We start from the raw sequence: 72,089 nt of genomic DNA, 5'->3' as shown, positions 1-72,089 counted from the left end.
TAAAATAATACTTACTATAAATATAAATAGAATTAAAGAATGACTTACCAAATTCATCACTGGCGTCCAAGTAAACGCGAAAGAACGAAATAACGTAGAAACAGGACTTTTGTAAAATTGACGACGTACTCTCAAAAAATCCAATACACAATTAGAGTAGTAATGAAACACACCCAGCACCTGTTAAATCAAGACTAAAGAAATAGCTACTATGAAGTGTATGATCATGGGTTACGAGATTATGAGTATAGGTCACCCGAAGTGCGACGAAAACCGATGAGTGTCGCGTCGTCAAATTTATGATAGTCCACTTTTCTAGGTTTAATATTATATGTAGTTCACAAGTAGGATTATCATAAAGGTGGTGCCAATGTTTTTTAAATATGGATACAAAAGATTACCAATGTAGTCGTAAAATAACTTACCTTTCATCCAAACGATATCGCTATGTCCAATTCCTCATGAAGGAGGGCTCTGAATTAACTATAAAAGTGGGAAGTAATTTGTGGGGATAAATAAGCGTCGACTAAATTACTTGAATAGATACAAAAAAGGTAAACTACCTTATAAACATTTCATGCTCCACGAAGCGAATTAACTTTAAAATTGTTTAAGCACAGATAAAAACATGGTTTATCCTCATTAAAAATTCTAGTGTGGTTTTGTAGCATGTAATCTAAATTTTTTACTTTTTAAATATTCCTTGACAAAAAAAAAACAAAAAATTCCTTCTGAAACAACTGAACTGACCAAATTAACCGCTTCTGGTGTTTAGTCAGTTAAAATTTCATAGCACTTAAGAAATCCTCGATACCGGCCTTCTAAGGGAAAATTGTCCTTAAGTGGATTTAAACATGAGTTTGTCACTTGTCAGTATACATTTTTCTCTCATAGCTTCCTCCTCACTGGTCAAAATACTACTTGGTCCCAAAGAAATCTTTAAATATCTAGAAAGCTTTTCTTTTTCGATAGCCTTCAACGCAAGCGAAGAAAAACAATCTTCTTAACCTAATTTCTTTTTGGCGCCCATTTTTACTTTGGTCATCTATAAAAAAATCTCTATGTAAGTATTTGCCAATCACTTAATATACAATATTCGCAATAAAATGAATTTTTACAGTTAATGGTCTAGTGTCCAATAACTGGCTAATATAAAAAATACATTCTGTGATTGGCGTAGATGATTTAGTAAAAAGAAAGCACATTTATGCAGTTATTTACTTAAATTTACTCATTTTAAATATATTATAAAACCTAAGATGATAAATTTTATGTAACAAAACATAGGTACCTCGTAAAATATACTTTGTTCCAATAGTGGTGGTTCCAATATGATTCTTAAGTATTTTTGCTACACGGCACACCATCTGTTAGATCTCTAAGTTTTTAAGCCTAGGTAGTACAATAAAATGAAGTTGAATACTATTTGTACAGGGCTGCCACTGCTATAAAATAATACAAGTGGTCAGTGTATTTCGCTATGTTCTTAAAATAATGTTAAAGACGTACAATGTGCCAATAGCTGATGCTGGCCAATCACTATATAGTTTACCCTATTTCAACAATATTAAACCTACACATCCTAAACCCAATCAAACCTTAAAGCCAACCACAAGCAGGCAAACCCACCTAACCCTGGAATCCCTAAGATTAGCTGCTTACTTTATTATATCAAAATGAAATCAAAACAGTCATTGTGCTTACTGATCAAAAGAAAACACCTTTAACCCTATCAAGACCTATAAAACATTTCCACTGTTGTAGACCCGGCATTAGGAAGCTAATGAAAGATGATAATTTTGACGAAACTATAACACTTACAGAAAAAGAAGCATGGGTTAGTTTTAAACAAGTTGTCAATAATTTTCCAAGAAATTATCAAGATACAGAATACAAAACAATCGTATTAACAATGCTAAAAAAATTTCAAAACCTAGGCTTGAAATTACACTTTTTCTTTTCTCATTTAAATTATTATTTAGAAAATGTAGGTTGTACACGAGTTGACCTTAAAATTAAGTTTAGGATATTATGAAACTAAAAGAGACAAAAACTAGTATTAGGAACGCACTTTTCTTTCTTCTTAAGATGCCTTCTCCATTACTGAAGGTTGGCTATAACTACAGTAAATTGCTCTCTATCTTGAGCTGTTTTTAGTATCAAATGTTCGTCCATGCCTGTCCAGTCTCTTACATTCTTCAACCAGGAGCATTTTCTTCTTCCTGGACCTCTTCTTCCTTCCACTTTCTCTTCCATTATAAGTCGTAGGAAGTTGTATTTTTCTCCCCTGTAAATATGTCCTAGATAACTCGTTTTTCTGTTTTTTACAATATTTTTAAGTTCTCTCTCAGTACCTATTCTTCTTAGCACCTCGTTGTTGGTCACGTGCTCTGTCTAAAAGATCTTCAGCCTCATTCGAAACATTCACATCTCAAAGGCTTCTATACGCCTCATACTTGTAATTCCAAGAGTCCATGTTTCCACTCCGTATAGCAATATGGAATAAATAAACATTTTTACAAATTGGTATCAGATATCCAACGATAACGTAGAGTTTATTAGGAATTTTTTCATTCGTTGAAATACGGACCTAGCATATTCTATACGAGCACGTATTTCGACCTCGTGGTCAAGGTTGTTTGTTATCCAGCAATCAAGATACTGGAATCTTTGTACTGGTTCTATATGTTTGTTATAGATACTAATATTAATGTCGAACTGGACAGGACATGTTGCCAGTGTCAGGAATGGAAGATGGACCAAGAAAATTTTATAATGGAAACCTAGGCACTATGCTTATTGTTATCGAGGACGTCCTCCAATAAGGTGGTCGGACGACATCAGGCGCATCCATCACAAGTGGATTCATGTTGCTCAAAATCGCATGCAATGGAATTATTTACGGGAAGCCTATGTTAAACAGTGGAGTAAAAACAGATTATGATGATGAAGATGATGTAGGTGAATTCAGCGTAGAGATGGGAGAGCAATTTATACCTTTTAGAATTTTTATGCGTATTATTTTAGGAAACAAATAGTTAATGGATATACATAACCTAAAAGATGGCCAAAAAACCGCTATTTTTAGAGTAGAGTAAACTTTTATTTGCATAAATTTTTAACCATAATGGAGCAAATAACGTCATAATATTATTCACAGATTATATATATTTATATATATATATATATATATATATATATATATATATATATATATATATATATATATATATATTAAAATATATTAAATTAAGGCTTCTTATTATATTCATGATTGGGTGATAAAACAAAGTAAAATTTTTAGAAACAAACATAATACATTCAAATATATATGACCGAGAAAGTGAGTATATTGAGTGATTTGAATCGGCCTCTACAGGATTCTCCCGCCTGTAGTACTAAGATCAACCACACTGCCTTTTTAGGACTATAAAGACAGTTGAACTATATACTGCAGCACCTCAGAAAATTACCCCATTTCGCATAACATAATAAAAGTTAATATCCAAGTGCACAATATACTGATAGTAAAATCCCCTGGTCTAGAGTCTCTTTAACACTCATAATGAGTAGCGGACTCTATTTAGTTTTTTGTTGTATTTTGTATTTGTTCCCCCCAATTCATATTCTGGTCAATATGAAGACCAAGAAATTTTACTGGTCTAGCAGGTTCCGTGTGTTGTGATATGATTGATTGTATCTGGAAACTGTTTTCCTGACTGGCTGGTTCTAAAGTAAATAAAAACTGTCTTATCAGTATTAAGCAACAACCGATTTCCACTGAATCACTGTTCAGCTTTGCTTTAGAGTTTGCTCTGCCACTGTGAGGAGTCTTTGTAATGTTTTTGCCAGAAAAGCACATTTGAGTCATCAGCGAAATTTACAGGGTTTGAGGAACTACTAACCACAGCATTTGGAAAGTTCCATGTGGACCAAGAAGAGAAAAGGCCCCAAGACACTCCCCTGTGGTATGCGTAATTTTAAATTGATCGGTTTAGAGTAAACCTTACATACCCTTTTCTCCAAGCATACCTTCTGCGATATATCTGTGAGAAATGATGTTATCCGTTTTAATACCGGTCCCTGTATTCCATAAAGATGTAATTTTTGTATTAAAAAAACATGATCTAGGCACCTAGTGTTTTCATCTTTGCCTCTACTGTTCTTTTTATGTAGTGGCTTGACAATTACCAGTTTTAAACTTTGAGGAAATTTACCTTGCCTGAAAGAAACACTAGCTATAAAAGAAAGAGGAAGAGAAATCTCCGATAAAACATATTTATTTAAGTTGGTTGATATTTCATCATAACCAGAGCTATACTTGTTTTTTAAGTTTTATTATGTGACTTATTTCTTTCTCTGAATCGGGATTTAGAAACATGCAATGAATATTTTGTTGGATATTAATTTGAAAATTTTTTACATGCTTTATTTTCTTTACAGCTTCTGGCAATGCATGTGCCATAAATTGATTTATTTCTTTAGAAAGCATCTGAGGGTCACCCTCTAAACAGAAATTACCTTGAGTTCTCTTTTTTACCAATTGTCAAGCCATTTTAGTTTTATCGCTATTTTTAATTCGTTCTTTATAATAAATGTTTCGAGATTAAGTGAGTAAAGAATTTTATTTGCGTTTTTCTGTCCTGTAAATATCTTTATAATCAACATTATTAGTAGACAGTGTAAACAAAACATCAAGCCTACAAGAGAATCAAATATGTCACGATTTGTAAAAAATATTATCTATACAGGATTTTTTATTACCTTGTATGCGTGTATAGTCTTTGATAGAAATTTTAATATCAAAGTTCAAAAACATTTTTAATGTCTGGTCACCTCGTACCCTCAAGCATATCTAAGTTTAAATCCCCAGCCAAAGTCCTTGTCAACTAAATCACAAAGTATTTGGTCTAATTTTTTTATTAAAACTTGTGGTGTTTCTGTCCGGTAGATGGATAGGATTACAATCTTCTTCTTATCAATTCACACCTCTGCAGCGAAACACTCACTTTCTGATAAACTAGAAATATTTTCCCGGGCTTTGGCAATAAACGTGTCTTTGATGTATACCGCATTGATACCATGCTCCTGTGAACTGCTTCTACAACACAAAGTTATTCTACTGTTTTCCAGTGCCCAGTTAAACAAAGAAATACTTTCATAATGATCTTCTCGGATAAAATTATTGACATCAATACTTGTTTTAATTAATTGCGTATTTAAGTTAATTACTGATAATTTCTTTTGTTTTGTGCCGTAGAGTGTCTTTTGACACTGGGGTGCCTCTGCACATTCGGCCATAATTTTGGCTGCATTAAATGAGGTATTTTTAGTTGAGTAACAGTAATTTTAAACAAACTTTTCTACTTATCTGTTCTGATTTTCATTTTTTTCGCAGATACCGTTTTCATCCAATTTTCTTTCTTTTAGATAGTTAGGTATTTCCTGAGCTTCCGTTTTGGATCGAAACCTGACAGGAAAATCGTCATATGTTTTGTGGCCACACTTAGGATACTTCCAGCATTCTCATGGGTTCCCTGGAGTGGAACTGGTCGTTCAATAAGTGTTAAGCGAGTTTTTTGTAAAAAACCTCTTTTTTGGGTTTCCTGTTTACCATTTTCATCTTCAATCAGCTGACGGTTAATATCTTTAACAGGCGTCACGAGTGCAATTGAACTGCTTGATATTCTTGGTTTAGGTGGCAGCTCAGACAAATCAACAGAACAAAGTGGCTGTTCTCTGATTGCGTCAATTGACCTTGTAGTCTCTTTCACATTATTTCGTTCTTTTAAAATGGATAGATTGTTATTGTTATTCTTAGTTTTTGCAGCATTTTTACCTTTATTGAATTTTTTGGTAACTTTTTCTCTATGCTTTCTATTTTTTCCTGTAGCAACTTATTATTTTCCTCTATGATTTGATTTTTACTTCTTAACTCACGAATTAGTTTATTTAGCAGATGAATAATCATATTTTCCATGTCATCCCCACTATTTTATGTTATGTTAGAATGACAACAAATCACACGCGTTTCATCTAAAATTTGAAGTTTTCCGGCTCAATCCCGTGCCGTGCATAATTTATGGAACGCTTTTCTACACTTTACACATATTACTGTGCTTATTTTCTTACTCTTGAAATAAGTAAACTTGGTTTTTTCGCTCCCGCTGTCGCGATCATCCTTATCGGAAGCCATCTTTTTTAGACTCCTTATTTTTGCTATTATGGTTAGGATATCTCAGAAACCAGAGTCAATTTGGCAATTTACGTTAAAAAAGTATTTTTAAAAGCACCTTTATATGTACAAATCTGTAAAAAAATTACTAGGTGTAAGCTTGCCTCTAGAGCCGTAATTACAAGATGGACAAAGGGTTAAAGCAGCCATTTTCTACGCAAATTATGTTAATGCCACAACAGACGTTCTGTTAGATATTCAAAATGAGTCACAGTGTTTAAATGAAAGTCAAGGACTTTTAAGTAATGTTCAAATTGCTAAAAAACTTGTGTTCATGAAAGTTAATTTTAATTTTTACCAGATCTAATAAAGTCATTAGATCAAAGGAACTTACAATAAAGTGATTCGGTTAATGTTGTTCTGCTTATTGTCGAAAAATTTCCTGAAAATGCAAGGGTTAAAATTAGATATAAAAATAAGAAAATGTGTTAGAAAAAAAGAGGGCTTCAATTTTTTGACGAAAGTTGTACGTATTTTTAAAGGCAACTTTTCTGAAGATATTACGACTTGGAAAATTAGTTTATTGCCTAAATTAAAATATTGCCCTATAAGCTCAGGACATGTAGATTGAAAAAAAAACTTACATAAAAATAAACACTTCTTGTGTATAATGATATATTATTTATTAAAAAATATTTTAAAATTTTTTCCAAAAGGATTAAAAATCTTCAAAACGTTTTTGAACCAGTCGGACCATCGTCAGTGAAAAAAATTAAAAGTAGTTGAAACCCTCATTGTACTTGAAAATTATAATGAATTTTAATATATTAATGATGGTAGGTCGATGATATAAGATAAAACATAAAGAGAATATACATCTTCCCCGTTGGAAAGAGTGGTCAACTTTGAGTCGGCTATTACCATTAGTTGGGCAAAGTTGTCCCTTTCGAGCAGATATGATGTATATTCCGTGCATGCTTAATCTTAAAACATCAACCTAGTGTCAATAATGTATTTATATATAAGGTTCTTGAACCCCTAAGTGGAGCATAGAGCTTCAGTAAAAACGCGCCATCGGGTTCTATTTTGCGCTAAGGCCTTCACCTCATTCCAAGACTTTCCTTGGCCTCTTATCTTGCCCATGATGGATCTTCTCCAAGTTTGTACTGGGCGACCTCTTTTTCTGTTCCCTTGGGGATTCCACTCTATGGCAGTCTTTGCGATACTGGAACTATTTTTTCGGAGTGTGTGACCGATCCAGCCCCACCTTCTGGACTTAATTTCATTTTGTACCCTCTTTTGTTCGGTCAGGTGTAGCAGATCTTCGTTTCTGATGGTGTTAGGCCAGAATATACGAACAATTCGTCAAAGACATTTGTTAACAAAGACCTGCAGTTTGTCTGTGAGGGTGTTTGTCACTTTCCAGGTTTCACATCCGTAGAGTAGAACAGACATGACATTTGATCGGAATATTTGGATCTTTGTCCTTGTAGTATACTCGCCAAATCTCCAAACAGGGTTGAGAGTGCTGAAAGCTTGTTGGGCTTTTCGTATCCTCATACGAATATCGTCTTCTGTACCTTCGTTTTCTGTTATGACACTTCCAAAATGTGGAAAACGTAAAGTTTTCCACATTTTCAATCTGCATATTGTCGATAGTAAATAGCGTGTTGTTCCTTGCATTTATTCTCATGGACTTAGTTTTACTAATATTGATTTTCAAACCCATTTTATTGGCTTCAGTGGAAAGTGTTTCCAATTGGTAAGCCAGATCTTGGAACCTTTGACCTAATAGGCAGATATCGTCCGCGTATTCTAGATCGCTTAGGCGTGTGGTTAACGTCCATTGTATCCCTCTTGTGTCGGAGTCTAGTTTGGAAAGAACATAGTCTATAGCTATGTTAAAAAGAAACGGAGAAATCACGCATCCCTGTCTAACTCCAGTAAGTACGTCGAATTCGTCACTGTTGATCCCATTGTGTGTCACTCTGCATTTCGCATCAGTATATAGTGACTTTATAATAGAAATTATTTTTTGACAAGCTATCAAAGGCACGTTCAAAATCAACAAAAACCATGTATAGGGGTGTGTTCCATTCAACCGATTGTTCCATTATTACCCTCGCAGTATTAATGTGGTCTATGCAGGAGGATTCTGGTCTAAAGCCTGCTTGATTAGCCTCGAAACTCAACCTTGTTTGTTATTCTTTTCAGTTTTATTAATGTATTTAAATTCACCATAATTTTTATGTAAGGTAAGGCTTTCTAGCTTTCTATATCTATTTACGTAGCTAATTTCAATTACTTTTAATGTTTTTCACTGATGATACTCCGACTGATTCGAAAACGTTTTAAAGAGTTGTAATCCTCTTGGATAAATTTTTAAAATATTTATAATCCTGCGATGGTAGCGCCTCTTTTGAATACAAATTTGATAGCGCCGGGTTCACCAGACCCGATATATAAATATAATATAAATATATATTTCTGTATATTTTTAAATATTTTCTTTGCCTTTATTAATTAACTATCTTCTTATAAATACGTATATGTAAATATGATATTAAATAATTTGTTATTTGAATATTTTTGACATTTCTTTACAGCCCTACATTTTGATAAAAAATAACGTTTATTAATAAAAAAAATTTATTTAACCACTAATGAAACATGAGATATTTATTTTAAAGAAACATAAAAAGTAATGCTGAAACAAACTTAAAATAATAAAATAAACTATTAATTTAAACATTCATCACAATAAATAATATTGACATGTTTGAGGAATAAAAATGCATGGCACTTTTTACAACAGTATTTTGACTTATTGTCATTTTTACACTTAACGCACCTTTTCTTTATCCGAGTAGGCATATCTAGCAAGTTTTCTTGAATTCTGGCATTGTTTAAATAGAACTAGTTAGCCAACGCAATGTATAAATTTGTTTGATTCTAATTGAGACAGTCACTAGATGTCACCACTCTTTCTGTCTCAATAGATTTTAATATACCATTGTTTGTTTGATATACGTTATACTAGATGGTGCTATGTGAAAAAGTTAAAGACTAAACTTAACGTCCATTTTTGATCCATTGAATTAAATTCACCAGCGTTGCAATATTTCACTGACATAGTAGCAACAGGTTTATTTACAAATAAACATGTAACAAAAAACAGACCTTGAATCACTTAAGATATTCATTTAAAATAGAGTTATTACTATCAACTAGTAAATATCGTGTCAACTAAAATTGTACATAAACGTACTGTGGCTTCTAAATCTTCTTATCTAAATAAGTTTAAAGAATTTAAATATTTTATTTTATTTGGAAGTGTATTACAAAAATTTGGTCCGAGGTAAGTAAAACATTTTAATTCTGTGTGTTTAAAACAAAAAACATTTGTATGAGAAATGAACAAATTAGGTATTTAGAAATAAATTTTAGCGGATAATACATACATTCGATAATATTTGAAAAAAGTGATTTTAAATTAAAATAATGTTACTTCCATAATAAATAAATCGTTTTTTACAGATGGCTGGAAATATTTGTTGTTATTACAAATGTGGTTTATCATCATACAAAATTCATGGTTTAAGAATGTTCAGATTTCCGACAAAAAATCTTTCGGCTTGTCAAACATGTATATTACACTCTGGTAAGTAAATAGAAACTTTTTTTATATTCTTTTATTTTACACCGTTTCCGTTACGTAATTAACTTAAAAAAATGTTTATTTTTTTTTTCATTCATCATTTGAATTTTACGTTTTCGTTGGTATTATAATTATGATATAATAAACTTCGGAAAAACAAATTAGTGAATAAATATCAAGTTAATAAACATAAACAAAATATTAGATATTTAAATATGTATTTTTAGTTATTGTATTGAAAAGTAGAAATAAGTTCATCTTTATCGGAGACCTAATTTATACACCAGTCCATCTGTAAAAAAATCATTGATTACACGTAAAAATCTTATAAAGATATTTGAAGGTTCTAATAGATATACGAGTGTTAGTTAATAATAAATCTGTGAAGACATACAGGTATTTTGGTTTGTTTTTGTTTAAACAATTTTAAAAAGTGAGAGGTCATTCTTTTGCTTATAAAACGTTTTTTATCCAGTTTAGAGAAAAATAGTTAAAATAAAAATTGTAGATCTCAAAAAGTTCTTCCTTTTGTGAGTTTCCAAATTAAAATATATAAAGAATTCATCAAAATAGTTGCAAAAAACCCTTGATTCTGCAGAAATTTATAAATTTTAATAACTTTGTTTTTGCATAATGGTATGTAATGTAACTAATAAAAATAGTGACGATTTGTTTATCATGGAAAGCGATTATTTAAAAAACTTTTTGTTGAGCTACCCCAGTTAAAAAAAAAATTATGTTTTACGTGCCACAGAAGCCAAGATATTGCAAATTCTCCATTCTACTTTTCCGAAGAGGTATTTTACGAGTACCATCATTTTAACGGGTTATAAATTTTTACTTCTTTACCGCATATGCCATCTGTAAGTTGGATCGCACAATTCAGATCTTTATTTAGAGTCCCTTCAATTTTCATCTTTTACTGTTAATAGACAATGGAAGTATGATTTTAAGAATAAAATGCTTTGGTTTTAAATATAAAATGCTCGCTTGGCTCGTAATGGTCATAGAAGATTCTTTTTTTTTAGGAAGTGTGTTTTTCTTCAGTTTTTCATTAGCCTCTATATAAGTTTGTGGCATAAACGATATCAAAGATATAAATGTTTATAAACAGATTAAATAACCTATAAACTATTTGCTCTGATTGACATTAAGCGCACTGTAATAACTTATTAATTTCCATAATTTTAAGGAGCTATGTTATATGTTTTTGCACAAAAAAGAGTTATTTTAATTTATAAATAACTGCAAAAATAAGGTTTTTTGCAACTATTTCGATTAATAGTTTCTTGTATTTTAATTTAGATACTCTCAAAAGTTACATTACTTTTTATGATCTACAACTCTAAAAAAGCTGAAAAAATCTTAAACAGATATTTAAAGTCTCTAAAAGGTATATGAGGGGTTGAGGGGTAGCTGATGACAATTATGTGAAGACTTTAGCTAATTTTGCTTTGCTTTTTTTTAAACAATCGTAAAAAGTGAAAAAAGTTTATGCGCATAAAACGTTAAAATAAAAGTTATAGATCATAAAATGTTCTCTAATATTGATATTTTTATAATTAAAATACATAAAGAATTGACCGAGATAATTTAAAAACCCTTATTTTTAAAGTATAATTTATAAATGTTAATAACTTTCTTTTTGCATAACGATATGTAATACAACTATTTAAAATTATGACAGTTAATGAGTTTTTAAAGTGTGCTAAATGTCATACAGAACGACCATACAGTTTATGAGTTATTCAATTTGTTTATCCAGGAGACCGATTATTTAAACAACTGTACTTGTCCAAACAGTCACTCTAGGGATATTTTGTAAATAGCAATCGATTTTTTATGGCTTCGTTTTAAATTATTTAAAAAAAAAACATTAAGAAATTTGTTTTTAAAAATCAGTTTGAAGAGTAACAAATTTTTAGCATATAAAAATTTCTAATAACTTTGACTTTTTTATGTCATACACTTGTATGTAGGCTCAATATAAAGCTAATAAAAAAAAACATTAAAAAAAACCAAAACCTTCTATGGCCCAGAGAAAATCAAATAGCATTTTTTTTTCTTGTTTAAGAAATTGCAAATATTTTCATTGTTTATTAACATTAAGAGCTGAAAATTGAACATTGTAAAAGAATATCTAATTTTTATAATTTGATTTATCAATAGCATACACAGTGAAGAAGTAAATTAGTTTTGAAACATTAAAATAATGGTACTCGTAAAATATCGCCATAGAAAAATGCAAGGGAGATCTGTCCGCTGCAATATCTCAGCTTGTTTCTTGTTAGTGGTTATAGAAAGTTCTGTTATTTTTTTTTAATTGTGCTTTTACGCCAGCTTTTCATTGAGCCTACGTACAGCCGTATGACATGAAAAATATCAAAAGTAGTATAAATGTTTAGAAGCTAAAAAGCACTTTTGCAAACCGTTTTTTTAATAATAAGTTTAATAAAATGGTGAAGTTTATAAATAAAGCTTCAAATAATCGATTCAAAAAACATCAAATAACTGTCAAAGGTTAAACACCCTTGTTAAAGTTCCTAATGGATTTTAAAGATTTAAACAGTGTTAAACAGATAAATTAATTCATCGACGAGTTAACAATACGAAGCGAAGTTCTTTAATCACAATGTGATAAGAAGACGAGTATCAAATTTGGTTTTATATTTCAATAGTCGAATTTAATTGTGGCTATATTGGTTTAATTAAAGAAAACCAGAGAAAATCCCAAGAAATAGGTGAGATCCTTTTTTTCTTTCTTTCCAGTTTGGGAGAGGGTCCTTTAGGTACTCACGTTTAGGTATTGTGTTACGGTCTGGGTAACCAGAACTACACATCATGAACAGTAATTAAATATTTACATTTACACAAAACAACTCCAGTTTCAACCCAAAATCATATGTCGTTGCCGCAGTCTCTAGACCTCCTTCCCGTTCGTTTTCTAAAAGGGGACAAGTTATTGTCATACACTCCATTTTGAATACTGTTTTATTTGAATATATTAAAGAAATTGGTAAAATGGTTTATCCAAAAAATATTACTTTTAAATCTCGCATTTCGAATAATCGAATCTACATTTTCCTCACTTCTACTGACATCGTTGATCAACTAATACACCGAACGTCATAATTAATTTCACCGTCATCTTTATCTGCAGGCTTTTTTCTGCGACCAAAAGAATCCTTATTTCAAATGTATCTCCTTCCATCCCGCATTCACTAATCGAACAGTCCCTAAGAAATACGGAACATCAGATGATCAATAGGCATATATCATGAGTTTTCTGCTCTTTGTATATTTTTACTTCATCTTTTGCCAAATTTAGACACGATATTTAATTAAGTAAGAAAACTTTATGTAATTCAAATACTAGCCCAAGTCTAGTTTAAAAAAAAATTGTTAATAAAAAATAACCTTAAAATATCCAATCCCTTTTTTAATCAAAAGGTTATACTTGATAAAATAAAAGTTTTGGAACAAATCTGGACCTAACCATATATACTCTTTTCTTCCTTCACCCTTTCCTTATTCATCCTTAGTTTCACAAGACACCAATTATCCGAACTCTTTTATAAACTATTTCGAACTAAAAGCTGCACTCAAATCCTATAAATTTACAAAAATTAGGGTTTTCTAGAATTATCTTGAAAAATTTCTCGAAAATTCCTTAGGCACCAACGACCCTCTAAATGAAGCCAGTAAATTTACCACTGACATACCGCTGACAATCGTTAATGAAAGATCTTGCCCTAATCTATACTAATATAAAAGAAAAATCATTACAAAAAAAAATTTTTGTTAAAATCCATTATAAAAGGTATATAAATTAAAAAACCCAAATGGGCTATGTCATGAAGACAAAAGGTTTTTGGAATCTATATTCCATCATCGGTGTCTAGGTGAACATGTTTTGAGCCGCTAAATATCTGGGTAAAAACCCGTTAAAAGTTATATGTTACAATTTAGTTTACATTATTTAGTCTTATATATTAGGATGTTAAAGCTACCAGTGGATATAATAACATGGCAAATGTTATCATATCCACTGGTAACTCAACCCTGGTGAGGTCCCAACCTCATATAAACTTATACAAAGTGTAGTAAATCTACTTCAAGATAGATCTAACGAACTAGGATTATCACTCACTGAGAACAAAACCAAATTAGTAAAATTTTCCAGAAGAATTTTCACTCCCTTAACCAAAATTTTATTTAACAATTCTCTACTTTCTGCTGTTAATTAATGTAAAATTCTCGGTTTTATGTTTGACTTCAGATTAAATTGAAAGAGTCAAATCTCTGAACTTAAAATCAATTGTTTTAAAAGTTTGTTTGTTTGTTTTAAAACCCTCAGTCATCTTCAATGGGGTGCCGATAAAACTTCTTTTAGGTCTGAGCGCTTTTCGCTTTAGTCCTATTGAGAGTGTATACCGTGAATCTAATGAACTTTCTCCTACCCTAAGACGATAATCACTTCTACTTTCGTATGCTGCATCACCATCCGCAAATCCATTTAATCCCGTTCATTCCCTAATTGCCACAATGGCGTCTTCTTCCACTAACAATAACCAACACCTTATCATAAAACCTATACCTCAATTAATTTGTCCACTACTTAAAAATATTGACCTTTTTCAGACTAGTTCATTTCCTCTAACTTTACTTCCCCTCTGGGCTAAAGATCTACCTTCAATATATACCTCACTCACCATTTTTAACAAACTTGAATCTTCTAACCTTCTTATAAAGAAAGCATTTTTAGAATCTAATTTTCTATACAGATGCTTCTAAAACTACCACTGGTATTGGTTGCGCAGTAACCACTAAACATAAACTTGTAAGATCATCTCGGTTACCCTTAATATGCAACGTTTGCACAGGTGAACTATATAGTATTCTGTTGGCTTTTAAATGCATCTCCCATCAAAACAGACACATTGCCATTTGTTCAGATTAACTTTCAAATATCCATTTAGTCAATACAATTTTCACTGACCACCTATTAGTTCAAAACATTCATGACATATACCAAAATCTCTCTGCTTACGATGTAAGTCTCCTCTAAGTGTATAGCATATTGCTATCCTGCACAGCGGTAAGTTTGAGAACACACTATGTGAGAGATCACAAGTTGCTCTCCGACTAATAGAAACATGGTGCAAGGAACACTCACTATCTATAAATCCAAAAAAAACAGAGATGGTCCTCTTTACCAGGAAAAGAAGAATCACGGGCTTAATACCCCCAAGGATTCTAAACTACAGTCTAAATTTTTCTGACGAGGTGAAGTACCTTGGTATTACCCTTGACAAGAAGTTAACATGGAACTCACACTAAGATGGTAGAGCTAAAAGAGCATATATTGCTTATGCGCAGTGTCGACGAACGGTCGGACGCACCTGGGGCCTCACGCCCAGGGTGATCGCCTGGGTCTACACCGCTGTCATTACTTGGGTACCAAAAGTGCTACAGGCAACAGCGATTAACAAACTAAACCATATTCAACAGATGGCTTGCATAAATATAACAGGTGCCATGAAAACAACACCAACTGCTGCAATGGAGTTGATCATTGGCATCACGCCTCTAGATATATATGTCAAAGAGGTGGCGCTAGTGACAATGATGCGACTGCGCTCAGCTGGTGCAAACCTTGATGTAGGAATGGGACAATTGAGAACTCGTTTCTGGCGAGAAGAGTTGGATGCGTTACCACTTCTACAGGCAGGCTGCGACTCAATTGAACCAAAGTTTGTCTTTAACAAACCCTACAAAATTAAAACAGGATAGTATATGGAGACAAACGTGGCAAATGCCTATTGCATATACACCGATGGCTCCAAAATGAAAGAAGGCTCAGGATGCGGGATATACTCCAGATCACTGAACCTAAGAATAAAGTGAGGTATGGGCAAAAATGCCAGCGTAGTTCAGAGAGAACTGACTGGTATCTCCATAGCCGCAAAAGAGATAACCCAAAAAGGTATAGCAGGTAAAACTATAATCATCTGCACAGATAGCAGACAAGTGCTACTAACCTTGAATAGACCACGTGTTACATTAGGTTTAGTAATGGAGTGTCACAAATCACTAACCCAAGCTTCGGATGGTAATACCATCATCCTGAGGTGGGTTAAAGGACACAATAGGAATAAAGGCAACCGCATTGCTGACCAATTAACTAGGAAGGCGGCAGGCCTAAGACTCTTAGGACCTGGGGATCTTTTTGGTTGGTCAACTACAACAATCGCGGAAATTGTCAAATGTCACTCCCATGCGCAAACCGTAAAAAGATGGGAAAAAGGAAAAGGATGTAAACTTGCCAGGGTAACACTAAGTAACCTTGAAGAGTCAACATCTAAGAAGTACTTGGGAATGACCAGGAAAAACCTACGTTTGGCAGTTGGTTTTTTAACTGGTCATTGCCAACTAAGCAAACACCTCCATACACTGGGGCTAGCAGACACACCTCTATGTAGAAAATGTGAACGAGAAGACGAAACTGTAGAGCATGTCCTATGTGAATGCCCAGAGTTATCGTTAATACGAGAGTACGCGTTCGGCGAGTCCTGGCCCACACCTGCCCACATAAGAGAGATGTCTCCTGGTGACTTGTCCACCTTCCTAGAATTGGCAGGATGGACAATGAGCTAAGGGTGACAGCTCCCTGGAAGGATGCACAATGGGTCAATTGTGGCCTAAGTGCTGTGAAACTTAACTCGCCCTCCCTACTCTACAGATACAGATACAGATGGGCCACCTATTCGCATTACATGCCACATTGTACAATAAACAAATTTGTTTCGGTCATTCAACTTCACTTTGTCTTATTATTAAATGTTAAAATTTCTGGTTTATATTGATTCCCGGAATCTTAATCAGGTATGACGTTGTGATGTGGACTAGAGACTAACAAAACATTTTTATTTTATATTGGAGTATAAGACACAAGGATAATATCTTTTTAAAAACCAAACATACTTGATAGAAGAGGTCTAGACTTTGTATTCTTAAATTTCAAAGGAATGTCACGTATGCTTTTCCTGATTATGCCTGCATGTATTTCCATTTAAAACTATTCTATTTAACCTGCAAGTTAATGTATTTCTATTTAAAAGATCATTTATAAGTGGTAACGTTGTAAACCAGTTGTCACAAGTAATATATCGCGACATTCCGGAAATTGGTGTGAACACTTTTTAAATCATTTTTACTCTAAATGGCCCATTTGGTTGATCACCGACGTAAACCTCTAAGTTTTTAATGTAATACATCTTCTAGTCTACTAGCGCAAATATCTTAAGGCCGTATTTATTAGGTTTTTTTGGTAAGTATTGGCGGTAGATACAGCGTCTCCTAAATGTCTCCAGTTTTTCATCAAAAGTAACGCAACTCCCAACTGTATAATGGTCTTTGCAATTCAAAACAAATTCTTTAAAAAAATTCTTATCGAAACAAGTTTATATAGGGCTATTCGTATTTCTCGTGTGTCACTATCATCAAAACGTAACATACGAATCAAAAAACGAAACTTTCCCAGGCACATTGTCAACCAGAACATTTTCAACAATATGTTTTTGTAAATTTACCTATTGTATCTAGCATACCGTCGGAAATAAATAAATTCCAGCATTCTGCAAAAGATTTTGCCTGTTTCGCCACTCCTCTAACTCCAGCTAAATAAGATAAGTAATTATATCCTTTATATATCCTTCCAGAATTTCAATGTCGTTGTAGTATGTTTTTTCAGCTGATATTACAGCAATATCTCTTCTCACGAAGATGGCGCTTCCATGTTTTGCACTTGGATGTTCAATGATAAGATGCATTCCTTCAACGCTAGGTATATGTGCTCATATGTCACGGTGAGTCTCTTGTATACATAATATATCACACTTGTGGATTTTACACAGTTTAGACAAAATTTCCTGTTTATTACAAGTAATACTCTCAATGTTTATGGTCTTCATTGTCAGTGTAGGCTGTGAGTATAGCCGTTCATTCTCGTTACTTTGTTCGGATCCAGTGGTGGAAGGATTGGCCGTCCGAGGGGCCTTTCCAGGGAGCGCCAGTGACATTTTGTTCTTATAATATCACTTGCGTGGAGGCTCCTTCCGTGCTCCTAAACATAAGAACTACAAGAAAAGTCACTATATTGCACAGGACTTAATATTTTTATGTTTAATTATATTATCACTGTATCAATAAACTTCACGAAAATACGAAACAGTCAATAACTTGAGTTATTAGGAATATTTCACGTAGATAAATTTGTTTTTTTAAGTTGAAACTAAATGATAAATGATACCAGCTCGTTCACACCTCTCCCCGTAACGAGTCACTTCGCGACGCGAGCACTCCGTTCTTTTGCCGTCTCCCTCCGGCCGCCAGTCACCGACATAAATAAGAGGGTTAGGTTAGGTTACGGAGCGATCGTGTATTGAAAGAAGAAGCATCCTGTTCGGAGTTCGATGACTCAGATTGGACTTTCCAATGGCTGAAGCTGTCAGTCTCCGAACAATCATCTTCTGAATAAATCTCTATTTCACTGTCAGATGGTACTTCTTCCAGTACGCGATGAAGTCTGGCTTGTTGGGCCTAGAAATCCATTATCTGCAAATAATTATTGCCATAAGTTATAAAATACAATGCAAATAAATTATTTAAGTATATAGCATACTATTTAATTAAGTTATAACAGTAAATAAACAAATAAAAGTTAAAATACTCACCAAAAAATTACTAACTGATTTGGTAGCGCTGAGTCTCCTGAATCTGAAGTATCCACTTTACAAAAAACAAAAGATCGTAGTACCCTGTTCGAATGCCTGAGTTGTACTGACGGAGAAGAGAGAAACATAGCTGGATGGTTTTGTTCACAGCGCTGTTAAAGGCAGGTTCGACTTCCGTGCAGTTAAAGGCAGGTTCGGGTTTCACAGACCCGACGCTACCACCTCTGAGTTAATAAATAATATACCATTATACACAAAAAGTGCTTACTTCTATGCAAGTTTTTTTAGCTTTTGTATACAGCCAACTACTGGGTAAAAAAGTACTATTTTGCCAAAGTACTAAAGTTACTTTGGCAAGTTTAAAGTTAGAAAAAGAACTGCATCTTCGAAATGCATAATGCGCACGTGTTGTGTTGGCATTGGATTCGGAATTGGGTAAAATAGCTGTAAACGATGTCACTGTGATAGCATTTGATCTTATGTCTACGTTACCTACATCTCATCTCTCAACTGGGGTATGTTACTACAAGACAGTTGTGGGCATACTGCTTAGGTATCCACAAATTGTCAAGTAACCAAGTCCACATGTAGCATCTAGAGGACCTCAAGAGATTGGATCTTGTATACATTATATCAAAAACTATGTTAACACGTTAAAATTAATTATGTATGGTGACCAATGCGGAGGGCAGCATAGGAACATTAAAATGTTTCTATTTTGTATTTTTTTTTTTTGATTTGTTTAATGTCGTCCGAACCACTGAGGTTATAGACGACAAAAATGAAAAATACATATTAGAACAAAGAAAGGTAAATATTAATTACATACTAACATCGAAGAAGATTGATATATGTAATTTGTAATACAGACTAGATTTTAATTTAAATATCTTTTATGTCTATAGCCGTTAAAAACTTTATAACATTGTTTAGATGATTGTTGTATCTAAGAAGCTCGCCTATGTCGCTGGGAAGGTTGAGTTTACTTCTCGTTTCCTGGAAAATTTGACATTCGGTTAAAATATGTTTTACTGTACTGTTGGTTTGACACTGGTTGCAGTATGGAGGATTGTCTCTTGTAATTCGGTAAAGATGTGTATGGCGGGTGTGACCAAGTCGAAGTCGAGAAAAGATGACTTGTTTTTTTCTAGGTAACACAAAGGCTTGTTTTGTAAAGCATTGTCTTTAATTTGCCTTAGTTTTTCGGAACACTGCGACCATTTGTTTTGCTACGCACAACTGACTACGTTCTTTAAGCACAATTTAAGATCACTTGGCACTATTTTATTTAATTGCACTTGACCATCACTTGTCGCTGCTTCGTGAGCTACACGGTCCACAACCTCATTACCGTGTATTCCAATATAAGATGGAACCCAGATTAATACCACGTGTTTGTTTTCCTTTGCAGCATTTTGAAGTTCTTTGTAAATGTCTTTATGAATAGGGTTGCTGGAGTATATGTTTTGGATGTCACAAAGGGCATTCATTGAGTCAGTTATGATTGTGTAATTTCTCTGGTTCGTTTTGTTAATGAATTTTAGAGCTTTAAGGAGTGCGTATAGTTCTGCATGGGAGATAGTCCAGTTGTTATGCAACTTAAATTTAGCATTATGAGTATTACAGAAAATGGCTGCGCCGACTCCGTCCGTTGTTTTTGATGCATATGTGTAGATCTGTCGGTAGTCGCTAAATCTATGCATAATATCTTTGAAGTGGTTTATTAATAAAGTTGGTGAAGATTCATGTTTATTAAATTTTGATAGATCAGTAATTACTGGTGGTTTATTTACAGTTCATGGAGGAGGAGGGTTTTCGAAAGGGTGGTATATTGTCGAGAATATTATGCTATATTTATGAAGTAATCGGTTAATTCGTTAATAGAAAGGCGTATTACATTGAGGATGAGATGAGAAGTAGTGGCTAAAACGATTGCTATGAACGTTGTGGTAGACTGGGTTATCTAGAGAGGATAGAACTTTACAAGCAAACGACAAACTTAAAAAATCTCTTCTAAATTCTAAAGTGGTTGGCCCTGACTCACTGCATATACTTAGTATGGGGCTTGTTCAAAAGGCACCTAGATTATACAAAAGTGCAGCAAATTGACCATACATTTTTGGTGTCGGGGCATTCATATTTAGCCTGTGACCGTGACTTTGGGATCATAGAGAAGAACAAGAAAACTAGTAATGATATTTATGTATCTGGAAATTGGAACAGAGTGACTAGAACAGCCAAAAAACAAAAACCATTTACAGTAGTAGAAATGACCGGCAACGGTTTCGTGAGTAGTGTTCCATTAGAGAAAACCATTACTAATCGTAAAAAGACTGTCAAGGGTGAATCGGTCAACTGGTTAAAAATGCACTGGTTGCGATACTCTTTAACTGAACCACTACAATTGTATTATAAAGAATCTAACAATCCCTAGGTTATTTTTAAACATATAGACATTACGAAGCGCAATAAATGTACGTTTATTGTAAAACTTTCACTTTTATACCCAAAAGGCAGAGACATTCTTCTTCCTTTGCCCTATCCGTTTCGGACGTTGGCTGTTAACAAGGCTTTTTTGACTTTGTTTACGGCACCTCTGAACAGTTCGGTCGATGTTAGTCCGAACCATTGTCGCAGGTTATGCATCCATGAGTGTCGTCTTCTTCCCGGTCCCCTCCTACTGTCGATTCTTCCTTGGACTATTAACTGTAGCAGCCGGTACTTAGTATGCCTCATGACATGTCCGAAGTACTCAAGCTTCCATTTCTTTACGGTGAAGATTATTTCTTTGCTTTTGCCTATTCTCTGCATTACTTCCACTTTAGTGATGTAGTCTATCCAGGATATCCGAAGAATACGGCGATATATCCACAGCTCAAAGAATTCTAGTTTCTTCAGGGTGGTCCATGCCTCTGCTCCATAGAACAAGACCGAGAAGACATAACACTTGACCAGTCTTAATTTTAGTTCCATTGAAATTTTGCTTGTGAACCACTTTTTCATATTGTTGAACATGTTTCGCACTTTTTCAATTCGTGATCTTATTTCTGTTGACTGGTCCCATTTTTTGTTGACTGTGGTTCCAAAGTATGTGTATGTCTCCACTTGTTCTATTTTTCGGTTGCTTAATGTCAATTGCATCGGAGGTTGTTGTGTTCTGCTGATGAGCATGCATTTAGTTTTGGTTGTATTGAGTTCTAAACCATATTCTTGACATTAAAGCAGCTAAATTTAGCAATTTACAAGATTTGTTAGTGTATGTACCACCTTATTTACATAACTTTTATAAAAATATAAATGTTAAAAATTTAGATCAACGTATACAAAATGATGATGATGGAGAAGATAATGTGTTTTTTGCTATAGATTCCAAACACATAAAGGAATAAATGTTTATAAAATAAAATAAGTTAAGGCATTGTTTTGACTTTTATTCATTTTTTGTATACAAGTATTGTAGAAATAAATTTTATACAAAAACGCACTTTATTTTTTTTTATTTATACAGTGTGACCCATTTAAATTGGAAACATCTCTATAAAATTTGAAGTAGTTAACCGATTTTAACCAAATTTTTTTTTAATGTCATGTAATAAAAGGTCTATTGCGGGACAAAATATGAAATATTTAGTTAAATTTTCAGGGCATTCTACGATACTTTTTCTTCGTCGAAAATTGAGAATTTGTATAAGCGAATTTTTTATTAAAAAAATTTCTACGTCACTGGATTTAGAGATTTGCCTCTACCAATCCACCATCTAATTGAATACATTTGTCGTAGCGTTTATGAATATTTCTAATTACATTTCTTAGTTGTTGGGGAGTAATTTTTGCACATGCCTGTCGAATTCTTGCACGAAATTCGTTTACGTCTCTTGCACGGGTTTGGTAAACTTTTTGTTTAATAACTCCCCAGAGAAAGAAGTCTAAAATTGTGAGATCTGGAGATCTGGGTGGCCAATCTATCAACGGACTACCTCGGCCTATCCAACCGTTCGGAAAATTTTCATTTAGCCATTGCTTCACGGTTCTGGCGTAATGACCAGAACACTCATCTAACTGGATATACAAATTTAACCGTTCATTAATTGGGAGCTCATGAATAGTATCCCACAAGTCGGTGTTTGAAAATTCTAAAAAGTTCTGTGAGTTCAAGTTTTCTTCAAAAGCGAAAGGACTAATAACTCGCTCGTTCAGTATACCACAGCAGATATTGATTTTTTGAGAATACTGGCTTTTACAGTTTATTACCCAATGGGGATTATCTGCTGTCCAATAGCGACAATTCTGTGATGATACTACTCCATTTGTAGTGAAAGTGGCTTCGTCGGTAAGCAACACGTTTTTTTAGAAAATTATTGTTTAAATATTCCCCTTGGGCCCATAAACAATATTCTAAACGTTTTGCTTCGTCGCCTTCTTGTTATGTGTGTAAGAATTTTGGTTTGAAAGGTTTAATATTATTTACCTTAAGACATCGCCGAATACTCTCTCGAGGCACATTCAAATATAAACTAACATTCCTTAAACTAGCATTAGGGTTATTTCTGAAATGATCTAAAATTATTTCATCATTTCCTCTTCTTCTTTGTAACGGGTTATTTTTTAAAATTAGTTTTGATACTGCACCATATTTATTAAATATTCTATTTATTTTGTTTACAGTACCGCAGCTAATATTAGGACGATCCACATGTCTGTCAATATATATTGTACAAACTTCCCTGGCACTTCTATCGTTATCTCCCAAAAGACGTATAATTTCAATTTTTTCTTTAAACTTAATCTTGCAGCAATGACACAAAATATTATTAAAAGAATTTGAAGTAAATATTGTTGCAGATATTATGCATAAATTTATACTAGCACTGAAATTTGTATGATACAAATAATGTCAAAGAGTAATATAGTTCTCATGGCAACTAAAATTTAAGTTGTAGCATGTAAAGTTAATAATAATGTAAGTGCATTAGTTGCATTAAATTTTTATGCTATTTTAAATATTTTTTTGTCTAGTAGTGGTTTATTATTAAAATTATTTGAAAAATAATTAGTTTTATGGTTATCTGTTGATACAGGGTGTTCTTTTTTGACTCGTAGCTTAGTGAGTTTTAAAATTTTAAGTTGTCATAACTTCGTTATTAATAAATATATTTTAATGAAATTTTTGTCATAGCTATTTGAAGCCACTTTAAATCCAGTGGCTTCGAAATTTTTTTAATAAAAAAAAATGCTAATACAAATTCTCCATTTTCGACGAAGAAAAAGTATCGTAGAATGCCCTGAAAATTTAACTAAATATTTCATATTTTGTCCCGCAATAGATCTTTTATTACATAGCATTAAAAAAAATTTGGTTAAAATCGATTAACAACTTCAAATTTTATAGAGGTGTTTCCAATCTAAATTGGTGATACACAGACAGGCATGTGCAGAAATTACTCCCCAACAACTAAGAAATGTAATTAGAAATATTCATAAACGCTACGACAAATGTATCCAATTAGATGGTGGATTGGTAGAGGCAACTAGGATTTAAACTAAAATTATGTTTCCTTGTTTCTGTTAATACAGAGTGTTTTTTTTTTAGTGAGTTTTAAAATTTTAAGTTGTCATAAGTTTGTTATTAATAAATATATCTTAATGGAATTTTGGTCATAGCTATTTGAAACCACTCTAAATCCAGTGGCGTAGAAATTTTTTTTATAAAAAAATCGCTAATACAAATTCTCCATTTTCAACGAAGAAAAAGTATCGTAAACTGCCCTGAAAATTTAACTAAATATTTCATATTTTGTCCCGCAATAGACCTTTTATTACATGACATTAAAAGAAAATTTGGTTAAAATCGGTTAACAACTTCAAATTTTAACACTTTGACTCCTATGTGTATCATACCTAATACACAACAGTTACTCTCCCTGAGCCTATGTGATTGAATTTGATACTCGAGAGTAGAACGTATTCAAGCGACGGTATATGTGGTCTAAACGCAGTTGTAGTGTATTTATACGTGTATTATCATTCCTTTAGACTGTGGTATCCAATTTTAAATGTTAGTTCTGTAATCCTAGCATACTTAAATCGGCAACATTGTAGATAAAATTGGGAGACACGAAATTGTCGAGTGGCATACCAGTTACTGTTAGACCTTAATTAATTGTAGTCGGTTTTATTTATCTACAATATCTAAAAATATCAAGAGATACTTTTCTTTACATGAACTTGAGCATCTGGCTGAAAATTTTAACGAAATAAGTGATTGTGAATTTGATGATTCAGATGCCGATCCATTATACACTGATATTTCCCTTAACAGTGAATACTCTTCAGATTGAGAACCACAAACAAAACGGCAGAAAGTGGAAACACGTAAGGTAAGTTTATAGTTACGTATTAATTTGAAGTATAAACTTGAGTACTTAGGACATGTGATGAGAGGGCAAAAATACGCATTATTACAACTTATTATGCAAGGCAAAATACGAGGAAAGCGAAATGTGGGAAGACGAAGAATATCCTGGCTTAAGAACCTAAGGGAATGGTTTGAATGCAGTAGTGCAGAACTTTTTAGAGCGGCAGTTAACAGAGTCCGCATAGCCATGATGATTTCCAAGATAAATTTGAAATATTGTAAGTATCTAATTTTGAAATATTTTAGGATGATAATGTTACAAGTCAACCTAGAGTTCAAGATGAACAGTTGAATTTACAAATAAGTGAAAGTGAATCTGAAATTGAAGATTAAAATAATATAAATCTGGTAAATCCTCATATAGGGAATTTACAGGCAAATGTTATATATGGAACAATATTGATGGAAATTTGAATACATTCGACGTTATATATGAAAATACTTTACACGATACATCTAAAAAAATTTATAGACTGCTCCTAACAGACGAGATACTCGATATTTTAGTGCAGAAAACAAATCGATATGCGTAAAAAAAATATTTATGCTATAAATCGTGAAAACGTTAAGTTAAATTCATATCTCACTAACTGGAATGGTAGAATAGTACTAACAGAGAAGAAATATTAAAATTTTTGGGAATTTTGATATGGATGGGTTTGAATATAAAACCACAACTACGAGATTACTAAAGCACTAATTTTATCCATAATTGCTCAATTCACACGACGACAAACATGTCGAGGTATAGATTTGAGGCTCTCCTTGCTTGCTTCCATTTTTCAGATAATGAAGCTTGTAATGAAGGAAACAGATTATTCAAAGTTGAACCATTGTTGCAGACGTTCAATAGAAGTTTTCAATCTGCTTTGGTACAAGTCAAATACGTTTGCATTGATGAATCGATAATTCCCTTTAGAAGACGTTTGTCATGTTTACAGTACATACCTGGCAAACGTAATAAATATGGCGTAAAAGTTTTCAAACTCTGCGGAAAAGGCGGCGACGCATATCACGCAAAAATTTATGGTGGAAAGCAAAACGATCAAAGGAACAATCACTAGCATCCCTAGTGGTCATGGAATTAATGTAATCTTTTCTACACTCAGGAAGAACTTTGGTTACGGACAATTTTTACATTAATGTCAGTTTGGTACACGAAGTAAGTGATAACAGTATTCATCTAATTGGTTTTAACACTTGGTAAAAATAGGAAATACAATCCAAAGTCGGTGTTTGAAGCATAAAGAAGATATGATGGCACTACAGAACAACACAGAAGTTATTGTAGGAAAATGGATCGACAAAAGAGAGGTAACATTTTTGACTACAAAATCTTGTCCAGGAATGGTCGACGTTCATAAAAAAATCAGGAATAAAAAGAAAACCGTCTACAATAGTAGAATATAAGTCTGTTAAATATTACATTGACGTCTCTGATCAAAAAGCTTTTTACAGTAATCCCATCAGACGTTCTATAAAATAGTATCAAAAAGTGGGAATAGAGATATTGACAAATACAGCCGTAGTAAATACTTTAATTCTGTACAACAAAGCTTTGAACAAAAAGGTGGATATAACACAATTTCGCGAAGAATTAGTGACTGCCATTTGCAAAGATAATAAACCTCAACAAATACACCATAGGCTGGAAGAATATGACAAAAGAGGACGATGTGTTATATGTTACAGCACACTGACAAAATCCTTTGGTCGGGCACATGCATCTAAGAATTCCAAACAGTGCAACACTAGGTGTACTGGTACTGAATGTAGAGAAAATAAAATTATTTTTAACATTTGTTTTTTTAAAACACATAGTGTATATTTACAATAATTTGTTTAGATGTTTGCTTATGTTTTTCGTAATAAAGTTTCATAAATAATGTATATCAATTTTAATACATATAGGCTATGGGTAATGACATTATGAAAAGTCGTCTAGGTGAACTGCGTGTATCAAACACACAACCTACAAAGCCCTTTTTAAATAAAAAAAAAATGTCATTATATGAATTAACACATACATACACAGCATTTTATTAAAGAACATGAAAAAAGAGGTGTTTCCAATCTAAATGGGTCACTCTGTATAATGTTAGTGCAAGAGTGGTCTACAATTTTTTTTTTCCAAAAAGATTTTGAAAATTTTACTTTTTTGTGATGTTAATATATTTATAATGAAATTCACTAACATAATTTAAGGTGTTGAAATTGAACACTAAAGTTAATAATTCTTGGAGAAACAGAGAGCGGTCAAATTGAATAAAACTTAATCGTCTTTTTTTCTCAAAATCAGTTTTTACCAGTTGGGCCACTCTTGCACTATGCGCCTCAATTATTATATCCAACATGACTGAAAGGGTTAAAATGGGTAAAATGCTTTATTACATGTTATTTTTCAAAAGAGAAATGTAAAAACATAATAAATGTGCACAGAAAAGAGAAAAAATTAATGATTTGGTTATCTAAAATGACCATAAGATATTACTAGAAAGGAATTACCCTTTACACTTTACCTTATTAAGAGCAGCGGAAAGAATTGTGATGAATATGACGAAATATTATTGTGACATTTAAAAAATCTTTAATATCCAACCCCCGAAAATATGTTAGTCGCTGCACTGCCTCGTAAGCAACCAACTTCATGCGGAAAACGTGATCAGTCAACATAAGTGAATTTTATCTGGTACGGTGTCAACCATCTCTATAATAAACTCACGGCACTCCTTAAATTGCCTGCTTGTAACTCAATCTCTTGTTGACAATGGAAATACTGAACTCAATTAGCGGATTCCTTCAAAGACTACGCTCTGCCAGCTTTGATCTTGGAAAAATATTGAGTGGAAAGTGCTAGAAGGAATCACGGAAAGGGTTTTTAAAGTGCCGGAAGTAGGGTAGTAAAATATTTGATGTTCAAGTTTTTTTTTATTAAAAAAAGTCAAGACTTGCTTTAGCAGCTTTTTTACTAAAGTAATTAACTGGTATGTAAACGTTTACAAACTGTTATTTATTATCTTATCTTTTAAACAGAATACTATATACCAGCAAATTTACCATGTCTTGAATGCAAATTATTCAGAATTATATTTGTATTAAGTTAACCCGCGCTTGAAATAGAAAGAATGCCATAACAGTAAACCGTATTTGTTGAATATCTAAAGACCTACTTCTTCGTTTGTTTTTACGATACATATTGAGTACATGCCTTGGTATACATTCAAAGATTTGCACGATTGTGACGCAGTTTTTACGATAAACTTATGGGTCCGTTGTTTCGTTTTGGGTTGTAGTAAAATCATATAGAGTTCAATATTGGTAAAATATTGTTTTTTATGTTTTATGTTCCTGACAAATACGTATCTATATGATAATGAGCAATAATTACAATCTTATTTATGCTCATAATATAATCAAAGAGAAAATGTTATGATTACATTTTCGAACTAGTAGGACTTATAAATATTTTGCTTGCTCTTTAGATGTAACTGATAACTTGATCCAGGAACTAGTATAAGGATAAAAAAAAAATTCCACATCGTGTCAAACCCAAGTTTGTGAGACCTAGAAAAAAGTTTGAAAATCTTACAATCGTTACGCCCACCAAATGCGCATTAAAATTTTAGGAAATATATCCAGTAGAAGTAAACAACTGGACAGTTTTCTCAGTGGCGGCTCGTGGCTTGAGAGACAAGGTCGGTAAGGTATTTTTTGTCTCCTCAGATAGGTATACCGTCTAATAAAGACTTCAATCATCATAGGAGATTTTTTGTTTTCTTGTTTTTTGTTTTTTTTTTTGTTTTTTCCTATAAATTTAGAACCTAAACATGTTTATAAATTAACTCTAGTCTACGTTGTTTGGAAGTAGCAAAATGGGTTATAACGTCATCGTAAAATTTATTAGAGTTGTAAAGAGATTTTAAAAGTTTTTTTTTCTATTGATATTTGAGACAAGCTTGACATTCTCTCTTGTTTCATGGTATTTCGACAATACGTTTTGATTCTTTTGAGGCAAGAGAAATCTCGTTCATTTGAGGCAGACGTTGGTGGTAATAACAGAATTAATGACAATAATTTATTAATTTCGCTAACAGTTTGTAGTAATCAATTGCAGTATATAAAATTATACATATCTTGTAACTTACCCCACTTTCCGAAAATATTTGAATCAGCATATAAAACTTTTAATTTATTTTCTAATTTTATTTTATTAAAGTATGTTGGATAGTTTTTAATTAACCTGTCTAATAAATATCTTGAAAATTCTTTGGCGTAACTTTTAAATGTTGAATCGTCAAAGGTCAAAAATTTGCAAATCTTCAAAATTCGAAAAATGAGTATCTATTTGCATAATAATAGTATCCAAAATTTCAAAATATACTTGTTTTTCGAGATCTGTTTCTGTGTCATGCCTTTGTCTTTTTTTTGGGGGTTCGAAAATATCAAGCGAGTCCAAAACGTCACTGCGTATATACTGGAAATTACTATCATTACGAAAATCTCTGAGATTTTGCACCAGTCTTGTTATTCTATTTTTGGAATAAATAATGTCAGTTAACTGATTTTGAACAACATTGAATATCAAATCAGTTTGGGTAAACACTTTCTTAAAAATATTTAAAAGTATGTTAAAAGAGTAATCATTTAATAAAGTTTTCAAATCGATTGCTTCACGGATCGAGATCATCACTTTCAAAATCGTCGCATTAAATAATAAAATCAAAAACTTCCAAAAACTGTTCACCAAAATCCGCTTAAACTGGCAAAAAAAAAGAAGATATTCTTTAATTTGTTTACATGTATCCTGCAAAACTAAATTCATTTTATACGTATGACAGTAAGTAAATAAAGCTTGCGGTGCAATAGTTTTAACTTTTGCCTGGAGACCATTCAATTCACCAGACATCACGGTAGTGTCGTCATAAGTTTGCCCTACCAATTTATTTTTGATATCAAAAAATTTTAATCTGTCCTTTAAAACACCAAAAATATATTCTGCCTTATGGCTTTTACTCACGTCTGTAAAACCTAAAAACCTCTCATAGATATTACCACGTAACGCGTATCGAACAACAATTGATAATTGTGAATGACATGATATGTCGGTAGTTATGTAGGTATCTACTTCTAGTGAAAAGCAAATGATTTTCTGAATCTCAGATTTAATAACGTTACTCAAAATGTAACTAATTGATTCTATTACTTCATTCTGGATTGTTTTAGATACACCGCTAAATGTCTTCGAATCAGAAAGTAAATTAGAAAATTCCAAATCGTATTTCTTAAACATTTTTATTAGTTCTATATAATTACCTTGATTTAACGAATGCTCCGATTTATCGTGTCCCCTAAAAGATAATTCCTGACAACTTAAAAAAATTACAATATCAATTAAATGACGTAAATCTGCGTGATTATTTTTTACAATTTCGTTATATTTAATAGCATTTTTACGTTGGGCATTATCTAACGAAACAGATATTTTCCAAATTGTTTTCCAAATAAATCTAATTTAACCTGGCTGTTTGTATGATCTTTCGAAATATCATGGTTATGTAAAGCCCTAAATAATTCCTTTAAATTATCGTAACCTAATTCACACCACGGATTTTGATGTTTGTCCCTATTTGTCGAAAATAAAATGCAAGGCCAACAGAAAAGTTTGTTTTTTATTTCACTCCCGGTAAGCCATGAGTACTTGCTGTACCAATTATCTGAAAATTATCTATTACTTTCCTTACCCACACTAATATTTATAAGCCGGACATTTTAGGCAAGGGACACCCCTTATTTTTAATGACAATTTGTTCTTCGTATGGAATAGATGGAAACCCATTTTGCAAAATATAATTTACAATATCAGACTTATCAATACTTACAGTTTCTCTTATAGCTTACATTTTTTAGGTTAATTTACCTGAATTTGTTTATACTTTAATTAAAAAAAAAACTTCTAATATGTCAAAAAACCATTTAACCTTTAACTATTTTCGGCAGACGTAACGTATCACAGTGTTACTTTAGAAAATAAAAATAAATCACAGAAAGAAAGGCTAGTTCGTGCACTGAATATCACTTCACTTTACTACTTACGTTCTTATATGAAATACCATTTCATCCCGCGCTCACAATGTACAGTTCGCGACCAATCACCAATCCAAATGAAGCATCGGCAAATTTAAATTTGCCGTACTTTATAATTAAGTTTATATGGAAAGAAATGTATGTTTGGTTGCTAATCAACTAATATTCCGTTGATTTTTACAAGTAAATCGTCAAGGTTAGGATCGGCTTGCCGAAAACCCAAAACGTGCCTTTTTAAGAATTCACAGGCGGATGGATGTCTCCGATATCGGATCATTAATTTGAAAAGTGTCTTACGCAGGGATCACTTAACGCTCAGATTGGACGAATTCTTTTAAAAACCATGAATAAAATTTAGTCTGGTCGAATTGGTCCAATTCTTTTAAAAACCATGTATAAAATTTAGTCTTTAATATTTCACAGATATTTTTTTTTACTTCACAAAAACAAATGACATCAACTGATTACCTGCCATAATTAATTATTGAAATACAGATTAAATTAAATATTAAAAAAAATCTATAATATCTATAAAGGTGTGGGTCGGCACTGTCGACCCTGCCAACCCTGACCGGCCGCCACTTAAGTTTTCTTAAAGAACAGTGACAGTGACGTTAAATGGAATTTAAATCAAAACTAAATCGAAAAATTTTGTCCGGTCAAAGCCGAGAAATTATAGCGAATGTTATGTATTTTATGCAACAAAAAGCAAGAGACAACGTACACCTAATATATCTAAGACATGTACAAAAACGTGTTGTAATAGCAACAGTAAATTTAAGCACTATAAAAGCAATTTCGAGAGAAATAAAGTGCATAAAAGAAGGTTTGGCATCATCGTTTAGTATTCCAAATAAAAAAAGATATGGCTCAGCTTAAAAATCTAAGTGGGATGAGTGCGATAAAGACGTGCTTCGTCGATTTATAATTAATTTTTGTACTATCGAAACAAAGGTTTCAACTTTACGACAAATGCACAGAAAATTTGTGACTGAATCCAACTACAATGGATCGCATGGATCTTTGAGAAAAACAATGAGGATATAGGGTTTTCGTTGGAGAAAACCAAATAATAATAAAAGAACCGACCTATCATATACATGTACAAAACCAACATTCATTCTAAGAGACTTATAATAGTAAATGAAGGTAAAAATAACGGTTTTGTAAAGAATTCTTGTTTGAAATTTAAATCAAATACAAAATCAGGTGACTGTAATAACGAAATGAACTACAAAAATTATAAAAAATGGCTTTAGGAAATGCTTATTCCCAATCTTCCTCCACATAGTGTACTAGTTGGTGACAATGCTTCTTATTACAACGTGCAAGCTGAAAAATATCCTAATACGAGTTTAACGAAAAATGTAATGAAAGAGTGGATAAGTTAACGGAATCTGCCGTTTTCAGCAGGTATGTTAAAAGTCGACCTTAACAAACAGCATTGTACAAATCCATAAACCCAGATTTAAGATGTATGAAATTGACATAATACTTGGTTATAGCGGTCATTCGGTATTAAGGCTGCTTCCGTATCATCCATATCTCAATGCCATAGAATAAGTGTGGGCATCTTTTAAGAAATAATAGACCAAGAAATAAAGAACAAAAGAGACCAATATCAAAATTCTTAAATACAAAGAATATAACGGATAAAATAATCTCAAAGGAGTCTCAAGCTAAAGTACGAAGCATGGCAACAGAAAACAGAACATGATAAATTCACATCTAGGAGGACAAAGAAGCACAGAAAGTTTGCGAGTCTTAAAATCTTTACAACAAGATAAGAAGAGAAACATAGTGTCAACAATAACAATGGATGACTAGGACCAATATTTTGAGAAACTCCTAAGGGAAGATAGACCACAATTTAAAGACAGCAACGAAACATAAAATATAAATATTTTAACTTCACCCATACGAATAACAACGAAAGAAATGGAGGATGTATGTAGATCTCTAAAAAATAACAAAGCGCCGGGTCCAGGTAACATCCCTGCAGAGTTAATTAAACACGATACAACCAAATTACGAGTATATACAAGTTTAACCAAACTGTTTCAGAACTGCATAAATGGAATGACAACCTCAAAGGAGTGAAGGACATCATTCATATCCACTATACACAAAAAGGCAGAAGGGATGAATGTGACAATTACAGAGGCATTGCTGTGACAGCTCTGCCTCTGCTCGATCAGCAGAATATACGGAAAAGTAGTTAAAAACAGAATAGAAAGCGAACATAAAGACTTTGAGGCTGAGGAACAGGCAGGATTTAGGGCCGGTAGATCTACTGTCGTCCATTTGTTTTGCATAACACAGATTATTGAAAAGAAAATAGCCGTTAATCAAGAAGTATATTTATTTTATGTGGACCTACGAATGGCTTATGATAGCGTATCGTAATTATAAATTATAGGAAGCGTTCGAGAAAACAAACATAAGCATGAATTTAATAAATGCTACGAAGGAACTGTACGCTAATGCTAACTCAAAGGTAAAGGTTGGAAATAATCTGTCAAGTGGATTACAAATGAATAAAGGCGTTAAGCAGGGCTGCTGTCTCTCCCCGACATTATTTAAAATTATCTAGAACAAGCTCTAAAACTGTGGAAGCACAAATGTAGAAATATGGGAATGCCGATTAACAACAATGGCATATACACTTTGTCATTTGCAGATGATCAACTAGTGATAGCACAAGATTATGAAAATATTGAGTATATGACTCGAAAATTAATCGAGGAGTATAAAAAATGGAGACTTCAATATCCAAAAAACCAAGAATATGTGTATCCGCGGAAAACAACAGGACCTCATGTTGGAAGATGGAGAAGTTATCAAACATTGCAACACATATAAATATTTAGGTATGATCATCACAAAAGAAGGCAAAGTAGACGACACAATTGAAGAGAAAAACAACCAAGCAAGAAAATCAATTTTCTTTCTCAATAGTATCCTTTGGGATCAATCAATCTCTAATAATAACAAGCACAAGATATATAACACAATCAATAAAAGTATAATTACCTACAGTAGTGAAAAAGAGAAAACTTGAGGCAACGGAAATGGATTTCTGGAGACGTTCAGCTGGAAAATCTAGACTATAAAGAGTAACAAACAACATAATAAGAGAAATTATGAAAGTAGAACATACAATAGTAGACGTAGACGATATTGGTAACAAAAAACTCAGATGGTACGTACATGTACAGAGAACGTCTGAAGAAGGTCTCCCAAACCAAGTCTTAATGTAGACCCCTCACGGTAGAAAAAAAAGAGGAAGACCCCGCCTTTCTTATTTCTAGATTATTTAAGTTCTTATATGACGCACTTATATATTTTTTAGTCTCTCTACGACACTTTTGTAATTTGTTCCCTAGGGACAGGGTTGAACACGTGTGTGTACAAAGTTTGTACCTGTACAATAAAAAACAATATCACCTACAAATTGTATTATTCGTATGTTTAGAAGTTTAACACAGGCATCCATTGTATACAATAAAAACAAAACAACTGAACTTAAAATACTGCCTTAGGGGAGTTTAAGGTTCGTAGTTGCAGGTGTAGTAGCATGGTATAATAAAGGACAAAGGTAACATATTGCGCACGCCGAATGACCGTCGGCCAGGGAGTGACGTCACCCGCAGCGTAATCAGTTAGCAACTAGCATCCGCAGAGTGGAGTTATCAGTTTCGAAGTTTTCTCACAGTTATATTTTTAATTTTTACGATATGCGTTGTGCGGTTTTTGGCTGATCCTTTGATAACAAGAACAAGCGAAATCGTTGCCCTGACACTAGGTTTTTTCGTTTCCCTAAAGAGGAAAATCTAATTAAACAATGGGTGTATGCCACCGGTAGGCGGCAACCCAAAGATGGCTCATATTTGTTCAAAACATTTTACAGAGACTGACTTTTATGTAAATCTTATGCATCAACTGTTGAATTATCGTCCGAAAAATTATCGGGGCTTGAAAAAGAATGTTGTTACCAACAAGAATTTGCCTATGATGAAACCTGAGGTCTGGTAGAGTAGAAGCGCAAAATAAATTTTGCAAAGAATGTCTGACATAATTTCAACAATGCGAGTTAAAGGCAAGAAATCATTGCTTTCGTTCCAAAAAGGTAACACAATATATCAAAGTAAAAACACATTTATAACATTTTCCAAAACATTGTAGGTATTCTTATATCAAAAAAGGCTTTGCAGTTGCTGCTTGAAGATGCAGGTAAACGATATAATATAAACTGCCTTTTGACGAGGCGCTTAAACCAAGATCCCTTGGAACTTTTTTTTGGGGTTATAAGAGCGAAAGGTGGTTTAAACGATCATCCAACTTCTTAAGATTTTAAATACCGACTGCGTTCTTATTTAATGGGAAAAAATGAAGGTGGCTTTTTAAATTACTGTAATGTAGAAGATGATGGTACTCCTACATTAAATATTAGCATTAGGTAGTATGGTAGAAAAGCTTGCTTAAAAAAAAAACAATCATTAACACCAATCCTACCGATGGAGATGACAAAGTCCTCTGTAAAGAACTCGATGATTTAGAATATGATGGACTAGGACATTTAGGAGGATTTATTTGTAGCAAAGCTTAAACGCAAGTTACCAAATTTAACTAACCAAAGTCGACGTCTTACGCCTGGACCAATCATTTGACAGAAGGTGGACTATATAAACCTAACATATTTATGACTCATTTGGAAAAACTGGAGATATCATATTTACTGGCAAGCAATATATTATTTTAAGTCTGTTGTCCGCAAGTGTTAATATTGATTGTCCTCAAGATGCTAAGAAAATATTTTTTCGGTTGCGTGTGTACTTCCGTATAAAAGATTTTAATAAAAAAATTGTTTTAGCCACGTACTAATAAAAGAAAATAAAAAAAACTATTGCATAATGTATATAGTTTTATATTTTTAAACGTAAATTGTTTAAAAACTGTTTTATATAAAGTTATTTAGCAAGAATATTAACGCGATCGTAATATTTATTTTGAAAATTGGCATCGGACTTCTGTGACTGTTGTTTTATTTAAATTTAAGTATATATTCACCAATTATGTATAATATAAAAATTTTGTTTCTGCTTAAAAGTTTATGAAAAGTGCAAGTAGGTAGGTACCTAACTAAGTAGCTATTTTTTTTGTGCTAATACCTTATTAGTTCTAATTCGCATAAAAATAAACATATTTGACTAAGAAAACATGATAAACATTTGTTTTTATTTGAAATGTATGAAGAAAGTAAAATAATATGCAAAATATCCATATTTAGGGTGACTAAGGTAAGAGTGCTTATGTATACAATTAAGAGCAATGTGAATACTACGCTGCAAGTGACGTAGCTGCGCAAGGTTAACGCGAATTTGCACTTCGGAATAGATGGCCCTGGTGTAGTAGTTACTTGATTTATTTTTAAATGTATTTTTCTATTTGTGTACAGCGAAGTTATAAAGTTCGCTAATTGTTTATGACATTCAATTAAAATTAATTTATTTGTTAAAACATATTGGTCAACGTTATCAAATGCCCCTGTAATCAGTGGCGGATCCAAGGGTGGGGGGTCACGGGGGTCATGACCCCTCCCGATCAAAAATAAATATCAATCAAATGATCCTAAAAAAATAATTTAAAACCCATCAACCCTATAAGCAGGAAGTTAAAAGTTAAAATGATTCAAGGAAATAGGAAGAATTTGAATCCAATAATATAAACTGTTATTCTTTGTGGTAGACAAAATATTTCTTTGAGAGGGCATAGGGATGATAAAAATATTAAAAGTATTGTAAACAGCGATGGTACAGAAAAAAATGATGGTAATTTTTTAAATTAAATTAAAAAAAAAAAACATTTGGAAACTGCTCCGGCTAATGTAACGTTAATTAGTAAAACTACTCAAAATGATATCATTTCTTACTGCAAAGAAGAATGTATCTGCGATATTTTCATTTATATGAGATTAGAGAAGATTTTATCACATTTGTTAGCCTACGAGTGCTAAGTTTGATTATGTTTTTTAGGTCTGTGGTTAGGTCGAAGGGGGCAGTTGATCTTTCGATCGACAAAGGTTGGGTGTGATGGGTATTTTCGGGGTTTTCTTGCCTTTTCGGGCAACGGTTTGAGTATGCGGGATGTTCGCCTCCGCAGTTTGGGCATTTAGGTGTGGTAGGATTAGGACAATCGCTTGATTTATGATTTTGTCCGCAGTTCGGACAGATAAATGATCTTTGACGGCATTCTGAAATAGAGTGGCCGTTTGTGCAACATTTGCTGCAGTATTTTGGGGTTGGAATTGTTGGGTTTGCTCCGTGAGGGAGCTCGGTATAATGGATTAGTCCATCAATGGGAATGCCATAATTTAAGACATGAGAGTATTTATCTGAAGAGGTGGTCAGGACTTTGATTAATCTAGTGTCTTTTCCAGTCTGTAGAGATTTTAGTCTCCACAATCTGGAGAAAGGAATGTCTTGTTCAGTAATGATTTGTATTATTTTTTCCTCAGTGTATCGTGTGATATGTTCACAATGAGGAATAGATAATTCGTAGGCTTTGGGCTTGATTTGAAGGGGCGTGGCTTCTAGACGTGACTTTAATTTGAGTTTGTCCTGTAGCTTTGTGAATTTTTAACTGCATGTCGTCGGAGTTTAGGGAGTGAAGAGTTCGCAAATGTGCTATACCATAGCTTAAGACTTTTAGTGAGTGTATGTTTTGATACAACATTGGGATGCAGTTTAATATACGGAAAAAGGTGGGCTGATTGCACAAATCTTGTGGGATGTCCTTAAGGAGATATTCAAATGTCTTAGGATTGTTTATTGAATTTGTGATGTTGGGATTTGTTCGAGGTCTGGATGCTGGAGGTGCCTTAGTGGCGTTGGCAAACGTTTGAGTTGGAGCGGGTTGAATATGTTAAGTTCTGAAGGTACTAGGTTGATTTTGGGGTGTAGAGGGGGCTTTATTTTGAGGGGCTGTTGGCTTTTCTGGGGCTAAATGTGTTTGAATTTGCGAGATTGATGTAGAGGGTTTTGTCGATTGAGGTTTTTGTGAGATTGATAGTTTTCTGTGGGTAGCGGGTAGAGGAGGATAATCTGGGTCGATTTTAGATAGCATGGGGTGGTTTGGGTCATTCATTTCGATTTCCCTTCTCTTCATGTTAAAGCGAGTTTGGAGGGTTAAAATTTACGTTTATAGATTGATAAGTTCTTGTGCTGAAGAATAAGGGTTATAAGATTGATCAGGAAAATCGATGACAGATTCGTTGTCTAATATTAGAGGGGCATAGGGATTGGCGGCGAGTGCCGCGGTCTGTGATCTAGTCACAGACCGGGTGGAAATGGCGGACCTGGTTGAACCAGGCATTGTCGTGCAGGGACTGGAGTCTACTCGGTAAGACCGTTAGGGACTCCGCAGCCTCACGGAGCCAGGGGGCGGTAAAAACCCCCCGAGAAAAAGGCTTGCTCCACTAACGTATACTTTGTAGTTTTTAGACAGTGACTATGCTTACCGCGCGTTTACCACGCTGCTAAGTGGTCCCACGATGGACGTCTATCACAGAGTTTATAACTCGTCGTACTCGCACTTGTCACCTGTGTGATTTTGCCAGGCAAAGAAAAATTTCTGGGGCCAGTATACACTATTGAAACCCCGTACTACTAGTCTCTACCGACTACCACCAGGCTCCGTTGGTTTTTCGGACGGCTATCTCCTTAGACGATCTGTGTGCTGCAATTTCAGAGCTACGCTCTCTCGAGCTTCCCGCCGACGTTGTTATGAAGAGGGTATGTCGCCAGGGACTTTCTCAATCAACGTCTCGTACAGAAAGGATATAATTCCGCCAGTCGCTCGCCTTAAATAGCTACTCCGGATTCCACCTCGTCGTGTCGTCGTGGAAATGGGTGTACGATTATCGACACTCCCACGGTTCGAACTGTTGAACGTCCAGCACATCGTTACAAAATAACAAACTGTTTTTTCCTTCGGATTTGTTGCATCTCTAGGTCGCTGACGTATTAGTTTATGAATTATACAAAAGCGAGAAATGAACTGATCTTGTGTGAGTTTATGACATCCTGCATCAAGAGTGTTGAACATTTCCATTTTGCTGCTGAATGCTTACACTTTGGAAATGTTGGTAAACCTTTAGGCAAATACCTACAACAAAACAAAAATGGCTTAGGTACCGTTAAAAAAGATAACTGAAACATTGTCATTGTATTTTGCCAATCGCATTTAGGTAAAGATTTCCGAAATACGTTTCGTGTACGTTTTTTAAGTTTTGACTCATTGATACATAACGCAATTTTTGAGGTTAGTTCTTGCATTCTCGAAAAATGAATTCACACACCACGCACTTCATCATTATAATATTTACCTATTAACTTTAGCTTTAGATCTTCTCCATTCTGCTTTCTGTACTTTCTTCTTCCTTCCAGAACCCATGCTAACCTGACTTTAGAAGAAGCATTTATTCATCTCTAAAATATTGTAACAAAGCACTGTAAAGTATTATGATTAGAAACTAGTAATGATCACGCTGCCAGAAATAACAAAACAGACACGTGCTGCGCTACGTCATGTGATTGCAGTCCATTGGTGAACGCCGATGTCCGATTTTGCAACCAAGACGCTTGGGCTTTGTCCGCTTTTAAAACTACAATAAATATTTGATTGTAACATTTTACGGTGAAAGATCTGTTTTGCAACGAATTTTTATTGTGGACTGATACATCATAAACAGAATCCTGGTGTTAGTTTTCTTTCGACCAAAATGTGACATGTTCGGTTTTGCATCATATATATATATATATATATATATATATATATATATATATATATATATATATATATATTGATACGATTGGGGTTTATAGAAAATAATTTATAAGTTATATACTACATAATATTAGATATAAAAAAGTATTTGATTATTTTAAATAAGTTATATACTAGAGAATTTTATAAAAATTATTTATGTGAGGGCATTTTTAAGAAATTAGCATATAATAATTGTAAAAAGTTGTAGATTAATGTTGTAAATTTATTTAAGTGAGCCATGTGCATAGGCAACCAACTATACATGTGAATGATAGACAGATATACTTACTCTCCAAGTGACATTTTAGGAAATAATTGGGAATATAAAGTGGGGTTATAATAACATATTGTTTGAAATGTGTATTTTATTAAATTAGAATGTTAGTTACTAATTTAAATATTTATTCTGATCTGAAAAGCCTAAATGTAAACAAAATTATCAATTATCAATTATCAATTTGACCATTGTTTACGGTCGAACATTCTCGAAATAATGATTATGGCGGTGGATCGAACAGATATTTTTTTCGAGAACATCTATATAGAAATAATAGAACAAATTGGAACATGATCTCTTACCAGATGATTCTAGAATATCCAAAAAGATATAAATACCCGTGATTTGGATTCAAGATGGCAGTTTTTAGTCAGAAGTCAGGCCAGTTTATTATGAAAGTTAGTAGACACATTTAGTTAGTGAAGTAAATTGTTCAGAATTTTCAAGAAGTCAGTCAGAAAAGTTTAGTAAGAAATATGAAAGTTAGTTGGAGTCAGTGAATCAAGTACAAATAGTCCAATTGTTTAATATAGTGAGTTAAATGAAGATTAAAAATTATGCATATAATTTAATGCACATTTATAATTATACACAAATAATTATTGAAGATTAAAAAAAGTATATTGGGAGAAATTAAATTATATTATGGTTGGAGATTAGTATAAATCAACTTATAATAATTGGATATTGGTATATTGAAAAGAAGAATAAATATAAATGCTGTTTGCTGGTTTGCTTGGTGGTGTATAAATGCTGGTGAAGAAAAATATATCTTAAATTGGTAGAAGCTGATAATTGGAAAAAGAAATTTCACAAAAACAAGGATAACCGAAGTACGAAGACATTCAGTGGTGATTAGAATATATATAGTGGAAAACAGTTCATTTAGGCATTCAGTGAAAGAAAGGTACAAAATTTTGTTAATATAATTTAGTTAGTGATATAACAATTTCAATTTTGAAGATAGTTTGTTTAAATTTAACATTGTCTATAGAATTTAATTAGTTTTATAAGAACATCAATTTAAAGATAGTTTATTTTAAATTTACATTGGCTAGGTTAAATATATATGTGTGTTTCATAATAGTTATAATAAAGATAATTTAAAAAAGTACTTACAAGCTAATTCTTTGAGAACCGCGAATAAAAACCCTATATATTATATTATTAAAAATACTCATTGCTCATCATTCAAACAAAAAACACATCATAACAATTTGGCACCCAACGCGGTGGCTCTCTATTTAAAAGAATTAGTTTGGGAAGATAAGTGCTCTCATATAATTAAATTAATTTTCATTAGAAAGAAAAAATTATAGATTTTATTTTTAATTATATTTGAAGAAGTAAAGTCTCAAAATGTCTCAAGGAAAGAAAGGTACAAGAAACAAAAAGAATGAAGAAGATGTGGAAGTAGAAACACAACCTATACAAGAGGAGAGTTTAGTTCAAGTTCCACAAGATACTGCAGAAATGAATCCAGAAAGAGAGGAAAATGTCAATATGGCAGCTTTGATGTCATTAATGATGCAGATGAACAAGACAATGGAAGAGAATACGAAAAAAATGGAAGAGAATTCAAAAGAAGTCAAAGAAGACATAAAAAAAATAGAACAGAAAATGGAAGAGAATACGAAAAAAATTGAAGAGAATTCAAAAGATGTCAAAGAGTACATGAAAAAAATGGAACAGAAATTGGAAGAGAATTATAGAAAATTTGAAAAGAAAATAGAAGATAATAATAATAAAATTGTAAAGCAAATAGAAAAACAAATGGATAAAAAACTTCAAACTGCAGAGAAAAAAGTAGCAAATGAAATAAAAAGTATACGGAATGACTACAAGAAAAGGATAGACAATGAGAGGACAGAAGTAAAGAGGATTATTCAAGAGATTATTAGAATTAGATTATTAGAGATTATTAGAAGTAAAAATTAACGAAGACAGGAGAAACACAGAAGAAAAATTAGACGATATACAACAAAATATCCAAATAAATAGTAATCAAATAAGAAATGTGGAACAGAGAATAGATGATATTTCACAAATGAGAGACATAGGGAGACCTTACTTAAATTTAACAAATGAGACTGGGATTAAATTCTCTGGTAATATAAAAAATTTGCATCCTAGAGTATACATAAATAGTTTAAAACATAAATTAAGATTTGTGAATAATATTAATGATATTAAAGATTATATTAGAATGACATTAAATGACAATGCAGCAACTTGGTTTGCTAGTATTGAAAATGATTTAGATAACTTTCAAACATTTGAAAATAAATTTTTAAATTATTATTGGGGTGAATTAGAGCAAGCAAAGTTTAGAGAAATTCTATATTTTGGAAAGTATAATCAAAATTTAAAATCAAATATGGTAGATTATGCATTGAAATTGATAACAGTTGCAAAATATTTAGAACCACCACTTAGAGAGGATGAAACAGTCTTAAATGTATCTAGACATTTTGATGCTGATGTTGTGCAAACCGTAACTGTACAAAATATTCAAACAATAGATAGTTTTATTAATTTTATTCAAATAATACAAAGAGGCAATATGACAAGTAATAATAACAACAGAAAAAACAATAATAACTTTCAATATAATAAAAATGATAATCAACAATATAGACAATCATATAACAATAATACTAGGTATGGTGATAGTTTACAAAATTTTAATAATAATAACAGTAATCCAAATAGACAGAACTTTAATAATAATACTAGTTATAATAGACAAAATTTTAATAATAATACTAATTTAATATAATACTAATATATAATACTAATACTAATATATAATATATAATATATAATAATATATAATAATATATATATACTAATACTATATAATACTAATACAGGTATTTGTCGGTACTGATTATAAAGAACGCCATGACTCAGTAGGAAAGATTATCCACCAAGAACTAGCTGACAAACTGGGACTTCTCCAAACCGACCATCTTCCTTATTATCAATACGTCCCTGATAGAATGCTTGAAAATGACAACTACAAGCTATACTGGGACCGCACTGTGCTTACAGACCAACCAGTGGCCCATAATAGACCCGATCTCATACTAGTTAATCAAATTACTAGGCAAACAACACTTATTGATGTGGCGATACCCAACACCAATAATTTACGTGTTAAATACAACGAAAAGATCGCCAAGTACAGAGATCTAGAAATACAAATCAGGAGACAATGGAGAATGGAAAGTACCCAGACGATACCCATTATTCTTTCTACCACTGGAGTCATCCCGAAGAGCCTCCTAGAAAACATAAAAAAGCTGGGTCTAAACGAACATCTATATAAGATTATGCAGAAAGCTGTGTTACTTTCGACGTCCAGATGCGTACGAAAATTTTTGGGAGATACACCGACATACCAAGTCACCTAGGACTCGATAACATGGAAAGAGTCCCACCAGAGCTCAATCCTTTTGATACCGTAGGTATCTGGGATGAGTGAATTTTCCCCTTAGAGGGAGTGTGAGCCGTATGGCTAAATCTGGATACTAATTATAATAGACAACATTTTAATAACAGTACTAATAATAATAGACAAGATTTTAACAATAGAAAAATTACAGAGCGACCTAACTATAACAGACAGGTAAATTGTGTTCGAAGGAATAGAAGCTGCGAAGACAGGGAACGAAGTAGTACAAGGCAGAAAAATGTGAGTAGAAGTCATAGTAGGGAAAGACATAGGACATCAGATCCAAGTGGTCAGATACAATCTGACAATTCTAATAATCAAAATTTTGTGCAGTAAACTTTCTGAATTACAAGTTAGGCCATTGCTATTATGAAAAACCTTCTGAATTTATTTCTTTAGATGAAGAGAAAATTATTGAATCTATTAATTTAATTTATATAAATGCTTTGGCCAAAAATAAAATGATTAAGATTATGATAGATACTGGTTCAGAAAGTACTTTAGTCTCGGAGAATTTTATTTTTAATACATTAAAATTATCAGATATAATAAAGATTCCAAAAATTAAAATTGTTGGTGCAAATAATAAGAAGTTGGGTGAAATTGATAAACTAGCCAATTTTAAAATTAATATTCTTAATAAAGAAATTAATATGCAAGGATTTATTGTCAAGGATTTATGTGTTGATATATTAATGGGAAATGATGAATTGGAAAAGAAGAAAGTAAAGATAGATTTTGAAGAAAAAATGGTAACTTTGGAAGGGCAAATAATTAAATTTATGCAGAAAGATGAGGTGGAAGAAGGAATAAGAGTTGATAGGATATTATTAAAAGAAAATAATGATGTTTATGAAGAAGAAATGTATTTTGATGATAGGGAGATGTCCCAAAAGCATGTAAAGAATAATTATTGTAGTGAATATTTAAGGAATGGAAATTTTAAGCAGATGGATGCCTACGAGGCGGAGTGCGTAAAATTGGAAGCAAGGAATAATGAGTACATAATGAAGAATAATGTTATTTGTAAAGAAGATGATATGATGAAAGTTTTAAATTGCCCTGAAGAATATAAATCAATAGTCATTTCCATATTGCAGCAACACAAGGGACTTGTCAATAAAGAAAATAGAATTGCACAGAATTATATCCATAGTATAAAAGTTAAAGAAGAAAAAGATTTTAAAACAAAATCATAGCCAATACCATATAAATACAGAGAAAAAGTAAACAAAACAATTAATAATATGTTAGAAGATGGGATCATTGAGAAGGCAGACACACGTTTTATTAACCCCATAGTAGTAGTACGAAAAAGATCAGGTGAAATCAGGTTATGTTTGGATGCAAGGAATATTAACAAGATCACTGAAAAGCAATTTGAAGCACCAATGAGTATAGATGGAATACTAGGAAGAATTACAGGAATGTCATTTTTCACTAAAATTGATTTACAGCATAGCTTTTGGTTAATACCTCTAGAAAGAAAAAGTAGACAGTATACAGGATTTCAGATAGATGGAGTAGTATATCAATTCAAAGTAGTACCATTTGGACTTCAATCATCTTGCAGTGCTCTATGTAGATGTCTTCATGATATTTTGGATCAATATGAACATTTTGTAATTCACTACATTGATGATATATTAATTTTTTCTAAAACGGCTGAAGATCATGAGAAACACCTAAAAATTATAATAAATAGATTAGACAAAGTTGGACTAAAAATAAATCAAGAAAAATGTACATTTTTTCAAAAACAAGTAATATATTTAGGTTATAAACTTAATACTAAGGGAATCGAAATGGATCCAGAACGGACACAAGTCATTCAGTAATATAAAACACCACACAATTTAAGAACTTTAAGAGGATTCATTGGAATAATTAATTATTATAAAAGGATGATACCAGATCTAAGTATAAAAGAAATTCCATTACTTGAACTACTGAGAAAAGGTGTAAAATGGAGATGGGATCAGAGAAGAGAACTAGCATTCCAAGAGATTAAAAACATTTTTCTGTCAAATTTAAAAATATACTATCCTGACTACACACAGCCATTCATATTAAGAACAGATGCATCAATAGAGAGATTATCAGGGGTATTATTACAAATACATGATGGGGTCGAATACCCAATACAATTCATTTCAAGAATTACAAAGCCACATGAAAAGGGTTACTCAGTTTCAGAATTAGAACTAGTAAGTATAATACACTGTGTCACAAAATTAAGATTTTATTTGTTGGGTAATGAATTTACAATAGAAACAGATCACCAAGCTTTAACGTCTATATTAAATAACAAATATGGAAACAGTAGAATACATCGGTGGAGTCTAATACTTAGTGAATACTGCTTTGAAATCAAATACATTTCTGGAAAATTTAATATAGTGCCAGATGCTTTATCAAGGTTAGAAAATACACCACAAAAAGGGCAGCGAACAATAAAAATTGGATTAAATCAATTAGTAGAAAGTACTGGATTATATTCTAAAGAAGAAATTATAAGAGATCAGATCAATTTGAGTGAAAAACAAAAAGTCCTTAAAAAAGATGGAGTTTATTATAAAATAATAAATGGCATAGAAGTATATGTAATAACTAGAACTTTAGCAAACAAAATATTGAAAAATTTACATAACAATTATATGCATATTGGTTCAAGAAAGCTATGGATGCTATTTAGGGACAATTATTTTGCAAAGAATGACATAAGTATAGCAAAAGAAATTACTACCCAATGCCCAATATGTCAACTAAACAAAGAAAAGAATTTCAAAAACCAGAACACATATAAATCTAATGTTGTATATGAAAAACTAAATACAGTTTCCATGGATTGTATTTCAAATTTAGTTCTCAGTCCAACAGGAAAAAAGCATATACTAGTGATAGTTGATTTATATACAAAATTTATTAAACTATATCCCTGCTCCAGAACAAATGTTAAAACATTAAAATTATATATTAATCAATTTTTCGAAGAAATAGGACCATTTAGAAATTGCATAATAGATAATGCTACATATTTTAACAACCAAAAATTTCGGGCATTTTGTGAGAAAAAGGGAATCAACATTCATTTTACAAGTATCAGACATCCTCAGGCAAATCCTGCAGAAAGATATATTAAAGAAGTTATAAAATATTTAAGGATACTGTGCCAAAATCAACAAGAAACTTGGCAGCAACATATACCACAAGTAGAGTATTTTTTAAATAATACACATAATTTGAATACAGAGGAAGTACCAGAATATTTAATGTTTGGCCATATAGGAAACAGAAAGTGGATTAGTGAATATAATCAGGATATGTTAGAACAAGTAATGCAGAAAGTGAATAACCGAATTAGGAGGAAAGCTGAAAAATATATCAGAAGACAAAATCGAAATATAAAAAAACCAATCACATTTCAAAAAGGAGACCTAGTGTTAATTCGTTCACTTAGAAAAAGTAATGTTAAAGAAAATCGCTGTAAGAAATTTCAACCAATGTTTGAAGGTCCATACAGAATTGAAAATCAGAATGGACTAAATAGTTATGTGTTAATAGATGCAGAGAACAGACTAAGAGGCATGTTTCATATCAACGACATTTTTCAATATCATGAAGAGATTGAATAATGTTTTCTATACCTTTAACACAAATATAATAACACTAATAACTTACTGATAGATCCATTTCATAGATAGATGGTAGATTTCTTTGTTGTGAATCAATTTGACATCATACTTGTTGAATTTTGTATATATGGAAATTATTTTGTACCCTAAAAATCATAATTTGGGGTTAGATACAAAATTGATTTTATAAATGTCTTTCTAATATAATAAAGTATAAAACTTACCAATTTATATGGATGAAAGCCTGTTAAATGGAAATAATTCCTAGATTTGTATCTTAACATCCATTGTAAAATGTAAACACAATAAAACAACACACAAACTTTATTTGACATGACAGTTTGACATAGACAGCGAACAGGGATGTATTTAACACATTTTAAATAAAAACAAATTGAATTATTAATTTATTAAATTTAATAAGGTATGAGAAAATTAATATTTAGAAAAAATAATAAGTAAATTATTTATTTTAAATATTATTTTGGGGTATTGATACGATTGGGGTTTATAGAAAATAATTTATAAGTTATATACTACATAATATTAGATATAAAAAAGTATTTGATTATTTTAAATAAGTTATATACTAGAGAATTTTATAAAAATTATTTAGGTGGCAGCATTTTTAAGAAATTAGCATATAATAATTGTAAAAAGTTGTAGTTTAATGTTGTAAATATATTTAAGTGAGCCATGTGCATAGGCAACCAACTATACATGTGAATGATAGACAGATATACTTACTCTCCAAGTGACATTTTAGGAAATAATTGGAAATATAAAGTGGGGTTATAATAATATATTGTTTGAAATGTGTATTTTATTAAATTAGAGTGTTAGTTACTAATTTAAATATTTATTCTGATCTGAAAAGCCTAAATGTAAACAAAATTATCAATTAACAATTATCAATTATCAATTTGACCATTGTTTACGGTCGAACATTCTCGAAATAATGATATTATGGCGGTGGATCGAACAGATATTTTTTTCGAGAACATCTATATAGAAGTAATAGAACAAATTGGAACATGATCTCTTACCAGATGATTCTAGAATATCCAAAAAGATATAAATACCCGTGATTTGGATTCAAGATGGCAGTTTTTAGTCAGAAGTCAGGCCAGTTTATTATGAAAGTTAGTAGACACATTTAGTTAGTGAAGTAAATTGTTCAGAATTTTCAAGAAGTCAGTCAGAAAAGTTTAGTAAGAAATATGAAAGTTAGTTGGAGTCAGTGAATCAAGTACAAATAGTCCAATTGTTTAATATAGTAAGTTAAATGAAGATTAAAAATTATGCATATAATTTAATGCACATTTATAATTATACACAAATAATTATTGAAGATTAAAAAAAGTATATTGGAAGAAATTAAATTATATTATGGTTGGAGATTAGTATAAATCAACTTATAATAATTGGATATTGGTATATTGAAAAGAAGAATAAATATAAATGCTGTTTGCTGGTTTGCTTGGTGGTGTATAAATGCTGGTGAAGAAAAATATATCTTAAATTGGTAGAAGCTGATAATTGGAAAAAGAAATTTCACAAAAACAAGGATAACCGAAGTACGAAGACATTCAGTGGTGATTAGAATATATATAGTGGAAAACAGTTCATTTAGGCATTCTGTGAAAGAAAGGTACAAAATTTTGTTAATATAATTTAGTTAGTGTTATAACAATTTCAATTTTGAAGATAGTTTGTTTAAATTTAACATTGTCTATAGAATTTAATTAGTTTTATAAGAACATCAATTTAAAGATATTTTATTTTAAATTTACATTGGCTAGGTTAAATATATATGTGTTTCATAATAGTTATAATAAAGATAATTTAAAAAAGTACTTACAAGCTAATTCTTTGAGAACCGCGATAAAAACCCTATATATTATATTATTAAAAATACTCATTGCTCATCATTCAAACAAAAAACACATCATAACAATATATATATATATATATATATATATATATATATATATATATATATATATATATAGTGTGGAAACCACATGGAATAAAATTGTTTGTGTCTTTATTTTAGAAAATAATAAAAAATGTTGAGATACCGTAACTTTTAAATTTAAATGTGCGCTTTTTAAACATAAATTTGAATGTACAGGGTGATCCACGCAAGGCTGGCATAGTCCATAATCTGTATTTTAAATGAAACACCCTGTATAATTTTATGTTTTTAAAAGCTCCTTAATAACCTGATGTGAACCAACTATATCATATATATATATATATATATATATATATATATATATATATATAGTATATATATATATATATATATTTATATATATATATATATATATATATATATATATATATATATATATATGTATATATAATATATATACATATATACATATTTATTTATATATATATATACATATATATATATATATATATATATATATATATATATATATATATATATATATATATATATATATATAAAGGATTGGGATATAAGTTAGCCAACTGAGGAAGAACATCGTCTCTTAGCATGCTTAAATATTTTTCCCCTGTTAAATTACCATGTACAAATATAGGACCAATGATATGATCTCCTATAATATCTGTCCAAACATTTAATTTTTGAGGATACTGAGTGTGTGTCTCACGCATCCAATGAGGATTCTCCGCTTACCAATATCTACAGTTTTGTCGGTGTACCTCTCCGTTCAATGTAAATGTTGATTCATCAGAAAAAAGAATTGTGCCAAGAGCTATTTCATTTGTGTTAATTTTATCCATCATTCTTTCGCAGAAATTCATTCTACGATCTGGATCGTCTTCTGTTACCTCCTACACAAAAGTCAATTTATATGGATAAAGTTTTTCTTCATGGAGACACCTTAGGACAGTTGTGTGATTCACATTATTTTGACGTGCAATTTGACGTGAACTTGACGTTGGATTCTCTACGACACTTAACAAAATATCCACTTTCACCTCATCTTCAATGAAGTTCGGTTTTTTTTTAATAGTTTGACATGTCCAAGTTCTCTGAATTGCGCATAAGTTTTAGACACCTTAATACACCTTTTAGTACCTTGTGCAATATTAGGCAACTGAGGATACCTCTGATTAAATAAGTTTGTTACTTCAACTTGACTTCTACAATTCTCCCCGTAACCGATTATCTATAAAAATTTCAATTCGGTGAGTCTCAGTTAAATATTTCGTTTTTATTTTTGCAAGAAATTAGCTGTTAATTAGGAATTTATTATTTTAATGTAAAATGTCAACATACCAACAACTGATTGGGTTTCTAATTAGCAGACTATCTAGACAGTTTTTACCTATTCATGACAACAAATATTAACACGGTTACTAAACAAATTTTCCCCAATATACTGACACTTAGAATAAAATTTTGTTTCAAATTGATTTTTTGCTTTTTTTCCCAAACTTTTTTTAAAAATTGTGTGTTGCATTTATTGAAACAAAAGAAAATTTATAAAATTAATTAAGATAATTTATAACCTATTAATTTAACTAACGACTAAATAACTTAATAATTAATAAATAACTAAATAACTAAATTAATTAAAAAACGAAAATTTTTTTAAAGTAAGTGTACCTTTTAGTACTAGAATACCTGAAAATTAAATAATCTAGTATAACGAATGTTAAAGAGTTAAAGACAAAAAAGCTCTACATTAAAATAACCGTTGATCTACCCACAACGGACGCCTATGACCGGTACTAGATAGTCGCAATTGATAGAATCGATTTAACTCTGAATGATAAATAATCGTACCAGTTTTCGTTTTTCTAACTAGGAACGTTCTGGAGGTATTAAAAAAACTAATTACAAGTGATCTAGCTCCCTTAGGAAGTATTTTCGGACTAGGTGAATTGGGTTAAATTGTCTTAAAATTATCTGAAAAATCTTCAGTCTTAATTTGTCAGGAGAGTTTCTGGACACCCTGTGTATATACGGACAAATTAACTATAATTTTGTTTTAACCACAATTTAAAGAAACATTGGTTACGTTTGTAACTATTATTAATCCCGTAAGTTTATTCTACTGTACCGACACTGCTTTTTTAAGTTTATATATGAACCTCTCATTTGTTAACAAATTATTCTAGAAACAGAATGAGCTACCTCCTCCACCTGGTCGACCTGTGTCAACCCTCTACACGTTTATTTATACGTATATCAGTAAAGTAAAAGAGTGTCGTTTCTATAAGACATCCTGTTCCGTTTCTTTTTCCAATTCTATCAGATGCCTTCCATTTATCTGTCTGTAGAAGAACGCTTTGCTTCGACGGGGAATAATTGACAGGATTCGAGGTATAAAGTGAATTCCTAACATGAATGATATTCTGAAAGATAGTATCTTAGCATAGCGGCTCGTCCTTTTTAGCTGCACGACATAATCTTTTCATGAATTTCCGCATGTACTGGGATATGGATTCTGAAGGATTCGTCAGGACGTCTTTGTTAAATTTTTGTAGAATAAGTTTTTTTTTGGAATCTTGCAATTAAATGATTATATATATATATATATATATATATATATATATATATATATATATATATATATATATATATATATATATATATAAATCTTACCATCATTGCTGCATCATTTTATTATAGGTATGTTTGTGCGTCCACTCGAAAAATTGAAATATATCTAAATTTTAAACTGTTGTTTACTATCTTGCAACAATGGCTACTTCGGTGTCAACTCAGTTTTCTATATACTTTAAGAATAAAGAAGATGATTTTTACTTTCACTAAGATAGCAGTTTTGCATCCACATATTTTGCCATCGTTGGAACGTCCCAATATACCATATTATAGCACGCCGACATTTCTGTGTCCGCAACGGGTATTTTTGTTCATAGGAAAGCTGTTCCTGCATCCGCAACGTTGCCATTATCAAATACCTCGGTTCAGTTTATTATTCATTTTGATGTGATCCTAAATACTATTTGTACTCTGTTAGAAAATATGTCTGCGTAGAATATGCCAACTTATATTTTCAAGGTTGTCTGCTAGATAATGAGTAGCATCATTTTGTAAATGAAGGAAAGTACAGTACTCCATAATGACAAAATGAAAAGAAATCGTAAATCAGGAAAAACTGATATAGTGTTATTCATGATAATTATTGACTCACAGGAATATCACTAATTTAAAATGAGAATTAAAGATATTAAAGAAAGAATTAAAGAAAAAGAAAAACTGAAAAAAAAATATTCTACTAAATAAAACCTAATATGTTAGAAAGTAATAGTTTTGAATATTAGGTTAATCAAAATATGCAGCAAATACTAACGCACTATACAGAATGTCCCTAATTTTCTAAGCACATTTCAGTATTGCATGATATAATAATATTTTAATAATGGTGTCAAAACTAATGAATTTATTATAAAAATTCCAAAATACTCATATTTCTCAAATAAGATATAATGTAAATTATGTTGCATCGGAAAACCTTTTTAATAAAACTTATTAACAATTATCAGTGTTGCAACTTTTGAAATAAAAGTAGAGTATCAAAAATAAAAAGTGAGAGAATAGAAACGTTCCTGTTTACCTAGAAAAGTTTCGGACCAAAGTTATTAGCTACATTCAGAACTGAATTGTTTATAAAAAATATTTTTTTTTATTATTAATTAGTTTTGAAGTAATGATGCTGTTTCAAAAACATATTTTTCCACTCTTTGTAACATTAAAAAATATCTTAAATATAATATATTAGGCATAATTAATCTTATAACTTTTATTATATATATATATATATATATATATTTTAAATTTGAAATTTTTTAGATTTGAAAAAATCGTATAATACGAAAAAACATTTAATTTCCTTTTTTGGATGATAGAAAATGGTGCTTGTAATGGCATCGACATTTTTTAAACAACAAATCCCATTTTTTGTAACAAAATTCGAAAAAGCATATTATTTATATACCCAGACCAATATTAAATATAAATCATACAGTATACTTTTTGAGAAAAATGCAGTTGAAAGTTTTTTCGTTCTAATGATTACTTCAAAGTAGGTGAATATCTCAAAAAAACGTTATAAGTAGCAAACAGTTGTAACTGTGGTGATTATTTTTTTTTAAACAATTTTTGATAAGACCAAAAATTTAAAAAACGTTTCGGTATATTACGATTATTTCAAAATTGATTCAGATGAGACTGAATATTATTAATTAAAGATTAAGCTCTGAAACTCTGAAGATTGTTAATAATAGTAAACTAATACAAAATACACTGAAAACAAAAAATAACTTCGAATGTGCTATAAGCACAGAAGTAAGAATAAATCGTAAACTAGCGGCAGGCATTAATATATCTCGTGATTGTCAGCCCAGTGTAAAATTGCATCACAAATTAACTCAACCGGTAAATGTTTCGTATAAAAACTTTAATTTGGAGTCATGTTTTATTGCCAAAAATATTTGTATTTCTGGATTTAAGTTCTTCACACTCTCTTTTTTTTGGTGGTGTCTTGTTTCTTATGTGATCTGTAAAGATTTTTTTTGCAATTTCTTTTTGGTCTAAAGTCCATGGCACAAGAGTATGACTTTTTTTGTTGATAGTAGGGACATTTTTAGGTTCGACTTAAACTAACTCACTAGCATCTAATTCGGCATCACTTGTTTCGTCATAACTCATCCTCCATGTTTAAGTTGATTTCATCTAAAGTCTTGCCTTTATATCACCCTGCTTCTCCTTTTTCCATCAGCATTAAGAGCTTGAAAATTTTTGCCGTTTGATATACGTCATCGGGCAATCTATACACCTGTTTATGTACGCCATTAATGTGATCCATAAAAGTTGTTAGTTGTTCGATATCATTCGGCGACATGTTGAAGATTTGGGTGGCTAAATGTTTGCATAATCTCGTCGATGTAATGGTACCAGGATTTTTTACTCCACTCATTTTGACATATGTTTCCTTAACTTTATAACCGGTCATCGGATTATTTGTACCGATTTTCGGGAACAAATATATATTTGAATAACCAACAAAGTTTTTTATTCAATTTGTCAAAACACCTGTGTGTTCTTGTAGGCCAATGCTGAAGAGCACCGGAACACCCCTTCCTCGTTTGTCACGAATCACAACTCTTTTGAATTTAGTTGGCAATGTTTTTCAGTATGTGTTATGGCTTCTGAAAACTCTTCATATGTTTGATGAGTACTTCTTTCAGAATAAACGTGAAGTGGCATGCGCTCCATTTCGCCAAAATCGTTAACTTGTTCCATTTCTTAATATTTAAATCTGCAGTAGCAACGGTTGATATCTCAAACTTCCAAGCATCCTCCTGTAACTGCTTAAAAGTTTTAAAATTTGACGCTGCTTTAGCTGTTGTCAACGTGGAAATATGATATTTTCGTTTCAGAATAAGCAATATGGCGATATCACAGCATTGTTTTAAAGAAGTTTGAATGTTCATTGTAATGTGGGAGAAGCAAAAATTTTCCTAACTGCATCATATTTTGCTACTTTTTTAGTAGCGTCAACAAATAAATCGAACTATACTGGCTGAAGTGCATCATATAAATTTTTGATTATTGGTTGTAAAGTGTGTATTTCTATCAACGATTTAGTAAGCTCTCTCATTTTTCTCTGTGAGTTTTTAAATAGCGAGCTCGGAATTTACAAATCAATAAATCTTTCTTTGCCACTAAAGAAACTTTCCTTAACTGAGGATCTACTAATAAATATTTAACAAATACGCACAAAAATACATCGAAAAACACTAGCGTAATGCGTAGTAGACACTTTTTTTTATTTTGTGGGGCTGTGCTATTATCACTGCATCAGTAGTAATCGTGAATGTACACCAACCTATCATTTTATTCTTCAGAGATGTTCCTTTAGTGATTTCATGATTTAGTATGGACCATTCATCTTTTAGCAGATTTAAAATTCTCTTCTTGATATGTTCAGTTTTCAGCCTATAGATTAATTGATACTGTATAAAGCAAACTCAATAAAACAATCTTTGTGTTAAATTAAGTAACGTAAATAAATCCATTTAAACTTGTGCATTCGTGTTTAAATTAAATATAAATAATTGTATAAAAATACACATTTTAGAAGTATTTAATTTTGTTCCGAAGGGATTGTTTAACTATCGTATTTTGTTCAATTCTCTACTCATAAAATAAAAGCTAACTTCTAACACCTATCTATTAAAATGTTATAAAATCTGATGTTGACCCGTCATGTACCTGACATCGCTTCAAGGTGGGTGGGTTATGCGACTTTCATCATCAGGTTTATCATGCACAAAAAGATATTAGTATCTAGTTTTTGAAAAACGTCTAAAAATCTGTCCCTGTATTTAAATTTATCTCTAATTAACCACCCCGAATCTGAATGTGTTCTTTTACAATATCGAAAGGTTTTTCGAATAAAAGTTGTTCGCAAGGCCAGCCCCAGCCGTGCACATGTCGGAAATATACATTTTTGAAAAATCACAAAAAACAAAAGTACGAGAGTAAAGTACCACAACTTCTAGATGAATGTTGCTGTAAACATTTTCAAATGATGCATTTTAGTAAAAAGCTTAAATATGAAATTTCATCAAAGTAATATCGTAAAAATAATATATTTACAACTTAAACTCTATTACCTACATGTTACTGGTATTCCAATGCAAAACATCTATATATTTGATGGTATTTCAGACGGTTAGCAATGTTGCCAAATTGAAATGACGCAGAATAATCGAGAGAATGAAAATAATATACACCAATGAATTATACTCCATTGTTTCATGCGCCTCCTGAAGGAGATATCGTGAACTAATATATACACAAATATTTCATGCTAACATCATTGTTACGTCACTTAAAAATCCTTAATATACTTGTTGCTATAACTCAGAACTATATGCAAGTTTGTCACATCCCTTGTTTGGATTACGAGTGTCTTCTGATGTCAGTTAGAAGAAATTGGTTACGACCATTTTTGAAATATAAGCGATTGTAATACTGCGTCCGTATATTGACGCAACAATGCGGCGGATGCAGCATTACATGCAAAAACATAAATGTAAGGACGCATCAATGTCTGGAGGATCTATATATATATATATATATATATATATATATATGTGTGTATATATATATATATATATATATATATATGTCATATATATATATATATATATATATATATATGTCATATATATATATATGTATATATATATATATATATATATATATATATATATATATATATATATATATATATGTATGTATATATATATATATAAATGATTTTAAAGAGCGTCTTTTATTTTACAATTTAAAGTTTTACAATTTATTTAGTACATTTATGGAATATAAGTATGACGTCAAAATTTTCATATTAGTTCCGTCACTTAATATTGCCTGTAAGGTATTTTGTAATTTATATTGAAATCTCTAAATGCAATATAAAGGACATTCCAGTAAAATATGACGAACACTGAGCACAATAGCACATACGTAGCACTGTGGTTTTAATTCACTCTCCAGCAGATGTTTCTGGGTGATGGCGGTGTGGCCTATTCTAAGACGAGATAGAATGGTTTGATGTATACGCTTATTTGGGGTTGATTTTCAAGGTAATATAGAATGTTTTACTTCTCGTAGTTTGGATGTTGACTGATTTCACTTGGTCTGCCAATCATTGATTATTAAGTTCTTGATTATAGGTTTTATATCTAGATGTGGAATGCTTCTGATTTCTACAGCTTGCGGACTCGAGATTGCTAGTTTTGCCAAGGAATCTACTTCTTCATTACCAGCAATTCCGATATGGGAAGGAATCCATACAAAGTTGACATTTATGTTTATAGTTTGCAGTTGGCTTAATGCTGATTTATTAGACCTGAATGGCTAGGATATAAGTTAATTAGGGAAATTATAGAACTTAAGAAATCCGTTATAATGACAGGGTTTTTGATACTATCTTCTACCACAAAATGTATTGCGTTAACGGTTATAAGAATAGCGGTTAACTGGGCTGAGTAAATGGATGTTAATTTAGATAGTTTCATTAATATTTTTGTTTTATTAGACATAAATGCTACTCCCACTCCATCTATAGTTTTAGAGGCATCGGTATAATAAGATTATCGTTACTGTATGTCATGAGTTCTTGGAGGACATATTGATATAATGCTGTGGGATGGTTATCTGCTTTTTTATATATGGAGAGTTTGGTATTGATAGATGGGAGGGGAACAGTCCAAGGGGGAACAGTGTTAATATCTGGTATACAATAGTTATCTGGAAATTTGAATTCAAGTTCATTGAGGTATCTATTTACCCTTTCATAAAAAGGAAGGTCAAGCCTAGCATGTGTTTTAAAGATATTCCTAAAACTGTCTGAATTTACATAGTGGTTAACAGGATTAATGGGATTTGCCTGTATTGATGCCGCATATTTTAGTGAAAGTTGTTTTCTTCGGAATTCCAGGGGGACTTCTCCAGCTTAACAGTGTAAACTTTCAGTAGGGCTAGTATAAAAGGCACCTAGTATGGTTCACAAAGCACTATTTTGTATTCAATCGAGTTGTTTTATGATATATGGTTTTGCTGAATCATAAATAATACAAGCGTAATCGAGATTGGACCTGATCAACGACTTGTACATAAGGATCAGTGTTTTACTATCTGCTTCCCACGTGTTGTATGCAACAGTTTTTATATTGTTAAGTGTAGATTGACACGTACTTTTTAGATAATGAATGTGGTGGTTCCAGAATAATCTGTTGTCAAATAGACATTTAATTTTCTCAACATATTTTATTTCTTTATTAAATAGTTTTAATTCTGGAGTGATATAACTTCTTTTTTTTTTTAAATAACATAGCCTTTGTTTTTGTTGTTGATAATTACCTGTGGAATTTGTTCATAATTCGAGATTCCATAGCACTTTCTGTAGATGGGTCTAAATCTTAGTTTTAGATAGTCTTTATCCCCTTAACAAAAATGATTAAGTCATCTGCAAAGAGTCTAGCTTTTACTGGTAAGTCACAAGTGAAGATAATATTATGTATTGCAATAATAAATAGGGAGACGCTTAAATTAGATCCTTGGGGAATTCCGTTTTTTTGAAATTTTGTATTAGATAAAGTACCGTTAACTCGTACATTAAAAGTTCGATGAGATAGGAAATTTTTTATGAATTGTGCTATATTACCTTTTATTCCCTATCGACTAAGTGTTTGAGTAATATTATGTCGCCAAACTGAATCGTATGCTCTAGTTATGTCAAAAAAGACTGCGATAGATTTTTGTCCACATGCCATTGCTTCATGAATCTCAGATTCTAAACTAATAAGATTATCCAGTGTTGAACGATTTTTCCGAAATCCGCTTTGTTCCGGGGCAAGTAATTTATTATTTTCTAAAAACCACATTAATCTGTTGGATATGATTTCTCTAGAACTTTACACATTACACAAGGTAGAGAAATAGGTCTATATGAATGTGACAGAGATTTTGGTTGATTTTGTTTATAAATAGGGATGACGATAGATGAACTCCAAATTTTTGGAAACTTGCTATGTCTCCATATATTATTATAGATATTCAGCAAGTGTTTCTTCGCATATGAAGGAAGTTTTTAAAGAAATATTGCAGGGATGTTATTAGGACCAGGAGAAGAGTTTTTCGTATTATTGAGTGAGTATTCTAATTCATCCATGGTTATGGGATAATTTAAAGGAGAAAGGTCATCAGGCGGTATATCAATACCTTTGGATTCCTCTCTTTCTTTTTTGATCAAAAAATCTGGAGAAAGAACATCATCACTTGAGAATCTTTCAAAACTACTAGCTAGAATATTGGCTATGCCTAGAGGGAAGCACTTTTACGCTTAGGCACAAAAGTGTAAAAGTCAAAAGCTCAAAAGCTTCGTAGACCACAGTGGAGTTGATAGGCAACAATCGGTGATTATTCTTATTTGTCAAACTGATAATCAATAGAAGTAACCATAGTAACATAAAAATTATTTGCGACGTTTGAAAAAAAAAAAGTATGTTCTATTCGGACGCTACGCTTGTCGGCCAAACGTACAGCCTTGCCACAAAAATATCATTTTCACTCATAATAAAACCATATAATACTTCTTGTCCTTAGTAGAAAAAGGGTCAATGTCTAAAATATGCTATAATGAGTCAGCATCACTACGAAAATAGATCAGAAAAGCAGCCAGTGTCCAAATATATTTATTTTTCAAGTTATTTTTATCATAATTTGGCCTAACTCCATTTCCATTAGAATGAAAAAAGGCCAATGTAAATCTCACTGGAGTTTAACCCTTTAATTAATTATTATTTTAAACAGGGCCAATCTCCAGCTCTCTGGACATTCGCCGTTTATTCATTTCTTTCGTGGACATTGGTCCTAACTAAGACATTGTTACAGTTGTGTTTGTAACTTCAAAAAATTTACCAGGCTGTGGTATGATGTTTTGCATTTCTTGCTAAGGGTTTATTATTGTACAATATAGTTAAAAGAACTATATCCTCTCTTCGCTTTATAGTGGAAGGTGTGGAGGTCGCACCAGTTAAATCGATTAAGTATCTGGGAGTATGGTTGTCGGAAGGACTAAGGTTCGAAGTACACATCTAAAAGACGGTAGAGAAGGCGAACCGAAATCTGGAGGCGTTAATACGACTAATGCCAAATATTGGAGGCCCAGGTAGCACCAAAAGAAAGGTGTTATATGGAGTTTTCCAGTCGGTGGTAACCTACGCTGCCCCTGTGTGGTGTAGCATACTAAATACTGCGAAATACGCTAAGCTGATGGAGACTTCCCAAAGGTGAATGCACCTCATGTTATCTAACACATATAGGATAGTTTTAAGTGAGGCTCTATATGTCATTGGAGCGGTGATAACGATCGTTTTGTTGTGCAAAGAGCGAGCGAGTGTGTATGCGAGGAGGATGGATGTAAATATAGATGAAAATGAGAGTGAAAGAACAATAGTAGAGTGGCAGAGAGAATGGACGAATGATAGCGGAAAGGCAAACTGTTTGTGGGGTACCGGACGCTCCAGCCCACATTTTTAACTGCCAGAGATGGGCAAATGAGAGGGGAGATTTCGAGAGGAGAATGGGTTTCGGGCTGGATGAAAGAAACGTTAAAAGCATAATGTTGAGAGAAGAGAAAGAATGGGGAGAAGTACACTGTCTGATTTATGGGGTGATGAAGAAAAAGAAGCAGGAGGACAGAGAAGGAAATTGAGCTAGGAATCTAAAATTCATAGTTAATATTATTTATTGGTTTATGGCCTAACGTCTGAAATATTTTCTAATTTACGGTAATAGGTATGGTTATTTATAAACTTTTAGTTTCTTATTTTAGTTGTTCATTCAGTGGCAAGACCACCTCTCTGGAACGGTGGTTAAGGTTTTAGCTGGAACACTGTTAATCCGGCACTACCCTGGGGTCTTCTGGCCTAGTATCCTACTCGGCCGAAAGATGCCAGGGTGTCTCTCCATGACGTAGATGTCCAAAAAAATTTCCATCACCGTTGCCTGTCAGAATTCAATGGATACCTTCTTAGGCTTTTAAAAAAAAATTAAATTAAAAAAAAAAAAGTTATCTGATTACCAGCCTGGATCTTGTCTCCTGAAGTTTTTTGTTAATTTGTTATTTTAGATTTTTATGACAGTGTGGTATTAAATACGAGTTAAAATATATTTCTTCAATATAAATACAAAACATTTTTTGTGACCAAGTTAAAATAGATGTATAACATTTATTTTATTTTCATCTTCTTCTGTATCAAATAATTGATTTTCTTTGTATTCTCCACATTGATGGAATTTTCACAAAGCACAATTTTTACGTGCCAAATTGCAAACCAAGCAATTCTTTCTACATCCACCTTTTTATATTAAAAACAGAGATTTTGATAATAATTTAAATTAGAGCTAGGAGAAGAAGACGTACTTTAACTATGTACTTGGAGGATATCTGGATACTATTATATGTATCATCTGGCACTCCGTGTGGGGTTGTTTGTCTCCAATCGGATGCGTCTCCAGGTAGTAGATAGGGGAACGCCCTAACCAGCCCTAGAACTGACGGGTAGGTGGGGAAAAAAAAAGCAGAAGAGTCCCTGTTCCTCCAGGTTTAAATAAAAGTGACGTCACTTTGTATAAATCATGACGTGCAACGTTTTTACTGTGACAAATACTACAAAAGAGTTTCTTCACAGTTTTTATCACCGTAGTGTACTGTTTTGGATGGACCTGCCATTTTCGTAAAACTTTCACAAACACTGACATGGTGCCAAAATGACCCCTTTTAAACTTAGTTATAAACTTAATACCACACTACTGAGAACCTAATTAGTAAGTGAAACGATCGACGTCATTGTAACTGGAAAGTAGCTGAAGTCACAAAGCTATAACAACAAAAGTAAAAAACTGTTACGTTCAGTTTTAGTAGGTTTAACACTTTGAACAATCTAATAATTTTTCACCAGAATAGAGTTAATATTAAAAAAAAATACATGCCTGAATTCTCTAACAAAATATTTGTCCAATGATGTGCCACATATGGTATGTTTTTTATTTAAAATTTAATGTTTATTGTACGGGAATGGAAGAAATTGAAAAATGGCTGATATCGTTATCGTTAAAATATGTCCTTTTTGATATAAAAATCAACCTGTTTTTGCAGTGTTACAAAATCCAATTAATATTTTCTCCAGTTGTAACAGACGAAAATGCCACTGAACCTCTAAAAATCTTATTTTTTGCTGAGTTTTGCTAATAAAATTCATTTTGGGAGTCTAAAAAGATGCAGAAAGTTTATTACTTTTATTAGCAGGCTTCCTCCTAAAACCCCTCTCGTAGTAGGAGGACGCAAAAAAATCTATTTACTAAGATCTGTACTCCGTAGAAAAAAATTGTGTTATTAAAAAATGTAGCTGAGATAATTTTAAACAAAAATTTTTATTAGCACTTTCTGCTATGATGTTATGTACGCCAAATCAATGTTCAATAAAATTTGTACCAGCTTGACGGTAAAAAGTCGATGTCTTCTGATTCAAGTGTCTTATCGAAAAAATCAAGATAAGTTTTAAAAGTAAAGAGTTCAGCTTTCGTATGCAATTTTTGTATTTTGCTGCAAATAAACTCGGACTTCATAAAGGTGCTAAATAAATAAACGTAGGGCGATTTTTGCAATTTTTTATGATTCCCCTGAGATCAATACAATTTATCCATTTCATTGACTGGCCATTATAAAGTTTCGATAGAAAGAGCCTATTTTTTGAATCTATAGCATGAAAAAATATTCTTAACCTTTCGCTACCGAAGAGTCAAGTTGTTTTGTAGTTGACGGAGGGGGTACATTATGTACCTCATGCATTTTTATAGATTAAATATTAACATAATGCAATAATTTTAGTTAAAACATAATTAAAACAAATGCAAGTATTTTTTATTGAATATAAGTAACAATAAAAAAATATATGGTGTCTTGAAAAAATTAATTATCGTTTTTTTGATTAGCTTTACATTTTGTACATATTACTGTTTGAATTGTTGTGGTTGTTTGATGTTCAGCACAAACAAAAAATTTACAAGAATTGCACGTTTTTCTGCTTTTGCGGTCCTTCTTGCGTGGACAAAGTAAACATCGCCCTGAGGATTTCAAGATGGTGGCGGTGGGCATAATTCGTACATCGCGTTTATAATTCGCTTATGGAATTTTTGTGGACTTTGTAGTCGCCTATCGAGATGGGGCTTTATAAGTTCTTGACCCAGGTTTAGTAAAAATTCTCTGCGTCTTTGAGAAGTTTCATACGTACGAATATAATTCTTTGTCGTACACAGTACGTATGCATTCAGACCTGCAATGTCTAGAAGATTTTAAAACAAAACAAATGGTCATCTCTTAGAGACTCTTTTACAAGAATATTCATTTACCATCTTATCCATAGTATCTACGGCACCTTTTGTAGAATTGTAATGCAAGATTATGTCTGGCTTATAGTCCGTCTCTTCTCCGCTAATTTTATTTTCGTTATGTTCTGTACTCAATAAAATTACTGCCTTATTCTTTTTAGGAACGTAAGACGCCAGTGTTATTTCCTCAGTGAAGGCAAAAACTGAGGACTTTTCTTGTCTAGAAATATTGGGTAGTAGGGCTGGAGGGATATCCTGCTTGTTTTTTCGAAGTGTTCCACATAATGTTATTTGTCGATCTAGGAGTTGTTTTGCCAAGGGAACACTGGTAAAGAAATTATCAGTAGTGATGCCATAACCAGTTTTTAGAAATAAGACCAAATCAAGTACTACTCTTTTGCTCTGGTCCTTTTCTGGTTTGTTACCATCTTTTCCAGTATAAACCTGAAGGTTAGTACTTGACTGGTTTTGATTTAATGTAGACTCTAAATGGACACTTACCTCTAAAACTTACAAGTTGTTCACCAACAGTTAGATGAGAGTAGCACTTAAAACTTTCTTTACAGTGTTCTACAAACTTTGTAAACACTTCCCTAAAAGCTGCTAGTTTGTCAGAACTTCTATGTTCTTCCCTAGTGTTCAAATCATCGAATCGCATAAGTGAAAGTAAATCTAGAAATCGGTCGCGTGACATGGCAGCCGGAAAAATAGATCGACTGTACAAAGAGTTTCGACACCACAAAAAGTGCACTGGTTCCCTATTGGCTATTAGCGCACCCGCCGTAATCAAGAGTCCCAAGACCGCATAAATTTCCACTGAATCAGTGGGCAACCAGGTTCTTGTTTTATTAGGATTTTCCCATTCCAATCCTGAAAGTAATTCTCCGCTTTTTGGTTTGTACATTTGACGATGATCTCTACAATTTTCTCATCTACAAATAATTTGAAGCAATCACTAATTTTAGCGACATTTTTAGATTTTTCTGTAAACCCTGGTTTTTCGAGCAAGTTTTTTGTGCGACATCTAGTTTGTGCCCCCAAAACTGGTTTATCAGAATCATTACTGTCGCTCTCAGATGGCTAAAATATAATAAACTCAAGATAGAAATATCGTACATAAAACAAAAATAAAAATTACCTGCAGAATTTCAGGCTTATATTCCGCTACTTCTAAATTATCATCTAATTCTGAATCATCCGATAAACTATCTCTTTCAGAAAGGTAATCATCATCACTTTCCTCTAACCACTGCACTGCAGTTTCACGATCCTGTTCTTTCCGAAGGTCTAACTTTATTTTTTTCGACATATCGGTAAATCGTGTAATCACAAATGGATAAACTAAAACGGTATGTTAGCACTAAGTCATCCACAGAACTGATTTGTGTGTTATTGCAAACAACAGGTTTGGTGCCGTGCACAAAACGTCTGGTTTAGTCAGTGGCGTCGACCGCAATGAACTGTACCGCGGTTGACGGAGGGGCTACAACTTGTACCCCAAGCACAGTGCTGCACTTTTTATAGGTAAAAATATGTCAAATTGAAAACAAATGGTTGGATATGCTTTTACACATCCCAATGAAGAAGTAACTAGAACAGTTAAACAAAATTCCAACATTTTTAAAAATTATTCATGAAAAATCGAGTTTGGGGTACAATTTGTACCCCCCTCTGGTAGCGGAAGGTAAAGAAACGATAAAACATAAAAAACATATAACAAAAGATGTAAGACACTTAAAACATTTTTTTTTTTTCAATTACACTAGTAAGTTTTTCAAAAGAACAAAACTTCTGCAATAAACTATACCCGAAACCGTCTTTTTGGATGCTTTTCCCGTGATGTGCGATTGTTTGTAGTGTAAAATAATAAATTCTGTGTTTTTTATTCATATTTCGAATGGCTCATATTTGTTGCCACAAATCAAAATTGAAATTTCATGCAATAGGTTTTAGGAACTTGTCTCTAAAAATAGAAATTGCACTACGACTGGTCAATGAAAGTGATCAATTTTATTGATCCCACGGGAATCTTAAAAAATGACAAAAATCGCGTCACGTTTATTTATTTAATACCTTTATAAAACCCGAGTTTATTCTCGGCAAATTACAAAAACTACATACCATAGCTGGACTCTTTATCTTTGTCTAGACTTTTGGCAATAAGACAATTGTATCAAAAGATATAGAATTTTTGCCGTCGAGCTGATACAAATTTTATTAAACATTGATTTCGCTTGCGTAACTGACATTCAAAATCGACGGTCGCTTCAAGCGTTGTTTCTAAGAGAACGACTTATTCTACACAAAAAGGGCTTATTAACATTTTTGTCTAAAATTGGGGTTTAAGGTCCCCTTAGTAAAAGAAGTAAACTTATTTGCATTTTTTTTAGGGTCTGAAAATTAATATTAATTCGTACTCCGACTGCTGACTAGTAAAGACGTGCTATCATACGCTATACGAAGTGACATCGGTGTTTGTAGGTTATTTGGTTTTCATTATTAGTTATAAGTATATTAAGTTTGTGTTTAAAAGGAAAACTACTGTAAGTAAATTTTGATTTTTTGAATATTTCTGCCCCGGACCGATATCCGGGAATAACAGTCCATCCACCAGCGGCAAAGGGCCGCCGAATGGTAATTTTAATAAAGATAATCGAGTCAATGTTCTTAATGAGGATATCATTGTACATGAAGATATTAATATGAGTTCATGTATAAACAATAAAAATAATAATCAATTAAATAAATTATCTGATACCGATACACTCCACAAAAACTTGGAATCAGACAAAAACTCATATTATGATAAACAACGTTTATTAAATCAATTAACAAATAGATTTAACCTAACGATTTTTGACGGTTTCATGTTTTTGTGGAACATTTAAAATTAAATATTGGGAGATTACATCCAATTAAATTGGGTAAAAAGTTAATAAATTTAAAAGGGTACGATAAAAATATTATTGAAATTAGTACGGTTGGTCGCAATCGTATAAAAATCAAACTAAATTCGAAATGAATTAGTTAAAGATCCATTCTTTGAAAAGAATAATTTACTTGCATATATTACGGGACATCTTATAGAATAACGCAGGTTAGTTCGTTCAGTTGATACTTCCTTCAGCGAGGAGGCCCTCCTACAAATGATTAATTCTAGTGTACCTATTAAAAAAGTAAAACGCATGCCTAGAGTTAACCAAAAAGATAACAATATGGAACGCGTTCTTTGTCAAATGATCATTGTTACGTTTGAAGAAAAACTCATTCCTCAATTTATTTATATTAATAAAGTGAGATGCCCTGTAGTAACTTATTAATCCAGTTATGCAATGTTTTCGCTCATAGTGTAGGGGAAAGAAAACGTGTAGAAATCGTGGGCCAGAAAATGAATCTGTATGCAAGGCATGCAATATTTTTTGTGTTTATTGCAAAAATAATAGTCACAATTCTACTTATAAGGAATGTCCAGAATTTAAAAAGCAAACTAGAATCAAGAAAGCTATGTCTAATTTGAATATATCATTCAAAGAAGCTAAAGAAATTATTAACAATCCGACCTATTCTAGCCTCATACAAAAAAATAAATTTGCTCCATTAATTGATTCAGCTATAGAATTTCCTGCTTTAAAGATTTCTACAGCATAATATCCTGTCCGTAATACTTCTTCTAAATCGAACTTTAGGTCAACACATGATCAACCATCTTCTCCTAAACCCTTGCCAAAAAAAAGAAAAACTAGTGATTCTTCTCCCAATTTCCCGCTTAAACATCAATTAATTACCATGTTAACAAGTTTTTTTTTTCACCACTTTTCACAGAATCCATTATCAAATAGTAGTTTAAATTTTGAAGATATAGAGTTTAAAAATAAAATTAAACACATTGTTGATAATATATTTAAAACCTAACAAAACAAAAAAAAACTCAAAGATGTCCTTTAAACAAAATCTTAAGGTTATTCAGTGGAACGCTAGATCTCTTAAAGCTAACAAAAATTCTTTTTACCAAATTTTAATGGAGGAAAAGTTTGATATTGCAATAATTTCTGAAACATGGTATAAGCCTACTGATAACATTAAGTTTAATAGCTTTAAAGTCATTGCGGTTAATAGAGATACAGGTTATGGGAGAGTAGCAATTTTCATTTTACATAAAATTATACACGAAGTCATTCAATTTAATCAATTTTAATCCATAAATTGAAGTTTGTGGAATCAATATCATTCTTGGTAATCACAAACTGGCTATAGTATCTCTATATAAACCCTTCGATGTTAGAGCGAAATCTCAAGACTTCATAAATTTATTTAGTCAAATAAAACATGATTGCATAATAAAAGGCGACTTTAATGCCCATCACGGCATGTGGGAATCACCTGCATGCTCACATGATGGCAGAGTTTTGGTGGATACTTTAGATCATTTTTCAAACTTAATTGTTATAAACGATGGATCTGCCACAAGGATTTCCCCTCCTGGCGAGGCTAAATCTGCCGCAGATCTCACAATTGCTTCATCTAAGGTATGTCCTACACTTGGTTGGTCTGTTAGTCAGGATACGTATGGATCATATCATTATTCAATCAGTATTACGCTTAATAACTATTATCACAATGATGCAATCACGTCTCCATTATATACATGCACGACAAAAATATCGTTGAAAATTTGTTTTATAAAATAGCTCCTTGCTATGTTCCTTCTTCAATATGTCCCACTGAAGATAAATTTAAATCACATTTTTCTGTCATGTCCTATTAGTATTAATGAACTATCTGCTAATATCAAGTATTCTAAGAAATCCTGCCCTGGCATTGATGGTCATGATATCAATTATCTTAAGATATATAACTTGCCTACAATAGCACTTCAATTTCTCCGTTATATTTTTAACAATATTCTAATTAAAGGTGATAACTGTGATTCTTTGAAGCAATGTCTTGTAATACCTATCCCAAAAGCTAATGATCCCATTGTCCTAACATCGATATCTCTTATGTCATGTATATTGAAAACATTTGAAGGAATCATGAAAAATCGATTAGAATGGTGGAACTTGGGTAGAACTTTTACCCAGACGGTAAGCTTGGGTTTCGTAGAGGGAAAGGAACTATGGATTGCATTTCATACTTAGCAACCGATATCCAGTTAACTTATTCTTAAAACCAATATACAGCTGCTTTATGTGTGGACATTTCTGGTGCATGTGATAACGTTATTCTCAACCTTCTGCTTGGTCAACTTGTTAAATTAGAAGTTCCTAGTAAATGTGCTTATGTCCTAGTTAATCTATTTACAAATAGACAAGTCCATGTTGGTTTAAATAATTCACTGATTGGCCTAAAGATAGTTAACAAAGGGTTACCTCAGGGTTTAGTTCTTAGTCCCTGATTATTTAACTTGTATTCATTAAACTTACATACTATGGGAATGCAGTGTAAAATTTTACAATATGCTGATGACTTCTGTTTCTGTGTTGAGAAAAAAACTTTTCAATAATGTATTAATGCCCTTAAAGTAATGTCTTATTGCAAAAAGTATTTTGACAGTCATGGGCTTGACATCTCACCTAAGAAGTCAAATGTAGTATTTTTTTCGAGACAAAGGTTACCAAAAGTTAGTACGTTAAAATACTCCCAGCTGGAAATTCCTGTATATAACAGTTTTACATACCTAGGTGTTACCTTGGATTCAAAATTAACCTGGAACGAGCATATTAATAATTGCATTACAAAATGTGAAAAAAGCCTTAATATCCTTAAGGCCCTTAATCAATACGATTGAAGAGCGGACCCGAAAATAAACTTATTACTTTACAGAGCATATACCAGATCAATTTTGGACTATAGAAGCTTTTTCTATGAATCAGCGACAAAATCTCATTTGATTAAATTGGATAGAATACAATACAAAGCTCTATGGTTAGTCCTAGGAGCTCTCAAATCTAGTCCCACACCAGCCCTTTTGGCAGAATTTAACGAGCTATCTTTACATTAAGATGTCTATTTTTGGCAGAAACATTTATTCTTAAATGCCAGTTTCATAATCAAAAAAGATTATTACAAAAAATATCTTGTCTCTCTGTTGAAAATGTAACAAACAAGGTGGGCAAATAAAAACTCTCCAACTCTAGCTGTTGCTTTTCCCAATTTATCACAATATTCATTTAATAGAGAAGGGATTCGATTCCTTAGGTTCCAAATTATGACATACTATATGAATATAAACCTGCTGTAGCAATTTCTTCATCTATTTCAATTATTCACGAAGATTTAGTAGTACAGAACAAGCTGGAAGACCGTAACCATTCTTGTAAAATTTATACCGATGGCTCAAAATCGCCTGCTGGTGTTGGCTATGCCATTTACATAGACAATATTCAAGATTATTTTCGTACAAATTAAAATCAGATTGCTCAATAGTCACAGCTAAAATGGTAGCCATTGTCAAGGCGTTCGAGTGGATAATTAATAGCACATTATATTTCGAACGATATATAACTTTATCTGACTCACAGTCCGTCCTCCTCGTATTAAGACATTTCTCAAAATATAAATATATATATATATATATATCATCATCATCATCATCATCATGTGCAGCTTTATCAACCGTTTCCAATTACGGTGCAGCCTCCCTTATTTCAATGTTATTTTATGTTCTTATTATTATTCGACGATGTCTTAGTTATACGTTGTTCTAATAATTTGCGCTCATTTGCGCCCATATTTTTCTATCTTGTGCTATTCGAGACCACGTTGTTCCTGTTAATTTTCTAATATCATAATCCCATCTGAGATTTGGGCGCCCCTTTGGTCTCTTAGCGTTCCTGGGGTACCACATAGTTGTTCTAGTGGTCCATCTGTTATCTGTTCTTCTTGCCATATGTCCTGCCCATTGCCATTTCAGGGATTTTATTCTTTGGATTACATCAGTCACCTGGGTTTGCCTCCGTATCCATTCAATTCTTTTACGATCCCTCTTTGTTATCCCTAGCATACATCTTTCCATTGCTCTTTGAGTTACTTGGAGTTTCGACGTTATTTCTCTCTTTAATATCCAAGTTTCACATCCATATGTCAAGACGGGTAATATGCATTGATCAAATACTCTCTTCTTAAGGTATAGTGGCATTTTGGACTTGAAGACTATGGAATTTCGTCCGAATGCTGACCACGCTTGTTTTATTCATCTGTTGATTTCCGGAAGTAGTGATCCCGATTTATGTATGAGCTGTCCCAGGTATATGTATTCATCTACTACTTCTAGCGAGGTTTCATTAATTTTTATTTCCACGTTGGCGATCAGATCATTGCACATTATTTTAGTCTTTGCTAGGTTCATTTTTAGGCCTACCTCATTGCTGGCTGTATTAAGGTCATTAATTTGCAGTTGTAATTCTTCAGGACTTCTAGCAATTAGAATGATGTCATCAGCGAATCTAAGATGGTTTAGGTATTCTCCATCTATACATAGACCTTGGCTGTTCCAGTCTAATTTCCGGAAGACATTTTCTAAGGTTGCAGTGAAGAGCTTAGGGGATATGGTGTCTCCTTGCCGGACTCCTTTCTGAGTGGGAAATTCTGGGGTATTTTCATATATGCTTACTCTAGCTGTGGCCTCTTTGTATATATTTGCTAGCGTTTCGACATATGGTTTATCTACTCCTTGGTCGATAAGAGCTTCTATGACTGCTCTTGGGTATACGGAGTCAAATGCCTTCTCGAAGTCTATGAATGCTAGCGCCAGTGGTAGATCATATTCTTTTGTTCTGCTCATTACTTCCCTTAATGTTTGAATATGATCCATTGTGCTGAAGCCACTTCTAAAGCCTGCTTGCTCTCGGGGTTGTGCAGCGTCAAGTGTGTTCTGTATTCTGTTGTTAATGATTTTGGTGAATACCTTGTATATCACAGGTAGCAAGCTGATCGGTCTATAATTTCTAATGTCTTCCTTGCTACCTTTCTTGTGAATAAGGATTATGTTGGCTGAATATATATATATATATATATATATATATATATATATATATATATATATATATATATATATACCAACAGACTAATTTGTAGATGCGCTTAAAGAGCTAAGGATCTTAACTTCTCTAAAACGGATTGTTAACTTTGTATGGGTTAAAGGTCACTCTAATATTCCAGGCAATGAAAAAGTAGAAAATTTGGTTAAAGACGCTACTTTAGTGGGTATAGAATACAACGAGTTGCCCAAATGGGATTTAGTTTCAGCTAGGAAGAAACCTGTCAGACTTATTGGGAAAATAAGTGGCAATCCTTTACTAACAGTAGCAAAAATACATACTGCAGTATATATCCAACTCTTTCATCTACTCCCTCAAATGACAGAAACGCCATCTCTCGGAAAATTTATACTATGTACGTTAGATACCTTTTTGGACATGCTACAGTAAACGCTTACCTATATAAAATAAAACTTTCCGAAACTGATATATGTGAATTTAATGGCAGTTATGACCTTAACTACTGGATGTTTCAATGTCGGTATAATCAAGAAGCTATAAAATTTTTATTTCAAGCCAGCTCCCAACAAAAAATCATACTGCCACAGAACGTTGCTTCTATTCTCTATTTAGGTAGTCGAAATCCAACTATTAGATCGATTTTATGGGAATTTTTTAAACGTACCAAACGGAAAATCTAAACTGCTGTTTTCAGTGTTGTGTGAATCCGAAATGGTAGGACGTTAGTTGTTGTATTTCCCATTGTCTTTCCTTTTATGCCATTTCCCTTTAACCGTTGCCTGTATTGTTTGTGTAAAAAAAATCGCTATGAGGGGCATCTTAGCGTGGAGTTTGTGTTCCTGTTCAATCCTTTTTGTAATGTCACACAATAGTGTTTTCAATGG

The sequence above is a fragment of the Diabrotica undecimpunctata genome, chromosome 6, assembly GCF_040954645.1.
Source record: "Diabrotica undecimpunctata isolate CICGRU chromosome 6, icDiaUnde3, whole genome shotgun sequence".
Taxonomy (NCBI): domain Eukaryota; kingdom Metazoa; phylum Arthropoda; class Insecta; order Coleoptera; family Chrysomelidae; genus Diabrotica; species Diabrotica undecimpunctata.
The sequence above is the reverse complement of the archived record's forward strand: the minus strand, read 5'-3'. Positions refer to the sequence as shown.